This window comes from Malus sylvestris, chromosome 1 (assembly GCF_916048215.2).
Source record: "Malus sylvestris chromosome 1, drMalSylv7.2, whole genome shotgun sequence".
NCBI lineage: Eukaryota > Viridiplantae > Streptophyta > Magnoliopsida > Rosales > Rosaceae > Malus > Malus sylvestris.
Genome location: NC_062260.1, coordinates 22,562,627 through 22,633,148, shown reverse-complemented (window position 1 = coordinate 22,633,148; position 70,522 = coordinate 22,562,627). Strand labels below are relative to the sequence as shown.

The window sequence follows — 70,522 nt, the reverse complement described above, 5'->3', positions numbered from 1 at the left end:
AGCACTCTGTTGATTTCTTCTGCTTGGACTGTGCAATTGCTAAGAATCACAAGCTACCATTTCATCCATCTAGTTCTATTTCTACTACTAGTTTAAGTTTGTTACATTGTGATGTTTGGGGTCCCGCTCCCGTCATTTCTGCCTGTGGCTATCAGTACTATCTTTTAATAGTGGATGATTACAGCAAGTACTCTTGGTTCTTTCCTTTAAAGGCCAAATCTGATGTATATTCTACTTTTGTTGTATTCAAGACCTATGTTGAGAATTCTGTTGGTAATAAAATCAAATGTTTGAGGTCCGATTCAGGGGGTGAATTTACTAGTAACAAGTTTAAATCTTTTCTTCAATATCATGGTATATCTCATCAACTCAGCTATCCCCACACACCTGAACAGAATGGTTGTGTTGAAAGAAAACACCGACATTTGGTTGAGACAGCAAGGACTCTATTAGTTGCCTCTAAAGTTCCTCATTTGTATTGGGTTGAATCCTTCTCTACTGCAGTCTATCTGATAAATCGCCTGCCTATTTCCAGCTTGAATAAGTCTCAATGGGAAATTTTATTCAACTTTATCCTCGATTACTCCAAGTTGAAGGTTTTTGGTTGCTCATGTTATCCCTGGTTAAAGCCATATATTCAATCTAAGTTAGAAGGGAAGAGTACAAAATGTGTATTTTTGGGCTATAGTTTGCAGCACAAGGGCTATCGGTGTCTTAATCCTACTACTCAAAGAATATATATCTCCCGCCATGTCCAATTCAATGAAAACCAGTTCCCATTTCTTAATTTTTCATCTGTGGTAGTTTCTCAGGACTCTCAACCTCCACCTTCCCCTATTGATTTGCACTTCTCTATTCCACATAGACCTATTTCATCTTCTCAGGACTCCATTTCTTCTCTACATCCTCCGGTTCAATCCACTGCCCCTTCCACTGAGCATGTTTTTTCCCCACCATCATCCTCCAATTATGTATCAAATTCTACAGCTCATAATACCCATCCTATGCTTACTCGCTCAAAGGCTGGTATCTTTAAACTAAAAGCCTATTCTGCCACAAAACATCCTTTACCTGTTGATGTTGATTTTGTTCATTCCACATACTTACAAGCCTCAAAGTATGCACACTGGAGACAAGCTATGCAGGAAGAGTTTAATGCTCTTCAACTCACTGGTACTTGGCACTTGGTACCCCACTCTCCGTCTCAGAACATTGTTGGCTGTAAATGGGTGTTCAGAATTAAGAGAAAACCTGATGGTACAGTGGACAGGTATAAGGCTCGGTTAGTGGCCAAAGGATTTCATCAAAAAGAGGGTGTTGACTATCAAGATACTTTCAGTCCAGTAGCTAAGCTAGTCACAATTCATGTTTTATTAACCTTGGTTGTTCAATATGACTGGTTTCTCCATCAATTGGACATTAGCAATGCCTTTTTACATGGAGATCTCAAGGAAGATGTTTTTATGACTTAGCCCCCTGGTTTCATTGATTCCAATCTTCCTAGTCATGTCTGCCAAGTCAAGAAATCTCTATATGGTTTAAAACAAGCCCCCAGGGCTTGGTTTGATAAACTGTTCCAAGTCATGTGCACACTTGGGTTTAAGCAGTCCTCATCTGATGCTTCTCTCTTTGTTCTTCACGGTTCAGCTCCTGTTATTGTTTTGGTCTATGTCGATGACATTTTTGTCACCGGGCCAAATGCCATTTTCTGCCAACAATTCATTCACCAACTTAGCCAAGCATTTCCTGTTAAGGATCTGGGACCTCTTCATTATTTTTTGGGTTTGGAGGTGCAAAGAAATTCTGAAGGCCTCTTCATGCATCCAAGTAAATACTCTCTTGATCTTCTTAACAAGGCAAATATGGCAGGTGCCAAGCCTTGTGTCACTCCTCTTGGTACCACTAAACTTGATCACAGTGGTCCTTTACTCTCTAACCCCACTGAATATAGATCTATAGTAGGTGGTTTACAGTATCTTACTCGGACCAGACCTAATCTATCCTTTGCTGTAAACCAAGTTTGTCAGTTCATGCATTCACCACGGGCACAACACATGCAAGCTGTCAAACGAATTCTCTGGTTGCTCAAAGGCACACTTACATAAGGTCTTTGGTTTAAAAAAGGTTCTCTTGCCCTCACTGCTTATTCTGATGCTGACTGGGCTGGTTTTACTTTTGATAGAAGATCTACTACTGGCTTATGTGTTTTTCTGTGTCCCAATCTGATCAGTTGGAATGCTAAAAGGCAACCCACTGTTGCCAGGTCCTCCACAGAAGCTGAATATCGAGCTTTAGCACATACTGCAGCTGAAATCACCTGGATTTGCAAAGTGTTTTTTGATATCAACTTTCATTTGTCTACTGTTCCAACTCTTTGGTGTGATAACATTTCAACAATTTCTCTTGCCTCCAATCCTGTGTTTCATGCTCGGACAAAGCATGTAGAAGTGGATTAACATTACATTCGGGAGTTAGTATTGGCACATTTGATTAAAGTTTTTTATGTCTCCAGCCAAGATCAATTAGCTGATATTCACACCAAATCCCTTTCAAAACACAGATTCTATTTTCTGCAATCCAAGCTTCCTCTTGGCACTTTTCCTGTCCCAAGTCTCAGCTTGAGGGGGTGTAAAGAGTCTAGTAGTAATTGTATAGTTGGAGTCAGTTAGACAAGGGTAAATGTGTAATTAGTTGCTGTATGTTGAGGTCAATTATGTCAATAGAATTATATCTATATATACTGATGTAAATGTATTGTTTAGCAAGAAAGTGAAATGAGAAGAAGATAATTTTTACATCTCTGAGTTCTCTGAAAGTTAAGATTCAATAGAAGTAAGAGTGGAGAAATAGAGGGCAGATGAGAACGAAAAATGGGGAGAGAGAGAGAAGAGATGGGGTGTCGCCGGTAAAATAGTCGGCCAACGATGGGGTGGGTAATTGCCATTTGGTGGGTTTGTACACCCTGATGGCGGTAATTCAAAAGTTTTGTTGGATAAAAATTCTAATTTGGATTTTTAAATTGATTTTTATTTATATTCTGAAAAATAAAATTTAAGGATTGAGTCATTTAAAAGATAATATCTAAGGTGTCAAATGCTAATAGATGGGGAACAACAAGTGTCATGTGTACCCGGCTCTTGGAAAAATTTCTCATGGAGAAGGTGAATGTTGGTAGATAGATTTTTCAGTGTGACTGGTACACCAAGTGTCACTAAACAAATAGTGGGATATGTGTGCTAAAAAGTTAATAACTTAAAAAATAAAATTTCACATCATTCTTATTAAAACACATAGGGGGCGTTTGTTGCGCCGGACTATCTCGGACTGGACTAGCTTCAAGGACTAAGCTGGATTGGCTTAGACTAGACTAAGCTGGATTAACTTAGTGAAGCGTTTGGTGCAGTGTCGGACTAAATCACGGACTCAATTATTTTTGTAGATCAAATATTTTTCTATCATTTTTTAATTCATTTTTTTAATAATTTATTATTATTATACACACTTTTTTAATTTGACTCCCTCTCTCCCCTGTCTATCTACTTCTCTTCTTTCTTTCTTTCATACGTTTCCTGTTCTTGGCATGCCAGATTGCTCCCATTCCCATTAAAAATCAAACTCAGAAAAATCAAACCCATACTTTCTCTTCATTTCATTTTCTTTCTCTTCAATTCAAACCTTCTCTTCTTTTAATTTATTTCTCTTCAAATCAAACACAGAAAAATCCCAATTTTTTTTTTCAATTTACAGAGGCGTCGTCAATTTTTGCAAATCGACGTCAATCGCTCTTGCAGAAGAAAGCAACACACTTGCCGGCGCATCTTCCTAGCGGAGCACTTGAGGCCTCGAGGAGGACGCCATGGTAGGTGCTCAAAATTAAACCCACACCGCCAAATCAATTGAAGTTTTCCTGCAGCGGCAGTCGTCGTCCTCCCTAGGCTTACGGTGATAGCCTGGCTATGGTGACGGCGCCGGAGAAGAAGGTGGAGCGCAGAGGGACTGGGTGTCTGGGTTTAGCAAGCAAAAATTGGGAATTGGACGTAGGCCTCATTTCCTTTCTAGTCCCTGTTAATACCAAGCGAAAGCTTGGGATTAGATAAACGGCTTTAGTGAAGTGCGGCGGGACTCGTAGTCGAGGCGAGTCCCACTTATGTTAGTCCAACAACTTACCAAACATGGGATTATAGTCTTGCTTAAGACAGTCCAAGCCAGTCCCTCTTAAGGAGGTGCAACAAACGCCCCCATAATGTACTACTTGTATTCCCGTCATAACTAAAAATTTCTATGTTGGTTGTGTATATAATTAAGGGCACCTACCTCACAATTTGAGTAAATATCAAGCTTTCTTTAAAGTTTCAATTATGTAGCTCCCTTCTCATTCCCTCACCCACGTGTCCTCTCTTCCTCTTCGTTGTCAAATTTCATATCTATATCAATTTGGTGTGGGAAATCCGACATTAGAGGTCTAACGATTCAAATTACGATTTAACTTCTAATTACGTTGAGATTCTTTTGGATAAAATCGTACCTCTTGAGCCATATATAATTAAATTGAGGACAATATCGATGTTCGACAATTCGACTCTTTATTTTACAATTTAACATTCAGAATATCTCATATTCCAAAAACACCCTCATGGTCCGGAGTCCGAATGACTTAAAAAACATCTCCTCCTCCCAATTTTAGCTGTTCATATATGTTCATGTTGTACTGCATCATAGTGCTTGTGTGATGGTGACAAGTGACACTGTGACACCCAATTTTAGGTAGCCCATGCTGTCCTCCTTCATTATATTTTGTTACCTAATTTTTTAAAATTCGAACAATCGAACTTGCCTGCCTCCACTCTCTCACATGCATGATACTGCTATGATTTAGAGCATTTCTAATGAGAAAATGAATTTGGCAAATTATTATTTCATTGTTTATTTATTTTTTGAATTTTTTTTCAGTGTATTTGAAACATGATGCGGAAGATCATATGACATCGTATAATTGAAAGAACACTTGAAAAGAAAAAGTTTCCCCAATTGCATAATAATATATAACGTGTTGCCTCGCATTCCAAACACACTTAAATATTTTATTATAAAAAAATATAAGTAGGCCGATTTATCTGCTCATGATATTGTAGGTAGAGAGTAACAAAATTTACAAACTCAATTACTTATGCTATTGAAATTAGATTTTATTTACGTAACTCAGTCAAAATAAGTCTTTCCTCAATTGCCTCCAAAAGATGGTGCCTATTCAAATATTCAGAAATGGTCAGAAATTCGAAACTATGCCGTAGAAGTTGCTACCGTTTCACTCAATCAAGGCAGAGACATCACATGACCAAACAAACACGCAATAGCTTTGGTCGGTCAAAGTCTTGCGAAGGGTGATGGAAATGTTTACTATCGAAATCTCTTACAAAAATGTACGATATGACTCATTTCACTAATGATCGTAGTATGTACGTGTAAGAGTTGTCTTAATTAAATTAAGTGATAGAAATTAATGTTTGAATTACTCTTTTATGTAAATCATTTGGGCGACGAACATATAATTGCTAGTAAATTGTAAGATTTAATCTTATTTTTTATTTTTTTTAATATAGAAAATATTGTTTGTTAAAAAAAATATTACTCTCTTATATGACATTTTTTTCCTTCGAATTTGGGGTGGGTTTCAGCAAACCCCCACACCTTAATTATGTCTCTAATGACCATGTTAGCGTGATCAATATGATGACATCTGAGATTTTCTGGAACAACTCCAACTTCATACTTGATAGCATGATATGAATATTACTAAAAGTGGTGGTGGCACCTAATTTACAGGAGATTTTTCTCTTCTAAATAAGATTTACACTTATCGACATCACCCTTAAAGTACACTATTTATCCGATAATAAACTTTTCACATGATATCTTTGATTACAAGAAATTTCTCTCTTAATTTACCCTCCGAACAAAAAATACTTTGTCTATGCATATGTTATGCAGAAACCCAAAAAAAAGGTTCTAGTACATGTTCATAGAGCTACTGCTCACGACCCGACTAACGCTTAGCGCTTTTTAGAACTTTTATCTTACCAATCAAGCATTAAATCGTTTTCTAAACCTTTTCTCAGAATAAAATAGAAAGAAAACAAAAAACAAAAAACAATTCCAAGCATGTTGCTTGAGGGGGAAGGTCACATGCAAAAGTTGTTACATTTTCGTAGGACTCATCTGATCACATGTGCTCACGCCCTTTGTTTAAACAGATAAGCATTGCATTATTGTGCACGATCAAACCTTATAAACAAAGATTCTGACATCCCTTTGAGTCATACAAGAACTGCATTATTGTGTATGTGAGCCTAATCATGCACGCCTAATTAATACGACATGCATTCATAGTTGGAAGAAAGTTGCATTGGTTAAGCCACATATAGGTGAAATTTTATTTTTTAAGCTATTAATTTTTTAGCACACATATCCCATCATTTGTATAGTGACATGTGATGTACCGTCCTGTGTACCGGTCACACTGAAAAATCTCTCCACATATAGTTAAGTTTGATAGCAACTCTTGATTCAATGAATTTGGCTTTGTAATTCTGTACAAATATCATGTCACCGATGCCCCTACAGTCATCATTGATTTGTATATAACTATGTGCTTATTTATCTCATCACGTGATTTGCTACAACATGTTTGTCCTTTCATTGGTTGTATATAACTACTATGCCTCATTCATGCAATCAGAAGAATAGACTCATGAGTACACAGGGGTAGACAATGGTAGAGCTAGGATTTTAGGTTAGAAGGGGCCTCTCACAACTGTTAAAAAAAAAAACGCCGCAACACCAATGACAATGGCAGCTGAAACAATGCTGCAACATGCTCGAAAATCCCTCTATCACGCTTGCGAAGCCATTGTCTCATGCATCCATCATCTCGTCATCCTCTCAACCATTACTTTGATGCTCATTTTGATGTTTGTTTGCTCGGTGACAACGGTGTTGATTTTTCAATTCCACTCCATTTCATCAGTACATTTTGACCAATTGGGAGACATGTTAATTGGCGAAGAAAAACCTAATAGAAATAACTAACGAGAACACGAAAATTGCACATGGATGGAAGCAAAATTCAAATATGTCAACAACTACCAGAACCATGTGAAAAAGATTAAAAGAAACAGCTTTCTCGCCTACATCCTCTCTCTCCCTCTGGTTGAGGTCCCAATCCCCTGAAAAATCTTTGGAAATCAGAAGGATAATTATAATTTATTTCTCTATAAAAAAAATATCAAGGTAGGCCTGAGACCATTTTGGTCCCTTCATGGCTCCGCCCTTGGGTAGATCCAGCTTCAGACTCCCCCCCCCCAAAAAAAAAAACCCCAAAGCTCAGAAAAACTCCATGGAAGAGCTGAGTCCTGCCCTTTGAAAATCTGAGATGCCTTTGAAAGCTGTCCTCCAACTGTTTGACAAATAGCCTTTATGAGAATTGGCCAGGGTAGCTGCTAGCCGCATGCCTATGTATGCGTTGCTATGGGCATCTTTTGAACGACTCATTTGACATATGTTAGCATCTGTTAGCATGCTCGTTCAAAAGCTATCGACATGTTCATTCAGAAACTATTGGTACTTTCTACAGGTGTGCAGTATGACTTGAAAATGACTTTAGGCATACCAAAACTCGATGAAATGTCAATTTGCATGCTATATTTAGTCCAAAAAAAATTTACGCCCTGCTCACCCTCTTTTTTACTGACCTCCAAATCATATTTTCTGCACCCACCACTGCAACGGAAAACCCCAAGAATCTCTACCCTACAAATTTAATTTTGAATTTAGGGTTTAGGACAGAAATGCATATGCAACCGAATATTGCGCAGGATTGACAATGAATTTGGACCCTAAGTTATTGGATCGATCTAATACAGAAATGCATGCATGGAATAGTATCAGTAACAGAGGCTAGATATGTGTGTGTCTCACATTTTGATACAGGGCATATATACGTGCTTCCAACTAAGTACAATTTTCGCAAAGCCCGCATGGAGGGTGCTTAGGGTGCTTCCACGTTCCAACCAGGGCAAGAAGAGAATGCACATGCAGTTCCCTTTTTTGGTTTAAGCACATTCTTCCAAAGAGATTCTTGCATATCTTTGGAGTTACGCGATGAGTGATATACTCACTCGAAGATATACTCTAGTCCCAGACGAGCATTTTTCTCATTTCTTTGGCTACACATCTTTGAACCAACATGATTGGCGCTAGCCATGTCAAACCATGCCAAACTACATTGCTTGATGTTAAGTTTTTTATCCCTAAAAGAAAAATAGCATTGGCCCGAAATTTTGTTGATTCAATATTAAAGGGATTAGCTTCAAAGCAAGCAAGTATCCCATTTTAATGCAACCAGCATACATATGGGCCAATGTAGGAACACTGTCACCATATATGATCTCTTTTATATATCTCTCTTTTTCTCTATTCTTTTGCTCTAGAATACGAGAGTCTTATACGATAAATACATAGTTCGTACGGAAGCCCCGTCATTTTGTTTTTATACAGCGAATCGGGATTCCAGCTAAAAAGGGGCACACATTCTAGAGTTAGCGAAAGAAATTTTGTGACAATGATACGATATTCTACTTTCTAATTTTGAATCACATAGTCGCACAGATGTGAGTATGGCATACCATTCTTCTTCCAAAACCCTAAAAACAAAAAGGAAAAGAGCAGCATATAATAATAGAACAACAACATATAGTTGCCATACAAAATGACAGAGTGGAACAATACACCAAGTCATGGGGTGTGTGTATGGAGAGACATGTTTCATTGTTCTCCGGGAAGAGGCTTCAGCTGTCGGAATCTTTGTTTTCTGAGATTCTTGGAACTACATATTATATACTATGTAGATGTTGCCTGGTGTGCCAGTGCACTTTGCCCTAATATTCATCACCTTCTTTTGACCTAACTCGATCTTCCACGCATATTCCATTTCCACCAATTCCTCCACCATCATCTTAATAATGCCAAAATTTAATATAGTTAATAATCACACAGTTCTTAGTTAGTGTCTCAAATGCCGAGAAAAAAAAGAAGGAAAATACCCCAAATCGAGGGCTATATTAAACCCTCAGTCATGTTTTTGGTTTAAAGAAATTGTGATCACTCATAATTCAATCCTAATTCAATAGTAAGTAATTATTTAATTTTTTGTTGTTGTACTTTCTCCTCGATCATTAGATTAAAAGCACGATGGATGACCACAATATTTTTAGATTATAGTCTAAGAAAACGGAACTCATTAAACCATAGCTTGAATAATCTCTCTTTTTGCGTGCACCCGCGCATGCGTGTCTTCCAAGTTCCAAGGTCGGACACACATGCATTTTGATATAGGCCCACAAGCATGTATGTAGGTATGTTACAATACTTGGTCACACGAAGTCCGCTTATGGCTAAGTTTTGATATTTTGTAGGGCTAGCTCTCCATATTTACAGCTCCGAGGAGGAGCGCATGAACTCAGAACTATGATAAAGTCGACTCGAAAACGATGGCTTACATCACTACTTGCATGCTTGTATTGAAGAAATTAACAGTTGGATCACAAGTACACTCTGAAAATTTAAGTATCCCTGGTCCCCTACCGCGATGGGATATATTATATAGAATCTTGCAAGATAGTTGTAGAATGTGAGTACTCGATCGATCAACATAATGCAACTAATCAACTGGTGGTTCATATCTTGCCATCATCCAGCACGATTGATCGAGCGTTATAGAAAACCTCATGGTCTTTTTTTTTCTTCACTGTAGACTGTAATTTTGAGCCAGGAGATGGATAAATAAACACATCTCATCACATGGTGGGCGGAGAAAGGGTGAAAACTGCAATTACAATAACAATATGACAAATGGAAATTTAAATTACTGAAGAAGGAATACAGATGAACTCGATGAAGGGTCATGTGATTCTACTTTATTGAGACAGAAGAATCTATCAGGAAATGGGGAGAGTAATACAAAATACATGTTACATGATGTACAATTACTCGATGCGTGTTGGTGTTGGTTTGCACGTTCATCCAACCAGTTCAGGAGCTCAAACAAATCAATAGAGAAACAATTTTTCCCTATATGGTACATGCTAATGCTATACACGAAAACTTGTAAAATATAAGCTTCTTCGTTTTCATACGGACCGACAATTGAAGTCAGGAATCAATACTATCACTGTTGTATTGCCGGGCGATTTTGCTTCCCACTCTTCTTCAGAGATATCTGCATCGACATCCCACACGAAATGAGAAGTTACTACCGTTAGAGGTTTGTGACAGGTGAATTTACTTGGATTAGTGCCATGGAAAGAATTCAGGACTAGTTACTAACACCCTAGCAACTAAATAATACTTATATAGCAACCGAAGCGCACAACAAGGTGAACGCTCAGTTTGGATTACCAAGAGAAGATCCTCATCAGTACCAAAGGATTTGCGGGCTTCTTCTAAGCATGTTGATGAGATCCTCTCGTTTTTCCTGCACATTTTATCAGAGTGTACACTTCTATAAACTAAAAGAAATTGGAAACACAATCAAAAGTGTAGCGCAGATGCGTGTGTAAATTTCAAATCGAAGACTATTGACATAAAAAATCAAAATTCATTGAGGGGCATGCTTACTCACCAGGAATGGGTATGGATGGTATGGGTCTCATTCCCATTCCTGACATATCCTGCGTTTACTATCACACAAGGAATAAGAAATGAGTGGCCCCACATTAAAATCATTTTTCCCATGCCTAATCAACCAGGTATCATATCGTAAGGGGGGGTAGTTTATCCTTTACCTGAACAACCACGTCTTTCCCCACTCTATGTAAGGAAACATGTGATGGATGATAATGGATGATAATGACCATCTGGTTTGACTTCTTCAGCACTATCAGCTATATGCAAGCATAATGCAGCCTTTCCGAGTAACGTTTGCAGTCTTAATGTATATCGGATCTTCTTAACTATTCTTATGGTGGAGTACCACTCACTCAAGTTGCTAGACTTTAAACCCAATAGTAGGAAAGTGATATGATCATGAACTTGGTGTAAATAATAAAATTAATTAACATAGGTTTATGTGATGTTGGATTGGAAATCATGATGAACTTAAGACTTAAGAAATCACGAAAGCCAGATTATCATAGGATGCCTCTCTAAGAGTATTGACAAACTTAAACTTCTCATATGCTGGGTTTTCATAACTCATCACTCAAATCTTTCTAGTCAGTATAACTTATTAGTCAAGGCAGGAAGTGTCTACTTTTGACGTCTCTCTTATTTCATTGGAATTTGTTAGCATGTCATACTCATGAAACTCCACTAATTTCAAGAAATTGTTGGAGCCGGGTAATCTCCAAATTGATGTGTCTGTCATCATGCTTTATACTCAGCGAGAAAGTTAAACACGAATGTAGATGACCCAAAGGCATCAATAGAAGATAAGGTAACAGCTTTTCTTCTTCTTTCCCAAAAAAGAAGGGAAGGAAAAAAAAACCTGAAATGAAGATAATACCTTGAACAGGCCGGATCTCTAATTTCAAACTCATCCGTGGTAGTGTCATACCCACATATGACAACATAGTGACCTACAAAAAACCAAAAACAATAGCATTAATCAGTAATCCATTCAGGACGTGCATAAACAGGCAAACTTCTCAAGGATGTGACTGGGAGCAGAAGTGAATAATCCGGACGTGCATAAAGATACTTCATTCCAGCATAGAGCAAGCCTTTAAGTTTATTTAATATGATTCCATAAATTGTTAATTCAGAAGAACTGGGGAAATCATGTTAAAGAAATATCTTATGAGGAATTAACTCATAGCTAACCACCGTTCTCACTTTTTGGAAATGGAATGACATTAACATGAATTACAGGCCTATGTTATCATGGTTCTGAACAGAAGAGGTCAGCCAACCTGTCTTGCTAAGCAATAAATAAAATGTGCAGAAAGATGCTTACAATCTCCAGGATGACATTGGTGCAAAAGTAAATTTTGAAGTTAAGCTAAAACAAGCATAAGCTTGTCCTTTTACATGTATCTATGTCCTTTTTTATTTCTTTTGCTGAACTAATACATATACAGCATAGATATCTCCCCCTAGAAAGCACAATCTGTCGTACTCAGTACTGAGTGGCGGAAAACTTTTAGTTCAGAATAGAACAGCACCAGGGTAACTAAAAGTAACAGTCCTGCACAACCAAAGTAACAGTCCTACCTGTGTAACCAGAGTTGCTTCCACAAAAGTCTGAGACAAAAACATCGTCTAGATGAGACCTACTGTGACACAATTTTGACAGAAATATTTACCATTAGCCCAGTATTTACAATTGATCATGTATGTCATATATTATTGCAAGCAGTAAAGGAAAGTTCTCAATCAAGGGGGAAGAAAGAAAGAAGGGTAAGTGAGAAATTTGAACCTCAATTTATACTGATCAACCAAAACAATGGCAATGTATTTCCCGGACAAAATTGAGAAACAAATTTCTTGTCGACTGATTGATCTGCGCTGTAAACAAAAGAAGGAAGGTTTATTGCCTTGTCCTAAGAAAATTATAAGTAAAAAGGATGTCTGGCTCTTAATTTGGGAAGAGAGAACCAAGAACTGAAATTAGCAGATAGCAATTATACCTGTATATTCATTCCACCTTCCAGTGCTTTTTGAAATAGATTATTGACTCGCTCCAGATCATTAGGTAATTGCTCCTGCAGAATAAATATAATTAATTGAAATTTTTATGTGCATCCAGATGTGAAAAGACAAGCTCACAAGTACATGAACTAAGAATAGTGAAACTACAATCTTTATATCCAAAACTAGATTTCTTTTCAAAATAAAATAAAATAACCAACTTCTCATTTCTTTTACAGATACCAAACACATTAAGTAGCATTCATGATCATGCAGTTTAGGTGCCACTCATTGCTAAATAATCAAAGTTCGGCTAATGCCAGGAAATTGTGACAGACGATGTTCTTGTTTATATGCAGTTTGGGTCCTCGCTCTCATATGATATATGCATCTATAATTGATAGACAATTAGGCTAAGATGTGCATCTGGATCTAGCAAACAACCAATATGGTCTAGTTCATACTAACCAGCATGAAAATACTGTCAGTTAACACTTATCTATGTTAATAGTATGAAATCACCTTGTAAAATTTCTCCCCTGAATAACTTGGGTTTGCTCCAACTGTCACTGTGTAGTAGCAAAAACTAATGGAGAACGTCTGTAATAAAAATGCTAGATCAACAGTCCAAATGCTGCAAACAAGATGTCAGCACTCAGTTATATCAGAAACTTTTCACGGAAGCTCTTATTGAATATGTCACTGATGAATCAAGTATAAGTCTAACTTCAAACGCACGATACTCCATAACTATTCCAACTTCACACAAACAAACCCATAATGCTCCATAGGACCATAGCTATTCCAACTCCACAAAAATAATATTTGTTTGTATGAACAATACAAGAAGTAAATAAAGTCTTATGTTGGTGGAAAAATGAGTGAGAAAAAACGACTAGTGTTTCATGTTACTCACTTCTGTAAATAAGACGTTTAGTGAAAAAATAAACCAATAATACAAGTTAAACTCTAGTGGCTTCAACACTAGATCGAGGACGACGGGCTTTTATTCATCTGCGACTTTTCACCAATCGTCAAACTCAGAACCCTATACACATCAATCAATTTACAAAGAACAACACTCAAAGGAAAGTACATAACAGACCTTCTGTAATAAATATGCTAGATCAACGGTCCAAATGCTGCAAACAATAATATATCACAAATTTTCATATAAGTTTGTATTGCATATGTGACTGATGTATCAAGTATAACTCTAACTGAAACTTTTAGCAACAAGAAGGTATCAAGCATTCATATTACACCCCATACCTATAGTACTCATTTCTGTAACATACTGCATGTCCTTCTGTAAATAAGACCTTCTAGGAAAGAATACATTAATATAGCAACAAAAATTAAAAGCTTCAACACTGAGTCGAGGAAGGGATTTCATTCGTCTACACCTTCTATCCTCACCAATCTCAAAACCCATACTCCTATAAAAACGATAAAATTCTAAAGAACAATACTCAAAAGAAAGTACATAACGGACTAACAAAAGAGGAAATGAAGTTCTAACTCTGTAAAGAAGGGAACACCTAGTTGTGCCACATAGCTGTGCCAATGTCTGAATATCGCAGTTGTCTATGCCAACGGTCCGAAAGACCATCAGAACACAGGCAAGGCCGCAATCCCAAGAATCTTGCTGGTTTATGTGCGGGACCTATAAGCACCAAACACCTAAACAAATTAAAACTAACAAAACGATTTGACGTGTCCACTTGGAATCCATATATTGTTATCAGAGTACAGACTGAAAAATGTTGTAATTTCAATGTAGACAATCAATAAGAAAGGTAGTGACAGAATCTCAATGCACTCACTTCAACAAAGTGCGAGCAGGGCAACGGCTGTTCACATGGGTAGGGTTCTACCATGCCTGAAAGTTCTCCATCTGATACATCTTCATCTTCTGTCTTAAGAATCTTGTTGAATAAAAAATACGAAGGCCACATGTGTGACCCAATTCGATAAGGGTTTTCACTGCCACACTAAATCTCAGATATTTAGATAATCAAAGTGGTTATTTCACTTGGTTATCCCTGTAAAATCTTTAAAGGGTATATATCGGCAACCTGTTGCATTTTGAACATAGGAATATATCAGGTTTACAAACTAAACAACAAAGAGGAACGAGAGATTGATTTCTCCAACCACGAAAAAAATGACGTAATCAAACAATGTGCATTTGCCCCTTGCCAGGGCATGATGCACGAACGACTACTAGAGATTCAGTTAGGCTATTTAGGGCCCACTTAGGACTGCTTCTGTGGGAAGCACTTCTGCTCATAAGCACTTTTTCTATAAGTACTTTTATCAGAACACACATGGAAACTTTTATTAAAGTCCAAGTGCTTCTTAAGTTTTTCGGTAAAACGTATTCAGAAAGCGCCTTTTGCCCTTCCAGAAGCAGTCCCAAACAGTCCCTTAATTCTAAGGAAACTGAGACAGAATCAAGCCGAGTTTGGCCAGTCTCATCCATGAATCAAACCGAGCCGTCAGCATTACCGGAAATTTTAGCCGCGACGCCATTTGCATTCAATTATTCAATTCAAATGGAAAACCAGGGTTTCCGACTTGGAATGAAGCTAAGGGATGCCCACAAGAACGTAGCTTTAAACATTCTGACGAATCCGATGCCAAAACCATAAAATATAACCAATCAATTTCCATAAATTTGATAAAACTTCCAGTTTCCGCAATCAAATTGGCCCAATTACTCGACAAATAGCTCAACATTTACATCTAAATCAAACAAATGAACCATAAAATAAAATAAAATAAAAAGGACCACCAATAATTGAGCTGAATAATTCATCGAAAACAGGACAATAAAGCTCAATACTTTGCAATCCGAGCTATCAAAACCAACGCAACGGTCGGAGGCAAAGAAACCCAGCTACAATTTCAGATCAAAATCCAATTATTTCATAAAACAAATCGAAAAGCGAATGATGAACAAAAAAATAGACATAACCTTTGAGGGAAAAGACGACGGAAGAGGAAAGGATGGCAGAGTTCCAAGGAATCCTTGTCTGCTGGCTATGTCCTTGTTCGACTGGATCCTGCCTGGAAAAACATTCAGATTCTAAATTCCATGTCTTCTCTTTTTCAGCTCTTAAATATTTTTGTGCTTTGTTTTGTTTGCTCAAATTGACAGAAATTTACGGTTGTCGGACTCGCCGCACAAAATATTTCTTGTTTTGGGGATGAGAAATGTTGGGTTTAACAGCAAATTGGCACATGGGTAAGCTATTAAATATCGATGGTATCGGAAATATCGGTAGTTTAAAAATACAGAAATTTCGATGGAAATATCGGGATATTATCGATATCGATAAAAATTGAATAAAAATCACGGAAATTGTAAGAAAAAACTTGGAAATTTTTATTGAAACTTTGCAGGATGTTTATTTAGTCAATTATCTATTAGTTTATCACAAAAAATTGGAAGGAAATGCATTGCATGATAGATATAACTGATTTAAGTTGATTATATAGCGAGCTGGCAAACATTGTGATTGTAGAAAATATGTAGTAATTAATGAAAGAAGTTTAAAGACACCATAATCATTTATATATAATGAATTAGTACAATATTTTACACTTTATACATTGCATGGTAAGATACATGAGTGACCTAGCAAGGTCTAAAATATCGATGATATTGGAAATATCGATGATATTGGAAATATCGGTAGTCCAAAAACATGGAAATTTCGATGGAAATATCGGGATATTATGGATATTTTAGACCATTTGCAGGTGAGAGAGAGAGAGGGAGAGAGAGGGGGAGAGGAGGAAGGAAGAAGGCCCAGTGGGATTTTTGTACTGATGGGTTGGGCTATAATATGAAAGAAATATGGGCTCTGGGTCACTATATTACTTTAGTAAACAGTAATTTTCCGACCGTATCTCCACTCCTTACATGAATTGTCAGGCTATCTCCAATGGAGGGCTGGTCAGATGGCTTGTTTTAGCCCTCTAACCCTCCAAGATTCTCTAAAATATTAATATTTTAATAAACAGTATATGGCCATATTTGCTTCCGTCTCCAACCGAGGGCCAGAGGGCTCGTTATAGCCCTGTCACAAAAAACCGTCTCCAACCGAGGGCCAAAAGGTCATACGGCCAAACATAATTTATTATTTAAAAATTACAATTTAAATAATAAATTTTGTAAAATAGAAGTTATACGAAAAAAATATGAACCAAATTTTGTAAAATATAAGTTTGAAAATTATAGAAAAAATTGAAGGATAGATTTTTGAAAGAGGAAAGAAAATATGAGAATTGAAATGGTGTAGGAATGGTGAAAAATTTGTGAAGAATGGTTAATGAATGATTTAGGAATTTATAGGAAAATAAATAGATTTTTTTTAAAAAAAGGCCCAATAAACCTAAATAATATATATATATATATATATATATATTTGAATCCAACGGTAACTGCCGCCAACCGTTGGATTCAAATTTGTTCATACTATTTGTGTCGGTTATAACCGACACTATTTGCAATTCAAATTACTATTAGTGTCGGTTATAACTTACACAAATAGTAATTAATAATATTCTGCTAGTCGTTACACTTATTCCTGTTGGTTAGAACCGACAGGAATAACAAAACCTTAAAAAATAAATAGCCAGCCCCGGGCTGGCTGGCTGCATGCAGCCAGCCCTCCAGCCCTCTCCGATCCTGTGGGGCTCTCCTAGATTCCAGAGCTCTCTGGCCTAGCCCTCGGTTGGAGACGGTTTTCGAGCTATTTTCTGCCATCTGGCCCTTTGGCCCCTTCGGTTGGAGATGGCCTCAGGACAATTGGTATAAAAAAATAAGTTTTTTATTTATTTTTAAATTAACAAAAAGATAATATTATGTTTAATTCCATATAACATTTTAAACCAATTTCTTCATGTCACATGTCATTATCCAAAATAATAAAGTTGATGCAACTTTTGCTCATTACCTGTAATCGACTCATGGGAAAATCAAACCCAACATTCACACAACGTAACATCTTCAATAATTGACCAATTCCAGCCTATATCATTAGCCATTTTTTGCAGATAAAAGTATTTGGAAGATTTGAGAGAAATATTGGTTGAAAGTATTTAGAAATATTGAAATGTGGTGTTAGGCGGAAGAGGATGGTGGGGTATCTATATTTATAGAAAAAAAAATTTAATATTAATTTTTTGCATTTTTTGAATTTGTTTATGTTTTATGAATATTTTTTAACCTAATTAATATGGACAATTAGATTACATTCTTTTTTGGTAGTCCATCAGCCCATATTGTGACACGTGGGCCCAATAGTAATAAGGGATTTTTTTCTTCTTCAGATGTTTCCTTTTATTTTTATTTATTTAGGCATAAAAATCTGGACTGTATGATAGATAGCCGTTACAAATCTAATGAACCACGTTGTGCTATCTCTACTAACCATTGGGTTTGATTCAAAATTTTTAAACCATTAGAAATCCAACAGACGAGAAATGTCCATGTCACCCATGTTCATATGGGCTTAGTGTGCCAACAATGCAGGCCCCACCGACTGATTTTGATCGATTGACGTGCCTAACTCACTCGTGAAATGCACGTGCTTGACACAAGAAAAAAATTAATAACTCGATTGACGTTAGCCTTAGAGCAAGTCCACCGGAGTGGACTTTGCCCATCACCCTGTCCAAATAGCAGCCCAGCATCCTGTTTAAGTCCTCCAGCCCGCGCAACAAACTGGCACCCAGCCCATGCTGGTCTCTGGGCCAGCACAAAATAGGCTGACCAAGAAGCTGGGCCATTTGTTGGTGTTGGTCACGTGGCTGATCCTGGGCTCTTGGATTTGAATATTTTTCAAATCCAACGGTCCAGATTAATTAATTACATTAAAATTAATTAAAATATATAAAAAAATACAGAATTTTTTTTAAAAAAATACAGTAAAATTTTAAAAAAGTTTTTTTTCTTCTATAAATACCTAACTCTCATCTTCCACCTTACGCTACATTTCAATATTTTCTACACCTTCTACCAAAGCTTTCATGTACTTTTTGTGTGAAAAAAAATACCAAAAAGCTCATCCTTAATTTTTTTGTCCATATAAACCATACATCCCTACATTCATCTTCATCGTGTATTTGAAGAATAAAGTTTGTGGTTGAAGAATAAAGTGTATTTGATGAGTTTATGTAATTTCATTTTAGTGTGTTTTTTTTATAGTTTATTTGATGAGTTTATGTAATTTTATTTTAGTGTATTTTTTTTTTAAGTTTATTTGAAATTTTATCCGAAATTGGTTAAAAATCTTATCCGAAATAAACTTAAAAAAAAAAACACACCAAATAAATGCGCTGGGTGCCAGTGCATTTTTTTAGGGGTGGAGATGTCTTGGCCTATTACTGTTCACTCTAGTATATTACTGTTCACTTGAGTGGATAAATGCGCTGGGTGCTGGCGCAAAGTCCTTAGGGGTGGACTTGCTCTTATGGCACATGGACTTAAGCGCACACACAGGAAGGGATTACTTGCTTGGTTATGATTCCTTGGCCCCACAAGTTATCCGAATTTTTAGATGAGTGGAAAGGGTTTTTTGGGTTTTGGGATTGAATTCCTCAATTCACTTGGCAATTGGGTAGGGCTGAAGTTGCTCTTAAAAGGTTAAAAGTGTTCATACACTTGTATGATTGACATTTTCTATGTAGTTTAATTGTTAACTTGTAATATCACATGATAGTATTTCAATAATACTACACAACAGTTACTCGCCATGAATTCTTGTGAGAAATAATTGTGTTATTTAGAGCATGGTCAAACCATTTTGTTTTTTTAGTTTTTATTTATTTTATTTTTTGTGCTTTAGATATAGAGAAAGTGTACAGAGGAATGAATGGATGAAGAAAGCCGGTGGGAGAGAGATAATTCTTAGTTTTTAGATTTTTTTTTATTTTTTTATTTTTTTGTAGTAAACCTCAACGGTACGAGTGAAATTTATTGATGTTAAAAAAAGAAGTTACACCTAGTCAGGGGACATAAACATTACATCTCATAAAACAAACAAAACAAAATATAAGAAAATAGTGGGGGCCACACACCTTACTCCTCTTGAAAAAGAAAATACAAGAAAAAGAGGGACATAGACCTTACCTCTCTTAAAAAAGAAAATACATGAAAAAAAGATTGGGTGGACATATGACCAAACTCCCTACAAAACCTAAAAGGTAAGCATCTGCAAGACAAGCTACAAAGCGAAAAGGAAAATCCAAAAGAATTAGGTAAAAAAGAAAATCACACATCAAGAAGGGGTGACAAACCTATAAGCCGACATGCCTAAGAAATCTAAGTGTGGAAAAGGAAGAATGTCTATAGGAGGAGCAGCATGCCAAACAAGTGAAGACAAGATAAACCTTAAATTGGCTAATTTGTTAGCAATTGCATTCCCTTCTCGAAACGTATGAGAGCAACGAAATACCACGTTTTGCAAATGGAAGATACAATTCTTCCAATGTGTCTGGAGTGACCAAGGAGGAGAAAAAGAACTAGAAGCAAAACAAGATATCATGCTAGAGGAGTCACCTTCAAGCCATAAATTTTGCCAACCTCGCGGGTGAGCCAATTCCATAGCAAGAAAGACAGCATGAAGCTCCGCATAAAAAGAGATACGATGCCCCAAGCTCAGGGAAAAACCACCAAGAAAATAACTCGTAGAATCTCAGAAAACCTCCTCACATACCGCTCAACCCGAGTTACCTTTAGTTTTCATTTTTCATTTTTTTCCAAATAAAGTATTTACTTTTTAGTTTACATTTGGCGTACCTTTCTTTATACATTGTTTTCTACATCTCTCCAAACTATCTTTCTTCAATCCTAACTCTTTTATATCTCTCAGCTCTCTTATTTATTTTTCTATACCTCCAACACAAAATCAACTAAAATTAAAAACAAAATATTTATCAAACGGACTGGACTTATTGTTTCCTAATATAATACACATAGTTACATAGGATTTGTAGGTAAGTAGATACTATTTGCAACCAGAGAATTCAATTTGTTTGAATGGGATAGGCCAACCAACACTAACTTCCCCCGTCTACAAAGCCTGCCACAAGTTGTAGAGGCTGTAGCTGAACACCGTTGGTTTCAAATTTAGAGCCTTGAATTTTATGGCCTCAAAAAAGAAAGAGTCTTTTGGATTTAAAAATAAAAAATAAAAAAATGTTTTTTCCGGGCATTTTCAAACTACTGGGTTTCAGCTTTATAGTCATAGGTTTGTGTAATTATATTAGATTTGTTTATTAAATATTATTTTTTGTGACACTGAGGACAATAGGTTTAAAATCGATGCTCAACGTTGAATCGAAAAGGAGGGAAAATGAGATGAATGCCGAAAGAAAATGATGCTTTTGCGTTTGCAAAAAGCAGCTTGTACCGCCATCAGATGTTGAGAACCATACAGTGATATAAAGTGATAATACAAAAAAGTCCAAGATTTGAGCTTATTGCTTCTGCTTTCGCAGTCACTGTCCCTAACGGCTATTAACAATCCAAAAGACATGTTTTTATTTTATTTATTTAATGCTTTATTTTGCAGTTGAGACTTGGAGAGGGATATGCAGAAGTGTTCATAAACACTTGGTGGGGCTTTTGTCTTGAGGCCTTCTTCAACCTTTTATGTTGGAAGTTGGGAGTTGGAATTCAACAAATACTTGGGAAAATCAAGCACATCAAGCCCCTTTTAATCCTTCTTGTATAATGGTATCGATAAAGTGTTGATATCATTACTAGTAACTAACAATGGATTTGGCAAGGGTGGGCAATTACGCATCCATACTTTGGAAAATCTCTCTATTGTATCAAATTTTGCCCACCCAACAACTAGGCAAGACAACGAGGGGTGTGAGCTTACAAATTCCCTTTCCCGCCCAAAATCAGCAACCATTTTTATCTTTTCTCCTCCATTCAAACCAATTTCACCCAAATTTATTCCCCTCGCTCAACTTCTTTCCTTAATTTCTCCGCGGCTACCATTGCTAATGCCAATCCACCAATAAGAAACTTAGGGACTACACCAAGTTGTTATACCTCGTCCATCCATAGAAAACTTCATGTATTCACCACTATGGATAACATGCCAATAACAAAAATACACTAATACATTATTAGTAATATACTAATTATAAAATGCATCAACATGTACGAGAATATCATACACACTAAAAATGAAACATTAACATGGGCCGACTTTGTTCAAACACAAAGGTGAATTTGCGGGTAAAAGTAAAATAATATCTCATAAACCCGTGAGATTTTCACTTTTTACTAAAATTCAAGCAAAAAGTCCAAAAAGAAGATTGGAAGGTGAATACTATATATGGACTTTAGCCATTCTACGAGGTGCTTTTCTTGTAGCTCATGGACCATTTCCTTCTCCACGACCTACTGACCTACCACCTTAAACGGCTACTTATCCAATCTCAAACCCCATTCAAATTTCAATCATATCCAATTACCAAACTACCCTCACCTAATTACTCAATTTTAGTGGGCATATATGGCATTTAAATTTACATTTTGGGTAGTCCAATTGATAACATTTTTTTGTGGGAATCATTTCATGTGTGATTATTAGGCTAAATCAAGGTGCAACTTGTTGATTTGATGGGTGTGGAAGAAGGGTTGCAAATTCATGCCATTTAAGAGCATCAACATTTCAAGCTTGACCTAACTTGCCTCTTCCATTTAAGTTCATGTATTTATGCTCATGATTTTTCATTTTTCCATTTCTTTGATGAAGAGAAAAACAATGTAAAGTGTCAATGGATTTTAGCCCCAATAGGTTACTTAATGTGAGTAGCATGTAGATTGGTCAATTCGCTCTATCTCGGTAGATTTGTAATGTGTTGGATAATTGTAAGACCTTTCAATTAGAAAGTGAAGTGAATCTTCGGTAAGGGTCATGTGCCGAACTTGTAGGACTATTTGATTAGAAGAAGGGCGGGACCACAAGAGAACACTCCACCATAAAAAACAATGTACCTTCTCAATGGAATTTTCTGCAATGTGGGATGAGTTATGTGACATAGTTACAACAATACCTCAATGAATTTGTCTCACATTGAAAAATTTACATCCGACCTCAATAAATTTCTACAAATTAGGAGTTATCTAGGGTTAACCTAAAAGCAATGTATGTTGTCAATAAAAGTAATGAATTTCTACATATGGTCATAGTCGATACTTACAAATCGACTGTCTATTAATTATAGTTGATTGACTAAATGATTATTGTCTTAATTGAATTTTTATAGATATGATCTTTACAGACTAAACTTACATTATTAATGGATCCAATCACAAGCATAAAATTTGAATTTTTACAAAGATGATATTTACAGACTAAACTTACATTATTAATGGATCCAATCACAAGCATAAAATTTCATATATTAACCACAAAACATTTCGAAGAGGAATTGCGCTTCATTGAGTAGCCAAGCATTATTAGTCACTGACTAGCTAGATTTGCCCTCCATTCTCAATGATAGAAATGTGACCATATAGAAGTCTGAGTGTAAAATTGTAATTACAAGTTGAAAAGTCCGTACTCCACCATCCACATGGTCCTGTATTTTATTAATTTTTTGAACGTATTCTCTACACAGAGGGTGAGAGGGAGAGAGAGAGAGAGAGAGAAAGGGATAGGAAAAGAAAAGAAAAGAGACGTTGGCATGCCATGTGACAATTGGCAGTTACCCGCAAGAGTCATGACTCCACCGTCTCTCTTCAAACTCAAAAATCAAATTTTATGAAGAGAGAAGTTCAGAAGAATATAATCCTCTTCTACCTCGAGTGAGTGCTTCACTGTTTGCCTACCAAACATGCCCAACTTCACCATTTTCTGAATCAATCCTCCATAAATTTCAAAACCCACCTCCCATCCTCTGAAAACTTCAAATGCACCAAGCTTTGCAGTCCAAATCCATGGCAGAACAAAGCGCCTGAGTTAAATGCTGGCTGATTTACCTTGCTTTCCTTGTGCAGCAGCAGCTCAGGCGTTTTCAGAAGTTCAAAAGATGGAGTCTTTAACGAGAAAAAGGGAGAATTTGCAGAAGAAAAGAACTGGGTCCGTCAAGTCTTCAGCTGACAATGGCGGTGGAGGAAGCGAGTCGCTCACCGATTCGAGCGGCGGTGACTCGAGAGAGACTAGCAGTACGAGCCGATCGAGCTCCGAGACTTCCGGTGAGGAACTGAAGAGAAAAGAGCGGTCTTCGCCGCCGCTGCTGGGCTGGCCGATCAGGAAAGCTGAGCTGTGTAAAAACTCGGCTGCTGATTTGGAGGAAGCTGAACGAAAATCCCCAGTTGATGAATGTAAATACAAGGATTTGGCTTCCAAAGTTGCAGGTCAGATTTTGAATTACTCCCATCTTTTGCTTCATTTGGTTGCTGAAAAGTCGTAAAAGTTAAAAAAAAAAAAGATGCTCAGAATTCAAAATTTTGAAACTTAACCGTGTTTTCATCTCACTTTTAGCTGAGCACCTTCAGAAAACCAAAAGGGGGTTTTGCTAAATTTTTCAAGAAAACATTGCAAAAATTTTAAATTTATTTTAAAAAATAGGAATTCTGCTTATTTTCCCCGTTTTGTAATCCTTTTGGTACGTTGGAAATTCAAACAGAGATGGATATGATGAGAGAGAGATTTTCAAAGTTGTTGCTTGGAGAAGACATGTCAGGTTGTGGCAAAGGCGTTTGCACAGCGATGACAATTTCGAATGCCATTACCAATCTCTGTGGTATGTTCATCCTCCCAGCTTCTTTTAAATTTGTGATTAATCGAATCGATTTATAGTACCATATAGTTCAATCATTCCATATTGCATTTTTTGTTTTTAATTAATCAAATTTTATACAACGTGAAGCTACCATTTTTGGGCAACTATGGAGACTGGAACCCTTGCCTGCTGAAAAGAAATCAATGTGGAAAAGAGAGATGGAGTGGCTCATTTGCGTTAGCGATCACATTGTCGAATTGATACCCTCTTGGCAAACATTTCCTGATGGGAAAAAGCTTGAGGTAATCCTTGATGTAGTGTTAAGTCTGTTCAGTGATCGTATTTTGCTTTCTCTATCCTTCTTTTAGGAAGATGGAAAAATGAAAAATGATATTTTGAAGCTTAGATTTCACAACACTAGCTCACCTGACCTAAACGTAATTCTTCGCTTGTTTTTTCTTTCAAATGCCATAACCTTACTTTTTAGGGTCCCGTGCTATGATGGTTATGCAGATTATATGTTTATAACTCTGTATGACATGGTAAATAAATGTGCAAAATCTCGAATGGAGAACCGGTGGCAAGCATGAGCAATCCGTCTAATGTTTGTTGTTTCTTATTGCTGGTGCATTCTGTAGGTCATGACTTGCAGGCCCCGATCAGATCTATTTATGAATCTTCCAGGGCTGCGTAAGCTAGACAATATGCTTCTTGTGAGTCCAAACCTTGATTGTTTCGTAATGTACAGTTTTCATTTGCGCAAGTCATTATGAGTTTAGGAGTGTTCCTTGTTTCTCTATCCAGGAAATATTAGATAGTTTCACCAATACGGAGTTCTGGTATGTTGATCAAGGAGTTATAGCCCCGGAAGCAGATGGCTCAGCCTCTTTTCGCAAAACCGTCCAGCGGCAGGAGGAGAAGTGGTGGCTACCTGTACCTCGCGTGGCAGCTGATGGTCTAAGTGAAAATTCAAGAAAGCAGTTGCATCACACGCGGGAATGCACAAATCAAATACTAAAAGCTGCAATGGCTATCAACAGCATTACTCTTGCAGAGATGGAAGTTCCAGAGTCATACATGGAAACTCTTCCAAAGGTTTGCAAACCGAACATTGCATGATACTTTTGTGCGAAACTGAGTGACGCTGTTATATTAATTTCTTTCGTCAAATCTTTTAAAATTTATTTCTCAATCATGCTTTTTCTAAACATATATAGAAGGTTAATAAATCTAGATTGTAGTTTTGTAATCTGATGTTGAAATTTTTATGATGTGTAATCAACAGAATGGAAAGGCCTGTCTTGGGGACATAATTTACCGATATATTACATCAGACAAATTCTCCCCAGAGATTTTGCTTGACTGCCTTGACCTGTCCAGCGAACATATTGCTCTAGAGATTGCAAACCGTGTTGAAGCATCAATATTTGTCTGGCGTAGAAGAACTCACTCAAAGCCCCCACCTTATCCAAACCGCTCCTCCGCAAAGTCATCTTGGGAGATGGTCAAGGACCTAGTGATCGATGTGGATAAGCGAGAATTACTGGCAGAAAGAGCTGAAAGCCTCCTGCTTTCCTTGAAGCAGCGGTTTCCTTGTCTTACTCAAACTATCTTGGACACGAGCAAGATTCAGTGCAATAAGGTTAATCTTGCTTCCTTTGAAAAAATTTCCTCGGATTCTGTTTATTTCCTTGTATTTTTGTCATAACAATAACACTCCTTGTATTCAAATTTTCAGGATGTTGGAAAGTCCATTCTTGAAAGCTATTCAAGAGTTTTGGAGAGCCTGGCATTTAACATTGTGGCTCGTATTGATGATTTACTATATGTGGACGACTTGGCAAAACAGACAGATAAACTGTCATCAGTTACCGCGGTCAGTGTAATTTCTCGCAAGAAGGGCCCGGTTTCATATCCAGTGCCTCCCTCAAGCACTCCTCGCAAAAGAGCTTCTGCCATAGGCAACTTATCACCTGCACCTTTAATTAGCCCTGCAAGGGGAGAGAGGACTCCCTTTCTCCACACCAATACCAACAAGGACAAGCCTCCCCGCCGCGGCTTTGGAGTGAGGAGAGTCTTGACAAATTACCTTGGTGGTGAAACAAAAGCAAGAATCTGCAGCGACACAATGGAAGGGTCAGTTTCGATACCAAACTTACACAGCACAGAAACTTCGGATCATCTTATGGACTCCTCGTCCCACCAAAATGGGAGAAAATCAAACTAAGCAGATCGCTGAGGTTTGGCGTATTAAATTATGGTCTTCTCTTGAAGTGGTTGAGGCAAGAAGTGGAAATAGACAGAAAATCTCTTGCTGGAACCAAGTATTGATCATGCCTTATGAGAGTTGGGGGAGTTTAATGTATTTGTTAAAGTTCCTGGTTATTTAGATGTTGGTTTGGATTTGAAATGTAGCTAAAAGGATAAAAAATAGAGACACATTAGATTGGTTGTTTAAACTTCTGCAGATAGAATATAGACATGAGATTGCTTGTTCAAGTTTTCAATAATGACCTCTTTTTACTCTCTCTCTCTCTCTCTCTCTCTCACACACACACACAAACAAGAAAGGCAAAAAGACTTCAAGGTTAAGTTTTTTGAACTTAGGACCTCCAAATATGGTGACAGATAGAACTAGTTGATCGATGGGTGTCAACTTTCAAATCAACAACTAAATAACTAACGAGGATCCCACCTGTGGTATTCTATAAATTTTATTTAAACCCATCTAACCTATTTATACACCCTCTCTTTGCACCCATATGATTTTTAACTAAACTATTAATATCTCTCTAAACCCAAATTTAATACCTAATATACCCCCATAAACCCAATTCAATATGTGGATTTATTTTTACACCCATTGGATTTTTAACTCAGAAGCTGCTGCAGCAGGCTATGCCACTTGATTGCTGAATAGTTACCGCCAAATAAGCTCATTGATTCTTCAACGGATGTAAGATTGAAATCGAAGAAGAAGACTAAGAAGATGGAGAGAAAATGGGGTTTTGGGTGTGAGTTTTGGAGATTGATTTTGGGTTTAAGCTTGGTTTATGCGGCGATGTGCGGGTTTTATATGATGGTTTCGGGTGCATTGAAACCAATTCTGTCTTCGGAGATGGTGAGAAATGTTAGTGAAAAATCTTGGGTTGTGGATGATATGAATGGCAGGCTGAGGTTCTTGTAGAAAGAGATGCAGGGTCTTGTTCCTGAGAGGGTTTCAAATTGCAGGTATCCTAGTTCTATATAGGACATTAGTCAAGTACTTGGTAATCAATGTTACACCCATCCCCGTTTTATTTGAAAATAGTTTTTGGGTCTTAATTGGTGAGCCCAAAGGGCCCACCCCTTGATATTTGTCCTTAGTTTCCCATCCCCCTCTCATCTCTTTCTTTTTTCCTGATCTCCCCGTCTCCCTCACTCTCGCAGTCTCTATGTCACTCTCTATCTCACCCTCCCTTAACTCTCTCACTCGAACTCTCTTCTTCCCGTCGACACCACGCACACCTAAGCCATCCCGACTACGGCGCTGCACCACCCCGACCCACGAGGACCTCATTTCCTTCTTCCTTACCTCTGTGGAGCTCTGAGAAGCCCCAGAATCCCGGGAGATCTCTGGCGAGTTCCTTACCTTTTCGATGACTGGTAAGCCTCGGGGTTTCCATCTCCTTGTTTTATATTAATGTTGAGTTCAATTGTTGAGAGTTATAATTGTTGTTGACAAGGTTTAACACGGGATCGGCTCGGGGAAGCTAAACCCAGATTTCTGGCGTAATTACCGTGATTCCGTGCAATTTCCAATCACCTCTGGCCGTTCCACGGCGAATTGTAGGTATAAACCTCTTCCTTTCGTCTGGTACTTCATTTTCATACCTAGATCGCACCTCTAGGTTGTTAGTAATGGCATCGACTGGAGCTAGAAAGCTTCGGCTTTCTTCTCTGGCGAGACCAAGAAATCTAGGCATTCGGGCCGTTGCTGCCAAACCCAAAACCAATCAAACCAGGCCCTTTGGGTCGTGCCTAAACCTAACCCAACCCTTTTTTTTTATTTAATTATTTAATTGTTTTAAAACCCTAAGGCATTTGGGCCATCTTCTTTCAGGGCCCTAGGCCTGTGCAACTTTAATCCCAAGCCTTTAGGCTTAAGGCCCTCGAGCTGTTTCATCTTAGGCCATTGGCCTTGGGGCCGGGCCCTAAGCCAATTTCCCAAAACCCATTTCCCTAACCCAAAACCTTAAACCCTAGGCCTAACCCAGTTCTAAACCGAAGCCCAAAACCCTTGAACCGGTCCTACCCTAAACCGGTTTAACCCGTGACCCATTGACTTGACCTGGGCTGACAGTTGACCGTTAACTTTGACTTTCGGGTTGACTTTTCTGATTTCGTTCAGAATCTCTCCTAGGCTAATTTCGACATCTTAAACCCATTTCCGATGTTCGTTTTCCCAAATTAAGTCGTTTGAGTAGAGTTTGACTAAATGTACCCTTTATGTGCTTAGGGGCAATTTATTGTGGCGTTCTATCTCCGCTAGTTTGCGTGACTCTTTGGCGGCTAAGTATATGTGGGTGGACCCCTTCTAAAATGCATGTTTTAATAGTAGAAATGCATACATGAAAAGCATGATTTGATAATTACGATTTATGAAACGTTTTATGAGATAACATGCTTATTGAGGCTATTTTGAATTATTACTATTTTTCATATGACCCGTGTTCTTATAGAATATCTGATGGATGATGATATGATATTTAGAACATTGTTTAGAACACCTCTTTATAATATAGATGATGGATGACTTTATACTATAAAGTTGTTTTTCAATATATATGTGTTCAATGGTTTTGTACTTACCTAGTGGTCCTTATTCTGCTATGGGACGTAGGGATAGATTCCGGTCCGTCCCGGGCGACGGTTTGGTGTTGGCATAGGTCTGGAGTGTGTTTCCTCTAGCTATTTAGCACAAGGACGGGGAGCCGGCATAGGCCTGGGGATTATTTTCCTCTGATTGTCTGCTTAGAGACGGGGAGTCGGCATGGGGCCTGGGGGTTATCGGACATTCACTAGTGATTATTATATATACAAGTTATGATTTGAGACATTACACAACATGTTAGGTTTCGGAAAACCTATGTTTAGCATGATATATATATGTGTTTTCATAAAACCTGGGGGTTAGTACGTTGATAACTGTTTTATTATATATATATATATATATATATATATATATATATATATATATATATATATATATATATATCAACTTGGTCCACTCATGTTTGTTTTGCGCCCCCTTCAGGACTTAGAATCGAGGCATACAATCCCTGCGTCAAGGCACTTCCGCATCGGCATCTTCGAGTCCTTTCGGTGTATGACCCATTCTTTTATTCACTCCATTTTATATATATATTTTTTAGTATTCTAGTTAGTTGTGTACTCTGAACACGTTCCTTATATGCATATTCTTTATTCTTTTATATTTATAAGTCTTATCTATCCTTTGTTTTCATTATTTGCACTCAATAAATGGCTTTCGTCACCTTCAGGTGTCGGCCAACACGTGCCTATCCTGGTATTCAGGGATTGGGGCGTGTCATTCAAACTTTTGCTTTACAAGTTTAATAGCAATTCAACATTATTCAGTGATAAACTTGAAATGTCTGTTCCAAAGAATGAACGTAGGATAAACAAAGAATAATCGTAGGGTTTAATTATAATGTTTGGGTTTATTGATAAATATGAGTCTCATTATTAATTTCATTTTGAACTTAATAGTAATTATGCAATAGGGTAAAATAGACAATTAACATTCAAAATTTTAAGTTAGGTGTAAAAAAAGGTTGCATGAGTTTAAATAAAATTTCATTTCTTTAATTTAAAAACAATGAAAAAGGTAAAATTAAATTGAAAAGGTGAAGAGAACTTGAATTAAAAACAAATTTGGGTTCCCACTACCTAATAAATTTTGAATGCACAAGAAAAACAATTAAAGAGTAAAACACTGTTTTTTAAATATTTTAAAACAACTAACCTAGCAACAAGGTCGTTGTAGTATAGTGGTAAGTATTCCCGCCTGTCACGCGGGTGACCCGGGTTCGATCCCCGGCAACGGCGGTAATTTTTTTTTATTAAACTCATCACGATCGTGACACGTGTAGTTCCTCAACGGCCGTCTTTTTCTTTTCCTTTCCTTTTCCTCGTTTTTCCACGAAAGATAAAACGAAAGAACAAATCCATCAACCCAAGTCTGCAACTTTACCAGCTAGTCAGCTCAGCCACCACTGCTCCGATTCCTTACGAAATTACCAAAATGCCCGGCGGAACCACCATCCACCTGACAGCCCTCGACGGCATCGTCAACGTCAACTCCCTCTTCACCTTAGCCGTCTTCATCGGCCTCACCTGGAACCCTTCCGACCCGGAAAACACCCTCATCGAGGCCGACGACCCCATCGCCTGCCGCCCCGGTCCCTCCGTCGCCGAGGATCTCGTCTCCTTCCACGTCTACTCCTTCAGCTCCTTCCTCTTCTCCAGCCTCGTCGCCCTCGGCCTCAAGCAGGCCATCCGGATCACCCGCAGCCCGTCCTACCACCGGCCCGCCGAGATTCTCGTCCGGGTCAACAGCACCCTCCTCCGGATGGGGATGCTCGTCTCGGGTGTCGGTTCGGCGGCCGGTTGCGTGTTCCTGATGCTGGCTCTCATCAACGTGGTGCAGATCAAGCTCGGGACTTTGGCCTGCGGCAGCTTCAACACTCTCGCCGCCGTCGTCCCGCTGGTCATCTTTGTCTCCGTCGCGCTGCTCATCTATGTTTGCACCGTTTTGTACGCTTTTACGCGCTAAATTTCTGTATATTAGTTGTAATTTGATGAATTTTAATGCCTGATTTGGATTAATCCCGAGATTAAGTTCTTAAATTCGATTAAAACATATAAAGCATGGTGTTTTATAATATTTGTTTGATTTTGTTCACATTAGTGGTGGCACAAGTGGGCAATCAAATTGATTAGTGCTCCACAGTTAGGGTGTGATGGGAATTTGGGGATGAGTGGTAGTACAAGTGGGTGTAGGAAGTGCTAATATTCTAGTGAATCTGTTCATGTTAGCAATTATTCGTTTTGCCCTGTTTTGGATTACTGATGCTACTTCCATCATGATTCAATGAGTGTGGAATGGCCCACCAAGCACCTCCGCACGGGATGTCATTTTGGCGATATCTTGAGCTAATCACGTGTGTTTAACTGCGCAATTAGCTTGGAATACCGTCGCAGTAGGATCTCATGTGTAGGTATGGGTATGTCCGTTTTCGTTCTCAGCAGGTTGGGGAGGCTGTCATCATAGAGGAGTATTAATTGCTTGATGATCTCTGGTAAGTGCTAAGTTGGTGACTATGGTTGGGTAGTTCAATAGTTTAACCGTGCTTTAGCGGTTTTTCTTCAGTGCAGTGCTGCACTTGGTGCAAATGCGGTTTAGTTTTTCACATCGTTCCACTACTGCATTGCTTTGCTCTTTAAAAGTGGTAGCTTGGATCTCTGGACTGGTTTACCACTGACCGAACATAGCGTGCAATGAAGCACCAAAGGAAAACCGATGATTTACAGGGTATCGGTCTATTGATTATAGGTCTAAATGGTCTAGAGGAACAGATTGAGGTAGGAATAGGATGATGCCGTGGATGTCTGTGAGATTGGTCGATGCTGTGTTATCTGTTGCTCAAGAGATGCCCTTGTGTGCCTCTTTTCTGAAAGGACAAAAGTAGTGGAACGGTGGTAAGCACTTTAGTTAGAGGTGATGACTTTCAGTGGCCTAAAGTCGCCAGGTAATCGAAATCCAAGTGCTGCCTCCACCATACCTTGGGGGTTTCATCTTTCGGTAACTAATCAAGTATCCTTTGAGCTGCTTATTGCTGTATAAAAGCAGGAAGTCGAGAAGTGTTTTCTGCTCAGCATTGAAGAAATGGAAGCTCCAATGACTTGTAGCGTTTCTTGCAATTCTCGGCACAAGTCAGTTTAAAACTTTAAAGGGGCAAATGGGGCTGGCAAATGAAGCTGGTTACCTGTGCATCAGCAGCACAGGACCAAAATGCTGCAGTTTCCGCTAATTGCTGCAGCCAAGTAAAAAGGATAGGCCACAACCTGTTCATATTTTCATCTTATACATGCCCTGACGTTGAAGCCGCTGACGGTGCCTGGTACAAGGACTGTGAAGGAGTGCAGGGTTTAGGGTTTCAGGTTCAACTTCCATGAATATAGTTAGGTCAAAAACAACACTTTCTGTCGCGCAAGCCCTGAAGGTCGAGTTCCTAAGTACCGGCTGATTGAACCTTACAAATTCGTACTGATTAGTTAGTAAATTAACACTGCACAAACTAGTGTCTTGAATTTATTAAGGGAAAAGGATTCTCGCCGGATCCTTTTCTTGGGGATCCGGGAGATCTCGTGATCATGACCGTTCATCGTACATCCTGCGATCAGTTTTCGTTAGATATTATTTATATTTAATTTCAAATTTTAAATTTAAAACGATTTCTGATTGCACGATGTACGATGAATGGTCATGATCACCGGATTCCAGAAAAAGGATCCAGAGCATCCTTGAGAGATCCAAGCTAATATACTATTGCGAGTTATTTATGCACTTAATATCCTGTGTTCGATACGTCCGCTGACGTTTGTAAGATTAGAAAAAGTATAGAAACAATATCTAAACACTAGGTCCACTGAATTCTGTCGATTAATAAGAAGTCTAAGAAAGCGGCGGTACACCAACCATTTTCAATTCCACTCAATCAACTGAGTAGGACATTGCCTCGTATTTTCTCCATAAAATTCAAATAATATGATCAAAATTATAGCCAAGACTTCGAGTCTCTGTCCTAACCTATTGACTTCTTAGAACTAAACCTTTTGGAGGACTCGATCATTCTTTTAAAAAAAGGAAAACTAATGAAAAGGGCTTGAAAACTTTGAGTTTTAATGATAAGGACAAAATAAAGGGTAAAGTGAATAGTACCAGGATTGACTTTTTAGTGTAAAAATGTGGTTTTTCGTTAAAGTGAACAGTACCGGGTGCTTTTCGTTAAAGTTCCCTTTAAAAAACTCTTAAAACCAGGTAATCAAGTATTAATTAAACTAATTAATTGGTAATTAACTATTAATTATTCTTTTCGTGGTCTCCCGAGAACTTATCTGTATATGTGTGCAAATAATGCATTAACAGAATTGTAGAAAATAGACATGGAAGGAGGTGCGATATTGAGGAAGTTCTGGTGCTTGGTGGTGGCTTTGTTTGTAATTTCAGGCAAGAATTGGGGATTAATTGAAGGGGTTGATGGGGCTGCCGGCGGTGACTGTGGGGAGATGGACCCGGACGTTCTGGTGTACAAGCTAGCATCGTGTGCGGCGTCGTCACAGGACAAGAACGTGGCGGTTCCTAACAAGTGCTGTGCTGTGGTGAGCAAGGTACGCACAAACTGCCTTTGCTCCATCTTACTTTCTAAAGAAGCCAAGAGCCTTGGAATTAGGCCTGATGTTGCAGCCACTATTCCCAAACGTTGCAATGTTGCCAGACGTACTAGGGGCTACAAGTGCGGAGGTACATACGTCTCTATCTTTCTAGCGAAACGTTCTCTTATCAGAGTTATATTGCTGGATTATGTATTCATCAACATGATTATTAACAATTTAGATTCACAGTCTTGCAATAGAAGAGACGGATGTTAATTCAAATTGCCTAAATCTTGATTTGCTAGCTCGTAAGAGACTTTTCATTTTGGTGATTTGCAGCTTTTATAGTGCCAGCATGAAGGCATACAGAAGATCATTAGTGATGATGCCAGCCATGGTTCTCAAGTAAACTTGATAAGTAGAACTCTTAGTGATACTATAATTCAGCTTAATTACAAGTTTGCTGGCTATAAACTTGAAGAAACTTACTATTCACTAATAAAATTTTGTCGTCCTTGCTTTATATACTTGAAAATAAGAATTCTTACATTCCAGCCGATCGCAGTTTGATACATGTAAATTTCTTTTTGTGTTTTCGACAAGTTATTTTACTGCATGTCATATGTTTGGCAGAAATATTGTAGGAATATTCCTACTTTTAGAAATAATTGGGAAGGAGCCAAGCAAATTTGCATTTAGAATGTCACAGAAAAAGTTGCTATGTCTTCATCATATATGGATTTGATCACTAGAATGAATTAGATAAGGATTGAAATTCAAAAAAGCACAAGGGGCTAGTTAATTAGTACAGGGAAAGTTCTCACAAAACAAAGTACATCAAAGATGAGATTCATAAGCTCATATCCATATATAGTTAAACTTGGCCTACTTGACTAACTGGGATAAAAAGAACCCAACAAGCCAAGTTTCTGGATTAGTCCTGGCTGTTCTACTAGCTCTATCTGCCATGCTATATACGTACCATATATAACACCACCATCTTTATTTGTTTTATCTTAGAAGATATTAGTGTTTTACCTGCAACATAACAAGCATTTTTTCTGCGTCAGAAGAATATCTAAGAACAGTTCTTCAAATAGTTATATTGCTTTTATCACTTTGAATAGCATCATTCGTACTTATTAAAGGATGCGGATGCGATAAATGGTAAATTTTTGATGTGACGTGACACCATCTCATTGTTTTGATATTTGGTATTTTATGAACACCCAGCATAGAATAATTAATAAATAAATACATATGTTATAACATGAGCATACCAATAACACTATTTTATGATTATAATTAAGACATGTTAATGTGGCAAATAAGACAAAAGTTTCATTAACCATTTAGGGGTAGGAAAAGTAGTGTTACCTGCTAATAGGTGGCCGGAGCAAACAGTTAGTAATAAAGTGAACCTGCAGAAATAAGACATCACACGTACATATTAATTATGCAGAATCAACACTAATAATAATCTTCATTAAGTAATAAGCCCACAAATATATCATACCTTGCCACCAGTTTCCTCTCGAAGCACTGTTTGCATTATTCCCATTTGCATCGTCCTCACCGCCATCTTTCTTATACTAAAATTGGATTACAACAATATGATTAGTGTTTATTTCATAAAAATCGAATAAACAACCTAAACACAACCCCAATTTTTGTACTTACAGTATGCTGCTGATGGGATTCAGTGGTCCTAGTTCTTGGACTATAATTTTCTTGGCCGCCATAGTAGATTGATGAACTGAGGTTGCATGGATCCGCAGCTTCGTTTTGATACATATTGGAAGCTTTGCTGGTTTTGTTTTCACCCTTATTATCCAAAAAACTTGGACTCCCGTACTTACCAGCTTGATCTCCAAAGTCCTGCCTTCTCTCCTTCCCAACTCCCTGAATCAAAATTTAAACCCACCGGTTAACACACAAAAAAATGTAATTTGTTGACAGATGTATATGTCCCGCATCGAAAACCTGACCGAGAACTTGTTTGATAATCGTTTTGGTTCAAAAACTAAAATAAAATAAAGCAAAACTCTAAGTCAACTTTTGAAAACACAAGAAATAGTTTTCAGTTTTGAAAACAATCACTGAACAAGTTTTCCACTTTCAAGAAAAAATAGAAAATAGAAAATGAAATGATTATCAAATGATAACCCTAAATAAGTGATAAGCATTTATATACCGTTGAGGGGACGGGTGGGAAAATGGAGCCAAAGAATCCGGAAGGGGATGATGAAGAAGATGACGACGAGTCCTTGGGACCAAAGAGATGATCCAGACTCCTTGATGATGACGAAGAAGAAGAAGAGCCATGGCTTGCACCACTTCCCACTTTCTTCTTGTTCTCCATAGTAGTTAATTAGTGAACTGATGAAGCTAAAGCTGGTATGTTACAAAAGCTGCTTTCAGCTTTGTCAACCAACGAACGGATTATAACTACTGCTTTTTGATAGTTGTTGATAGTTATCTCTTAATGGTCAAAGACTCGGAAGCAGAAATTGGATAAGGTTTGCAGAATCAGAATTCAGAAACCAACAACTTAAAGAGATAAAATTGAGGGAGGGCAGATAGGAAGGAGGAAAGGGCACGTGAAGTTTTGCAGATGTGGAGAGTGTGAAGGTGTCACTGGCTATTTATAAACCCAAAAAGAGAGAGAAAAAATAAACTAGAGTTAGCTCTAAGGTTGGACTGGTTTGATTTATTTTTTTGTATCCATAATACTCTCTTACCGAGTTTTATTATTGTATTCTTAGTATAACATGTGTATACAATTATTTACTTTATATCATAGCTACATGAAACATTAATTAAGTGATTGAGTCTATTATAATGTGTAAATTAATTAATAACACCACATATTAGTGTAACGCGTACTAATGATTTGCATGCATAGATGTTAAACCCATCATTTTGTATCTGGTTCCCATGTGCCTTTTATTAAGTTCATTGTCTAGGTGACAGATGGGTGCATCAGTTCGGCCCCTAGCGGACATCCTGCCAACTCTAAGCCCGTACTGCCACGTGCCCCATCAGTCTTTGACCTGTATAAATTTTGTTCCATTAATGTGCTTTGCTTTGCTTTGCATGAGTGGTAGTCTCAGATATTGTTCTGAGAGAGAGGGAGAGTCTCATGGTTTCATAGGTGAGGAGAGGATAAACGGATAAGGTGTTTTCTTTTGGTTCAACTGGAGCTTTGATAGGAGGATATGCCCGTACATAAACAAGTTTGACTCCTTAGAAGTTTAGAACAAGGCCATATTGCATGTGTGCTTGTCTACCTTGAAATAAAGGAATCGGTATCGAATGCAATAAGATATATAGAACTTTTGAACCATTATTTTTCTTGATTAATATTAGATATAACTAAAATGTGTTAATAAAGAACACTAAACTTTGTATGTGTAAGAGAACAATGTGTTTTGCTAGCGAGTTAGGATTAACTGAAGTATTTTTTAGCGGGGTGTGCTATTCACACACCCTTTTTTACTTCTCCCACACTCTTGTTAATTTTTGTCCTTTGATCTTCTTCAATTCATCCGATCCGACGGCCGAAAATTAAAAGGGTGTGAGAGAAGTAAAAAGGGGTGTGTGTATATCACATCCCTTTTTTAGCCTAGTAGGATGATAAACACAGAGTAAGATTTATATCTTTTCTGATTAAGTGCAACTTTTTTATTATTATTTTTTTCAATTAAAAAAATGTCACAATCGTCGAAATTCCTTAAAAAACATGTACATAGAAATAACTTATACATTTAGGGTGCGTTTGTTTGTCCTCACTAACTTTCACTAGACCGGATTGGACTTGTGTTTGTTGCACGCAAGACTAAGTTTAATGAGATTAAAAAGGGCTTGCCTCGACTAAAACCTTGCTAAGACTCCCCCTGAAAAGCATGTGATTGGCTAAGACCGTGCTTCGCTTCGACCTCGACTTGTCTGCGATTGGCGACGGACCTGCATCACCGCCTATGGTCTCCGTCAAAACCCAAATCCCCAATAGACGGGATCTTTGTGACCCCATTGGTGGGTGAGGAAGGAAAGGGATCCTCACCAGATCCCTTCCACCAAATCCACTAAATCAATTAATCCGGGCCCTTGAAATTTGATCTAACGGCTACAAACAGGAGGTCTGTTTAAAAGTTATAATAACTTTAGCCGTTGGATCAAATTTCAAGGGCTCGGATTAGGTGATTGGGTGGATATGGTGGAAGGGTCCGAAGAGGATCCCTTTCTGGTGAGGAACACGACAAGGAGGAGTGTGAGGAGGCTTATGAGCCACCCAGTGGGCTTGAAGGAATATGGGAGGCCAAGAACGCCAACGCTTATGACGATGAAGACGTTGGTGAAGGTCTTGGATTGGTACGACAGCTTCTTGGGGCCTCGGATCAATGGCGTGTTCTCCGCCACAGTAGCCTGAGACGTTGGACGACGAGGTTGCCTCCTTGTTGCCACCTATGTTTTGATCTTTGTTTTGATTTGGTTTTGACTTTTAAATTGGGCTTTGATTTTGAATAGATTTTTGATTTGATATGGAATTAGCTTTTGATTTGATCTGCGATTGTGGAATTGGGAGTTGGCTTTTGATTTGGTATGCAATTGTGGAATTGGAGAAAATTTTTATTGTGATCGAAATACGAGTGGTACATTATACGTTTTTATTTAAGTGGTGGGAATTTTTTTTTTAAAGTTATTAACTTTTAAGAAACATATCCCACAATTTGTATAGTGACATATGATGCACAATTTCGTGTTCCAGTCACATTAAAAAATCTTTAGTGGAATTGGCTTTTGCGAGAGAGGAAGTTCTTAGAAAAAAGAAAAAGAAAAAGAGAGAATTAATAATAAAATATTAATAGATATGGATTAAATAGAATTAGCCTTTTTTTTATTAGTATCCCACATAATGTTGAATGCACCCCACATTAAAATTTAATATTAAACTGCTTATGTAACTTACTATACAATGACAATTTCGACGTTATGAGGTTTAAAGAAAATAAGAAATTTCTAAATACACCATATTATTTATCTTCTTCAACTATCAAAAGCCTTCTCACCCTCCACTCCATTGTTGAATAAAATTCTAACTATTGAAACTATAAACACGTTGATTGAGAAAAAAATTACAATATCAATATTTCGGAAGCTTCACATGAGGTAAAATTTCATATTTTTTATTGTTTTAATTATTCAACGACATCGGTAATTATTTAAGCCTGCTTTTGCTTTCCATACTACCAATTTCATAGGAGGCCAACCTAGCAACGTCTTTTCCGTTCTTATTCATCTTCTGGGGTTTACTTTTGCTCTGTTAGGTTCCTCCCAGTTGCCATTTTTTACCAGAAATCTATTTTTTAGCAAAAGGCTTAAGAGACAGAGAAAATGAGATTGGTTGTGATGACCCAATGAAATTCAAGCTTAATAGAACGGATTGTAGGCTTCTCTTTTAAGATAATGTTAGGCTTTTAATCCTAAGTCAATTTAATTTATTAAAATTGAAAATGGGTATTATAAGATTTGAAGAATGTGGGGTGTATAGAAAATGTGGGATGTATGTGAAAAATATTAGGTGTATGAGAATGTGGGGTGTAAGGGTATTATGAGAAAGTATGTGGGGTGTATTAAGATAATTTTTAATTGAAAAAGCAAATATGAAGTGTATTAAGTATGTGGGGTTTAATCAACAATATGTGGGGTGTTAATAGAATAAGCCATAATATTAATATTAGAATTTGTTAATGATGCTGCTTCTTAGTTCGACACTGCATTAAATACTTCTAGTTTAATATAATCTAATGCATTCCAGCTTTAGTCCCTTAAAAAAACTAGACCACTTTCTTCAAGACATATATATGTCATTATTTAAAGTTATTGATCGAAAGATAATGTTCTAATTAGGTGTGCTAAAGGTGACTAATTTGTCTTTTTAAAACATAATTCTAGGATATCGAAAGAATATAGGATCGAAAGAATATCTCATGATCAACATGGCTACTAACAAAAGATATTCCACGTGGTCAAATGGTGTGGCGTTGCTTAGAAAAATATCAAACCCATGGATTCCTCAGGCTTCTCATATGTGCTTACAACGTATGCTAATTCGTTTAGTTAATGATTTGGATAAAGGTGGCATCAAGTTATTATAGTACTGACTAATCCCTTCCTTTCTGTTCTACCAACCAGAAACTTTATTTGGATGATTGTAATCAACCAATGAAGGGATTACAAGTAATGATGTTTAGACGCGTAAGCAATGTTAGGATACTATATTTAAATCACATTATCTTGAAGATACGGTAGTTAAAGAATTTCAATCTTTGAAGTTTGAAATCATCATGCCTTTAGGTTCCCTTTGGATAGCTTAGGATAAGCACTGCATCTTCCATTACATGCATCGGTATATTTTCCCGGAAAAGTTGATCACATTTTTCTAAAATCCAGAGAAAAGTTTTTCCATTTGTGGATGTATATGATGTTGGATAACTCCATTTCCTGTCATATCTATGCACTGCATCCTTATCTGAAGAAGAAAATACAGATTTTCCCTCTCCTAACCGATCCTTTGCACATGGCATCTTGCTAATTTAAAACATGTCGGCAGTAGTGGCTTGTCCACCGGATGGATCCTAGTTTTGATCAAGATTCTAAAAATCACTAGGTGCTAGTTGGGCGGCGAGTTGGCGCCTAACGTCTAGACGGTTAGGCAGGGTCTAGGTGGGCGCTTAGGCTGCCTAGATGGATTTAGATAAATTTCTTGTATATCTTGTAATAAGTGCATATTGACACTTACAAAAAATTATACTTGTATGAAATCCATGGATAAGATTTAGTCTCTCTAACAAAACTAACATCACACATATACAACATATTTACTAGTGAAGAGGGTAACTATTTTTATTTTATTTTATTATAATTATAAGTTGGTAGTGGGTAATTAATTGGAGACTGAAAGTGGGTAATTAATAGTGGAAAGTAGTGGACACCGGTCAAAGAGAAGGGATGGGTTATTGATGCCTTGGAAATTGTGAAGGCCTTTATCTTTTCTGTTTCCTCTTCCTCGCCTTTGATTGCTCTGCCCATCTTCTTCTTCCTTTGTAAAATTTCCCTGCTCCCCCCATCTGTTTTTTCCTTTGTAAAATTTCCCAAAACCTCAAGCGCATCAAAGAAATCTTCTAAAACGTTGCATGCTTGGTCGAAGAAATCCCAACTGTCCAGGTCAAATTCTTGTTTATCCTTACAATTGCAGATTTGTTATTCAAATTCTACATTGCTCTCTCTCTCTTCAATATTATGTGAACGCCTCCTCTTTTAGGCGATGCTGTGAAACAACGATATGTATATATATTTTTAACATAACTGCCTAGTCCGCCGCCGAGGTCGCCTAGCCCGTTTAGTTGGCTGCCTAATACCGTTACCGATTTGTTGAATGCTTTTGGAATAATTGCGACAGCAGCCCAACACCTAGCGCCTAACCCGCTTTTTAGAACAGTGGTTTTGATATTAGTGGGTTTAGGTTGGACATTTGACAGTTCCAGTTCAACCCAATTCTTGTAGTAGAAAGGTTGGCTTGTGCTAGAGTTGATGTCCAACCAATATTTGAACGACAAAGAAAAATGAGTTATTCATTTGAGGTCAATGTTAAATGTTTAACATAGATTTCAATCAATTAGCATTTTGTCTAGTTGGCGCACCAAAATGATTAAATGTGACTCACTATTTTGTAGTAATCAACTAATTCTACTAAACTACGGAGGAGGGGTAATCGAACTTGGGTATATATTGGTGATCACATTATTCCCAACTCATGAGAATATTTAATTAGGATGGTACTTGCATCCACCTCATGAGTGAATTACCTTATTCATAGACATACAAGTAACCTGTGAGTGGAAAAAGTGGTGCGTCCATAAAAGTCAAAGTAAGTATTATCAAGATGGTTATCGTCCCGAATCAAATCTGCTAAAAGAAGAAAATTATCCAACGTACTTGACCATGGCTGTTGAAAAACTAGAAAGCCAGGAGCCAGTTTGAAGAAAAGTTTCGAAAGAATGTCATTTTTACTTCATTCAATATCTGTTTGTAGGGGAATATGGTACCAAAGCATATTAATTTGTGGTGTCATTTCCATGTCTAGATTTTCCTATAGATATTTGCTTTTGAAAAGAAAACAACTTGACCTACATCACATGCCATGCACGATATTGACCTTTAGATACATCCGAAAGCCAAGATACGTGCTTATTTGATCATGGTCGGTCGCACGCTATTATATGGATAATGTTAGGTACATAAAACAATTTTAATTAAATTTGTAAACTAAATAATGTATCCTAAGTAAGAAATAAACACGTTACAATAATGTATCACAAGTAAGAAATAAACATGTTAATTAACATTTAAGTAATAATCCAATCATCAACACCACATCATTTGATTTACAAAATTTAGTTTAAAAATTTATCCTAATGATATATGCTCAAACAAGTGACAGAGTGGGAAGTGAGAAAAGGCAGCTTGCGAATATTCCTAAACGACATCACTCGATCGACTATTGTACTTAGCATAACATGGTAGGGCACGCATTGTAAGTACGTATATTGATCGATGCATGATCCTGTATTACGAACCATGACCGATCGATATGATGCTACTCTAATATTTTTCATGCGAGTTATTTGCGAATGTTCCTCTGTAATATAGAACATGAATGGAAATTTCCTAGCTTCTTGTTGTTTAATCAAGAAAGTTTATACTGAAGTTTTTCTCGTTGCTGTAGTGCTAGCCAAACCTGTATAAATAGGCAACGAGGGATGGGGCTTTGTCTATCTATACCTATCAATCAACATATATGGGAGAAAATCGATCTTTCCCATGTAGACCAAAAATGAACAACCAAAGATACACTTAGATTGCACACAGATAACCATATATACGTCCTTAAATGGGTACGTTTCAAATTTCAATGTATTGCTTCCTATTAAAGGTTCATAAATATCATCATCTAGAATATATCATCATGATCAATATGTTACGTTTTTTTTTTTTTGTTAATTTTTTTATCACCATTCTCAAGTAATGGTCTCATCGCCCTACTTATTAGTTTTTACAGTTAAATGAATTTAAATTTTTAGATTTGTATTTATACACTACACATATTTTAAAATTTAAACTCATTCAACAGTAATAAATAGGGTGGTTAGCATCGCCATTATTTGAGAGTAATGAGCAAAATATTATCATTATTCTTAGAACATCCCCAATGAAAAACGCAAAATGTCTTGAAATTGACATTTTACAATTTTTTTCTTGAACTCTGATGATAGTGTGACAACCTGTCCCTAATTTTACAATTTTATAAATTTTAAAAGAGTGATTTGACGAAAATGCCCTAGAGGTGAGATTGTTGACTTTCGTTGACTGCCTTTCTGTGACGTGTACGAGCTACTATTTTATTGTATTCTAGAAATACTCGACGGTATGAATGCGTAGGCGCAAGTGAAATCGAATTTGGACCTACGATGAAGATTTTATGAAACTACGAAGTAGAAGGGCATTTTAGTAAATTCATTATTTCAAATATTCACCCTTACTATTTTATTATTTTTAGTGGGATATCTGTGTTCGTGGGACCCATCCACATGAGTCTCCTCTCCTCTTTGTCCCCGTATCCTCTCATTTCCACTTTTCCGAACCTCTTTTTCTTTCAACTCACATTTCTTCACTCTTTCTCACTCACCTAACTCTATTTTTTCACTTTTTTCTCACTCAAACTCTCTCTTTTCTCTACACACACCGAGAGACCATGCACCACATAACACACTCGCCACCTCTTCGGTGAACTCCACCTGAACCACCACCGCTATCTCACTGCCTGGACGAGTTCCACGAAACCCAGAAGTTGGGGAAAACCCCATAGGCTTTCTAGTCCCTCTCTTCTCTGCAAATCGTGACCAACATCTCCTTATTCCTTCCGTTTTACTGAGGACGTTGGCTCGATAGAGCCGCCGTTTCCCTGTCGATCTCATATCACCACCATGCCTCACGTGTTCTTCCTCGAGCTCTGGAACGAACATCGGTACCATGTTTTCCGGCAAACTCAAGAAGCTCAACCACGGTGAGTCTCGGGAGCCCCCAACCTCAAATCCTTTTTATTTCGAAGTTTTATATTGTTTTTCAACCTTAAAATGAGACTTGGGGGAAGGTTAATACAGATTGGACGAAGGGGAGGATTTTCCAGATTTTTGGAAAACTAAGAGCCGTGGCCATCCTACCACTTTCAGACCAAATTCTCGGTCAACCCCGATCACAATTGGGCTTCCAATGGGTATAGACCTATTCCTTACACTTCTAACTTCATTTAGGTTTTTGTACCATTGATTTTGATGGAGAATCGAGCTCAATAGGAGCTTTGGAAGTCGGAACAAAAACCTGCAAAACGTAGGCCTTCGCGAGGATGGTGAAACTGTCGTACTCGTAGGCACGTGAGGGAGGCACAACGTGGTGGCACTTGTGGCGCGTGGTTGCCAGTGTAGCCACCTGGTGGCGGCGCGTGCAGCAATGCGTGGAGGAACTCGAAGTCCATCCTTAGGTTTCTCGACATGACAAATCCGAATCCGCCGTCCGTTTTATGAAATTCTATAGTTTTAAAATAGTTCCTTTATTAGCCGTACTTTGTACGAAAATGCGTAATTACGTTAGTACATTATGTTTACATAAATGGTTTCGTTTTTAGGTGAAACGCATCGCAAGGATCTTCGACACTCATGAGGCGGGTTAGACTGGACAACATAATATGTGAGTGGGTCTTTTCTTTGATATATATACATATATTTGTTTAGTTTCCATATATGCATCTAATAATGAATTTCTATATGACTACTGTAATTAAATTAACATTTATAGGAAATGACGTAACGATGAGAATTAGGAAATCATTATAAATCTTACGGGGATGCCTTGATTAAATTTACGGCTATGAATAATATTATTGACTAGAATTATCAAATCACTGTGGCATGACTATATTTATGTTATCTGCTCATCGTTTGCTGCATTGGTGTTACTCGCCCTGGCCAGGGCCAATCTTTCATGTGTATGTGCACATCACATCGTACACTCACCTTGGATCCATTGCAGGTGGCAGTCCTATCCTAGATTGCTATAGGTAATTAGGACTCGTATGTGCTGCGCATAATGCCAGTCTTCACGTGATTGTAGTACTAGAGCGTATAACATTGTTACACCCAGTCATGTTCATGTCAGAATATCTCTGCATGAACTCATGTGTCGATGAGCACTCGTTATGATATGTTTGCTTATGCAAGATTATGTGATTATGGATATCATGTGTCCATTTAAGAAATATTGTGCCGTATTGAATTCTTGAGATTTTGCAGGCTATGGTCAGTATTTTCTTACTATACGTAGTATGTATATTTTGAAAACTATACTTGTTTTATGACAATGGGTTATTATGTTTTCGAAAAGGTTTTTAAAAAGCTTTATTTTTAGGCCCACTCACCCTTATTTTTCACCCTTCCAGGTTTTAGTGCTAAGCTTTCGTGTCGACGAGGATTCTTGGAAAATCTTGATATAGGTGGTTACTTTGGATGGTATAATTCTCATCCTACTTTACTGTACTTTACTTATGCTCTGACATCACGTTTGAATGAGTTCATTCCCGCTTACAAGCACACTTTTGTATTTAGGCACTTTAGGTTTAAATTTATTAACATTTCCACATCACTACACTTTATGGTTTCGTCACCCTCTTGGTGTCGGCCAGCACAGCTCGATTTGGAGTTCAGATGGACATTTCGGGTCGGGGTGTGTCAACAGTATGTAAAATATTCATCTTGGCCGGAAGATGTAAATCAAAATGTAAATTTGCATCTTTTTTACATCTTTTGTTGATGGGCTCTGCCAATTAAAAAGAGAACTGATGGGTGCATATTTTCATATATTATTATCATATATTTCCTTTGGATTTTGTCTATATGAATGGGTTAAATGCACTAATTATATTATTTTAATTTATAGGCATTCAATACGGAGTTATGATGCAAAATATATAAGCACACAAATTAAACCCTCTTTTTATCAATTGTAGCAAAGTATGTAAGTAGGGACCGTTCTAGGCCGGGGATTATGAGGGATTGCTAAATCACTTGAAAACTGACTCAAAAACGTAAAAACAAAGTTAAAACACTAAACTAGACTCAAAGAATGCAAAACTAAACTCTAAAACACTAAAACAAACCAAAAGACTCAAAACAGCACAAAAACACTCAAAACTGCCTTAAAAACACAATCTGGGCAGTTTTGAACACAAAACATAATTTGGACGAAAATAGGTTATAACTTGACTCAAGACACTTAAAAACACAAGTTAAATTGATTTCTAACTAATCTAACACTTTAAAATAAATGGGGATTTGGTTTTGACGAAAATTGAAAACAAACAGAAACTTTGTAAACTAAACAGATTGTAAAACGAATTTGGTTAAAGTGAATGGATGGAAAGCTAGCTAAGGGGTTCTTCTCCACACATGTCACACTTGCATACAAAACGATTTCCAATTGCTTATCAATAAACCATGAATTCCCAACGCCCCAGATTAACCGTGAATTGCACTAATTAACCCTCAGATTTTATCGAATTGGATGAATTGCATACGACAACCCAAAACATTCCTCACAAGTTCCCTGCATGAATTGCATAACAAAGATACAAGCAAAGATCATTAAGTTCTATGAAAATCATAAGCATTGGCGAGACACTTGTTACTATGAATTGCATGAAACTTATGCCAAGAATTTACTTAACATGATTGTGATCAACAACCTTTACTACTTTTGAATATAAGTTCGTAACGATTAGGTGAAATTCCATCCTAGCATCAAACTTATGCATGAAAATTAAGCGTGCACTCTCAACCAACACACACAAATCAGTTTTAATTCATATAGATAAGTAAATTGAATTCACAACTTATGAAATGCAATTAGAAGTAATCAAATCATATAGCAAGCATAAACATGGTTTCGAATCCCCCCTAGCCAATGGGGGGTTTAGTTCCTCATACACACAAAGCAAATACAAATAAATTTAAACATTGAAATCAAAGGAAAGACAACACCTAAAACGTCCAGCAATCCTCAATTGAATGGCATGCAAGTCCAAGCTTTTCCTCCTCCCTTTTGCTGCGGCACAAGGTCTAGGGACAGGTTTGGATGGTGGTTGTATGGAAGAATGGATATGGAATGGGGTAGTAGTGTTTAGGATGGGTGAGGGGTGTGGCAAAGGTGTTTAGGTCAGGAATTATGGAGTATGGTGAGTGATGGCTGCGGCAGAGAGCAATGGCTGATTTCTGGCGTGAATTGATGTGTATGAGAGGTGGTAATTCGGCCAAGGGGTTAACATGAGTATATATAGGCACTTAAAACCCTAGGGTGATCAAATATGGACTTGGATAACCCAAATCCACAAGGAAAAAGGCTTAGAAATCAGAATCCACAAGGGAAAAGGCCTAGGGGGTGCGGCAGATAAGGATAGGAAAGATAAGGCTTCTAGAAAGCCTTGCAAGGTAAGGAAATAGGTTTCTAGAAAGGGATAGGTGCGGTATAGATAGGTGTGAAGGGATAAGGCATCTAGAAGGTCTTGTTATGCAAGGAAAAGGGTTCCCTTGCTGAAATAGGTGCGGCATCCCTCTAGAATAAGGTTAATGTGTCCTCAAGTGTTTAGGACTCATCTTCCTTCTTTGACTTGGAAAACTTCTTTGTTGCTGAAACTCAAGGCCAATTAGGTTTAACTTTTCCTACTTCAAGTAGGAAACCTTGTTTGAGTAGGAATCTTCAATCTTCTAGGAATCCCACTTCAACTAGGAAACCTTTGTCAACTAGGAATCCTTTGTCAACTAGGATTCCATCTTTAATTAGGCACTTTCCTACTTCAACTAGGAAACCTTGTTCAAGTAGGAATCATCATCTTCAAATCTTCAATTTCGTCCATTCTTTTGGCTCCAAGTATGTGATGTCCGATCCAAGCTCAATTGTGCTCCAAAAGGCTCCAAAATGCATCTTTTTGTATATTTTGCCCTTAAAACCTAAAAACACATAAAACTAGCTTAAAAGACTACTTTAACTAAGAAAACACCATGGAAATGCATAAGAACTCGCTAACTAAGGTGCATAAATATGCTCCTATCAAGTTATCCAAAAAAAAGAGTGAAAAACAAGCTTTGCGGGTGTCTAGAGTAATTCCAGTGGAGTAAGAGACTAATTAACTGCACCAAGACAAATGCATGAAACTGCAACGGTTTTGGAGATCAAATGGACATGGAAATGCTATTCATTGGAGTATAAGAGAGAACTTAATTATTAGTTTTTATTATTTCCGTCATATTTCATTTTCTTTAATAAGGACTTAAAGGCCCATTAGAGTTAAGATTAGTGGTCATTTATTTGACCATTTCTACTTGGTCATTTCAATGCTTGCCGTGGGTTTTATATATGGAGATTGGTTCTCCATTGTAAAGGATAAAGCCACCAGAATATATCACACTTCAGGGTGCTGTGGCAAAGAAGGGAAGAGGAAGAGAAGTTTATAGTTTTTTTTTTCTTTACTAGGGCTACGATGTAGCCTAATCATGAATACTTAATTGCCTTGTGGCATTGTTATTATCAAGTTTTTCATCTTTATTGAGTATCTTTTAGTATTCGTAATGTGCTTGATTTTTATTTAGATGCTTGATCACCATCTAGGTTTAAATTAGGTTGATTTGATGCAAGTTAGAGTAGATGCCATACTTAACTTGGGTTTAGCTTCTTGCAATTGATACCATAACCACCTATTTGTAGATGCCATACAATTAGGGTTTGTGTGATTTTCCAACAATTTCCATAGAGCTTAATGGGTTCTTACTTGTTTAAATTCATCTAGATACCATAGAGGGTTAAGATGTAAGGATACTTTTGATGTAACCAGATGCCATGGCCGTCGAATAATTTAGGGAAAATCGATCATCAATATTGGGGAACTACTTGAGCATAACATATTAAGGGAATTAACTAGAATTGGTTACGGTGAATTCAGATGCCCTAGGTTTTACATGTATCTCTAAAACTTGCTTTGAAATGACCCGTCCCTAAAAATTATGATTTTTATAATTTTAATATGTGGGATTACGAAAATGCCCTTCGAGGCAAATACGTTGACTTATGTTGACTGCCTTGTCGTGTCATGTAAGGTTCATTTTCTTGGTGTATTCGGGTAGTATCATCGACACAAGCGCGTGGGCGCAAACGAAACGTGATTTGGAGTTATAACGAAGATTCTACGAACCTTTAAACGTCGAAGGCATTTTGGTAATTTTTCATTTGAAACACATGTTGTTTATGGAGTAGTGTGCCATGTGGGACCCACATATTGGTCCCTAATCTTCTGGAACTCTCCTTCTCTTCTTTTTCTCCCGTTACTCTCTTCTCTCTCCCATAGCTCTCATTCTCTCACTCTCACTTGGCTCCCTTTCTTCCTGTGGAAACCAAACTAGCACCAATCATTTTTCCAGTGAATTAGACCTTGAAAACATCATAATCATGTCCTTAGCATTCCTGGAATTGTGAATCTGTAGTTGGTTTCGAGAATTTGTGTGGCCAAAGGCAAGTTAGAACTCACTTTTTGGAGCTATTGGTTTCCCTTCAGTTTCAGATAATTTCTAGCCATATCTTGAACTCTAAACAGGTATAGATTGATTCTTCTCGTCGATTAGATAAATTTTCATGTTTGGATCGTGTGATTTGGTTAAAAAATGAGAAAGTTATAACGATTTAAGGTTTGCCCAGTTTTTGACGAACCCGTGACATTCCAGACCATTTTTCGACCAAACCACGGTGAGTTAGCCATTGTGAAAGGTACTAATCTCTTCCTCTCTTCGAAAAATATGATTTCCATTTTTGAATCACTTGATTTCGTTGAGTATAGACAAAGTTATGGACGTTGAAAGGTTGCCCATAAATTCCGGCGAGTTACCAGTTTTCCCACGAACAGCCGTCTTTCAGGCCATTTTCTGGCCACCTCCGGCCACCATTTGGACTCAAAGCTAGATAATTTTGTTCTAAACTTCTCTAGCTTCAATTTGGTATATTATGAGTCGAACTAGGTTGAGAAACAAGTGAGATATGGAGCTCTAAAGATTGCCCATGAAATCTGCAAAATCTGCAGAATCCGGCGAAGTTCCATTAAGGTCCACCACTTGATTAGAATAGTAATCGACGATCCGACCATTGGATCATCACCAAACTTTATTACGTTATAATATGTAATATTTGAAAACCATAGGAACTTACAGATCGAGGATCCTACGTACGGATATGCCTGAATTAGATTTGTAAGTTCATAAAATAAAATGTTAACTGCCACTTGAAATTGTAATTGGCGGAGATCCAACCATGGGATCCTAATGAAACTTTAGTATGTTGTTCTAAAAGCTTAATGTGGATCGTGGGAAGTTACGGATTGGAAATCCAAGGTGCAGATGTTTCATATCGAGTTACGTAGGGTTGTGGACCTTACCATCGATCTTTGACCGACGGTTGACTTTTGGTCAATGGGTCTTAAATCATTCTAAAGCGTCCTTGGGGGATGTGTTTTATGTAAGTTACGTGTTCTATTGATAAGGATTATGAGATGTGGCTTGCTAATTGTTCTAGGTGCCGATCGTTCGTGACGCCTCGATATTCGTGCTAGGGAGTTGTAGCGCAGACTCCAGGTGAGTGGGTCTTCTTCCTTTTTATAGTGTGTGTGTGTGTGTGTATGCTTTACGGTTTCTAGAAACGTTTTTATATGAACTATGCTTTGAATGCTATGTCGTGACTGAATTATATTTTTAGTATTTCATTACTATTGTTATGCATTATATGGAATGATGTTGCGGAGACTCAGGTAAGCTTCATGTGAGTATTATATGATTGAATGGGTTGAGTTGCATTGGTATGCATAGATGCATTTAGAGCTCATCATTGCTGCCCCCGGTGTTAGTGCTTCCGCCCGTGGCCAGGGCACAGTCCTTCACGTGATGTTCACCTCCCACACCGCACGCTCACCTTGGATCCAAGTTTGGTGCACAGCCCTGTCATATAGACCGCAATAGGTGGTTCCGACTCGTAGGTGACCCGGGATTATTCGCACAACCTTCACGTGATCGTAGTACTTGAGCGTACATCATTACACCCAGCCCTGTCGTACATACCATAATAGGTGGTCTCAAATCGTGTGCTAGCATATACTAATGAGCTATGAGTTCAGTCGTACAAGTCACAATAGGTGACTCTGACTGACATATTATTTTATATTGATTTCACCTGACTGATGAGTTATGGGTTCATTCGTACAGGTCACAATAGGTGACTTCGACTGACATATTATTTTATGACTGATGAGCTATGGGTTCAGTTGTACAAGTCATATTAGGTGACTCCGACTGACATATTATTTTATATTGATTTCACCTGGCTTACATCTTTTAGTGCGGAAACGTTATGACATGGCATACTTTAGTTTTTACTGGCCTTGTGCATTGGTTTTCGTATGTATATACGTAGTATTATTTTCTGGAAACTATACAAGTTTTACGGCTAGGGGTTATGATGTTTTCAAAAGGTTTTTATTAAAACTTTATTTTTAAGCTCACCCTTGTTTTTCACCCCTCCAGGTTTTAGTTGCTGAAAGTTCGTATCGACGAGGATTCTTGGCGAATCACAGTATATGTGGCTACCTCTGAGGGTAAGATCCTTACTCATACTACTGTACTTTACTTATGCACTGACGTCGCATGTGAAATGGGTTCATTCCCGCTCACAGCGCACTCTTGTCTTTAGGCACTTTTAGGTTTAAATTTAATCACATTTCCACATCACCATACTTTATGGCTTCATCACTTTCCAGGTGTTGACCAACACAGCTCGATTTAGAGTCCTAGTGGACATTCCGAGTCAGGGTGTGTCATGCTTTATACCTCTCGTTACATTCATCAATTCATGTAAAATATTGGAAATGACATAGGCATTTTATTTTTCTTTCGTTTGAACATTTTTTAGCCAACCCTTGTCATTATTTTCCCTAGTTAGCCCCGTTGAGCCTTTATATAAGCCTTTTTGTTCTTAAACCTAAATATTCCTTACCTAGCCTCATGTAAAATTTTTGTACCCTTTTCTAAGGATTTTGTAGAGCAATTTTATAAAGAAAGAGAGTTCAACATTGTTCATGGTTATTGGTTAATGAAGCAAAAATAGTGAAGTGAAAAGTTTAAAAAAAAAAAAGTTGAAAAAGAAATAGTGCAGTAAAAATAAAAATAAAATGTTTGAGAAAAAAAAAGAAGCTATATGCGTCAAGAAGAAAAGAAGAAAAAAAAAATTGTAAAGTTTTTCTTAAGTTCTAATTGCTTTCAAGTTATATGAATTTCTCTCTAAAAGGAAAATTTGGAGTGCACTACAAGTTTCTTAGATCTTTGTTTTTCCATAACCATTCTTTCATTAGCCTATCATCCTTAACCCCATTAATACAACCATAATAAAGTTCTTTTGATCCAAGAAATTACTTGATATTGATAGCGAGCTAGGTGGACGTGCAAGCATATGGCGGCATGTTTTGTGAGATCATTAGAGTGAAACACATTAACCTACAAATATGAGTGAATGAGTGTATGCCTTGTGAGAAGTTCACTTGTTTGCATATGATGATCTTTAAAAGCTTGGAACGGCATTGACATGGCTATTACACACACTACATTCCAAGTTGGTTCGATTCAAATTTGTTTAACTCTTGGATAATGTCTTGAACTATTGTTGCTTATTTCTTGAAAATTATCTCACGGTTGGTGTTATCTTAAAGATTACAATTTGGGAAGTTAGCTATTAATTTATTTTTGTTGAGTCTTTGTGTTTTCTTTTGTTTTGCTTGAGGACAAGCAAAACCTAAGTTTGGGGGTATTTGATGGGTGCATATTTTCATATATTATTATCATATATTTCCTTTGGATTTTGTCTATATGAATGGGTTAAATGCACTAATTATATTGTTTTAATTTATAGGCATTCAATACTAGAGTTATGCAAAAAAAAAAAGAGTGAAAAACAAGCTTTTCGGGTGTCTAGAGTAATTCCAGTGGAACAAGAGGCTAATTAACTGCACCAAGACAAATGCGTCAAACTGCAACGGTTTTGGAGATCAAATGGACATGGAAATACTATTCCATTGGAGTATAAGAGAGAACTTAATTCTTAGTTTTTATTATTTCTGTTATTTTTCATTTTCTTTAATAAGGACTTAAAGATCCATTAGAGCTAAGATTAGTGGTCATTTATTTGACCATTTCTACTTGGTCTTTTCAATGCTTGCCGTGGGGTTTATATATGGAGATTGGTTCTCCATTGTAAAGGATAAAGCCACCAGAATATATCACACTTTAGGGTGTTGCGACAAAGAAGGGAAGAGGAAGAGAAGTTTATAGTTTTTTTTTTCTTTACTAGGGCCACGATGTAGCCTAATCATGAATACTTAATTGCCTTGTGGCATTGTTATTATCAAGTTTTTCATCTTTATTGAGTATCTTTTGCTATTCGTAATGAACTTGATTTTTATTTAGATGCTTGATCACCATCTAGGTTTAAATTAGGTTGATTTGATGCAAGTTAGAGTAGATGCCATACTTAACTTGGGTTTAGCTTCTTGCAATTGATACCATAACCACCTATTTGTAGATGCCATACAATTAGGGTTTGTGTGATTTTCCAACAATTTCCATAGAGCTTAATGGGTTCTTACTTGTTTAAATTCATCTAGATGCCATAGAGGGTTACATGTAAGGATACTTTTGATGTAACCAGATGCCATGGCCATCGAATAATGTAGGGAAAATCGATCATCAATATTGTGGAGCCAAAAATAATCACAAGGCGACACGTAAATTTCTAGACAAAAGAGGACAAAAATACCCTTGAGGTACAACGGGATTCCTACGCGCGAGCAGCGGACAGTCATCCCTCAACCAAGTCAAAAGTGCCCAAAAAAGGTAACAATTCAAAACCATCTCATCAAATCCCTCTTACAAGGTAACTTCCAAAACCTATTTCATTCCATATATTTTTTACCTCTTTTTCCCTCTTTTAGCTAATCAATTAGCTATCATTCCATAACTTACAAAATATTCCACATAAATTACATAACCTCCAAAATATTCCTTCCAAAAATGTGTTAATTGGCTAATTAATGGATTAATTACCTAATTAATCCATTAATTGCCAAATAACTCACACATTAAACCACAAAATGCACACAAAAAACATCCCAAAGGCCGGCCACATTTTCTCCAAATGGGACCGGCCATGCCCTATAAATACTACCCATTTTTCTCTAAAAACCTAAGTCCACACTCTTGCAAAACTCCAAAAACTCTCTAAACACTTTTCTCTCTAAATTTTAACTTTGGCATTGGAGGTTCTTCGGCCAAAGCCCCCCCCCCCCCAATTCATCGTGTGCGCGTGAGACTTTTGGCCTTAACCAAATGTGTTAATTGTTTTGTAGGTGCAATCTTGTCCAAGATCAAGGAGGAAGAAATTTGCATATTCAAATATTGGGGAACTACTTGAGCATAACACATTAAGGGAATTAAGTAGAATTGGTTACGGTGAATTCGGATGCCCTAGGTTTTATTTTCTCATGTTTTAAATTTTATTATTTCATGCATTTTATTTAAAAGTCATATTTCATTTTTAGCTTAATTCAAATCTTCTATCTTTTCTAGTTAAAGCTTCTCTACTATAATTTGTCTCAATTTAGTTATTAAGATTTTTGAATCAATTCGATCTCTGTGGGACGATATCCGCGCTTATATGCTATACAATCATCCAATTCATATACTTGCGAGCACTAAAATTCAAGACTTAATGAGTTTAATTTTTGTTATCTAATTTTCGCAACAAGAACAATAAAGGGAATCTCAAATTTATATTTCTTCCATTAGAGTAAAACTAACATTTACACCTTTCGGACATATATAAAATGAGATATAAATGTGGCTTTTACACCTTAAATTTGTAAATTTTCTTTGGAAATGCCATTATTGTGCCTATAGTAGGAGAAACTTTTCATTATGCTCGGAACACGGGTGGGGTAGAAGAAATTATTCATTGTGCTTGGAACACAGATGGTAACCGTGTGTCATTGTATAAGTGGTGGAAAGTTTTGCTTTTTAAGTTATTAATTTTTTAACACAATATCTCACCACTTGTATAGTAACACGTGGCGTGCTACCCAGTAGTAGGTCACTTTAGTTCTTACCCTAGCTAGCTTCATGCAATTTCTTATTCATACATTATACCTTATTACACCTTTTTATCAAAACACAACATGCACAACAATGGGGCTCCTGACTTGGAAATTACCATCATCCCACACAAGAGAACCACAGAGTATGAATTTATCTATTGATCCTTTTTCGCTTTGACGTGAAACAATAGCTGCTGCCCAAGAGACGTGAATAATAAAACCCTAGGTTTGACTTTGATTATAATTTCTCTAAGTTCTCGTGGGGCCCTATTTTAGCTTAGTATGTGGATATCGGTGACCCAACATTTGTGACAGTCCTATTGAAAACGGGGCTAATGGATTCTGGATTCAGCTTGGAATCACAAAAGAAGGATAGTTTAGGTGATCACTGAGTCCTCTTCCTTCATTGGACTGTGACGAGCAACTACTATTCCACCCGGTTATAATTTGCAACAGTTCGGTGGTGTTGCCTTGTGAACACAAAAATTTTATGCAGTCGAGTTCAGTAGGATCATATACCAAACCAGGATGCTGAGCCCTTTTAAGGTTTATCTGTCCAGCTCCACATGCAAATTCGACTTCTGGTTCAGATTGGCACTCATGGATTTAGCTGCAAAGTTTGGCAGAAATCATATGGGCACTGAGTTTGTAAACCAGTATTTTTCACACGTTGTATTTTATCCGTCTTTGATTTTGTGAATCCATATTTGCATTTTTGCCATATTTCGGATTAAAGTCAACACCCTAATCCTGAATTTTGCCATGTCTTTCTGTTGTGATATTGTTGTCGGATTACACACTTACTTTTGGGTAAAGCTAATGTTAGTGTTATGATGCTGCATCTACTGATGCTGCATATAGAGTCTACTACCAAGGTGACCCCTAGGGTAAATCTCTAGGGTAAGGCTCATTGTAATCTTTAGGGTAAGGATATGTAAATCACCTTTCCCTTGAGTTAAAGGAGGAGACTGATTGGGGTAATGTTTTTGTGTAAGGTTTAGATTAGGTAGGCAACACGCATTCTTCTTTCTTGTCGGCTGCTTGCTACAGCCATCATTCCTATCTCTTTTCCCCCTCTATTCTCATATATACCTGGTCTCACTCTTGTACAAATATACATGAATATACATTGAAACTTTAAACCAGAAAATCTACATGGTATCAGAGCAGGTTTTGTAACCTGCCTTTGGCCATTTTTTCCGCTGCATCTTTCCTTCAATCTTAAGCCCTGGCTGAAGAAAATTTAGTAAACGTAGAGGGTGACATCTCACATACCTCTCCTTTAAATTTCTCAGACGTCGAGGTTAACACTAATCAACGTTTGTGTTCAGTTCTCTTGAACGAGTTTAATTATCTCCCTTGGTCTTGAGCTGTGTCTCTTGCTCTCGGAGGCAAAGGGAAATTAGGGTTTGTAAATGGAAGTGTGGAAGCTCCAGACATGTCTTCCTCTACATATGGTGCATGGCTTTGCAAGGATCAACTTGTCATGTCCTTGCTGCTTAACACCATGGAGAAACATATTGCTGAGATTTTTAGCTACTACAATTCTCTATGTGAGCTTTGGAAAGCCTTGTAGGATATGTATGAAAATCAAAACAACTATGCACTTGTCTTTCAACTTGGAAAGGTGATTTACATACCTTACCCTAAAGATTACAATGAGCCATACCCTAGAGATTTACCCTAGGGGTCACCTTGGTAGTAGACTCCATATGCAGCATCAGTAGATGCATCATCATTGATTAGATGCCAGGGCAACCAAGTGTGTGTTGGTGGGGTATTCTTCCACCTAAAAGGGATACAAGTGCTACAATCCAGCCACTAAGCGTGTTGTGTCAAAGGATGTGAAATTTGAAGAAGATTGCCTTTATTTTACTCACAAAAGGAATACTACAGGTTAAGGGGAGAAACTGTTTGAAATGTTTCCATTTCCTCCGGTCATTAATAATCCAGTGTTGGAAGAAAGCTCAGTTGCTGTGACACCAGATATTGAAGAAATACAACCCCACTCAATCTCTGATCATCGTATCCCTTCCAATGAAGGAGACGAAGAGTCTCATTCTGATCATTCACAATCTCCTACAGAGTCTCAAGGGCTTAGAAGAAATCCTCCTCAAACCAGAAAACCTATAACTAGGCTGTAAGACTATGTTACTTATGCCTCACGGTATCATATCAGTGAAAGTATCAGCCTTGGTGAGTTCTCAACATCTCATGCTGTATTTCTCTGTGAAATTGTTAAACACAGTGAACCTAGAAACTTTCAAGAGGCATATCTCATTGCACAATGGAATCAAGCCATGGCAGATGAGCTTTATGCTCTAAAAGAAAATAAAACTTGGAGCTTGGTTCAATACCACCAGGAAAAAATGTTGTTGGAAGTTGTTGGATTTACAAGATTAAATTCAAGGTTGATGGTTCTATCGAGAGACACAAGGCCAGGCTTGTTGCTCGAGAGTTCACACAAACCTTTGGGGTAGATTACAAGGAAACATTTGCACCTGTGGCCAAGATGAATTCAGTGAGGGTTTTACTATCAGTTGCAATCAATTGTGGGTGGACTCTTTATCAAATGGATGTGAAGAATGTTTTCCTTCACGGAGAGTTACAAGAAGAAGTGTACATGCAGCCTCCTCCAGGTTATGATGGTATTAAAGGAAACATGGTTTGTAAACTACACAAGGCAATCTATAGATTGAAACAATCCCCAAGAGCTTGGTATGCTAAGCTCAGCTCAGTTCGAAAGAAGGCTGGATTCCTACAAAGTAATGCTGACTCCTCATTGTTTATAAGATCTGGCACTAGTGGGAAATTGTTGGTGCTTATCTATGTGGATGATATCATCATCACAGGAGATAGTGCCACTGAAATTGAGGCACTAAAACTCTCACTACGCCAAACTTTTGCTATCAAAGACCTGGAAAAGCTGAAGTATTTTTTTGGGCATCGAAATGGAAAACCTCTTCAAAGGGATTGTTTCTACATCAACAAAAAAATGCTTAATTGCAAACCTGTCATCACTTCCGTGGACTCTAAACTAAAGCTTAACACAGATGGATAAGCCATGCATGATATGAGCTACTATCAACAATTGGTGGGCAAACTTATATATCTCACAATCACACGTCCTGATATCACATATGCAGTGAGCTTGGCAAGCCAATTTATGCATTCTCCTATGGTTGATCATCTTAACATGATTAAAAGAGCCCTGTGTTATCTCAAGGGTTCGATAGGACAAGGAATCATCATGTGTAACAACAATTTCACTGCCATCAGTGGCTACATTGATGCAGATTGGGCAAGGAATGCACTTGATAGGAAATCTACCACGGGCTATTGCATGTTTGTTGGTGGAAATCTTATCACTTGGAAGAGCAAGAAGCAACATGTCATTGCTCGCTCCAGCGCAGAGGCTGAATATCGAGCCATGGTAGCCACTGCATGTGAACTTATATGGCTTAAAGGGCTTTTTTTTTCTTCAGACTTAGGGTTTACTAGTACTACTCCAATGCCTCTTATGTGTGATAATTAAGCAGCCATGCACATTGCTGTTAACCATATGTTCCATGAAAGAACAAAACACATTGAAGTGGACTGTCATTTTGTTAGAGCACAAGTGCAAACTCAAGTCATCCGGACCAAGGCAAAGCCATGATCAACTAGCAGATCTATTTACCAAGGCTCTGGCTTCTGCTTCATTCCATCGTTTTCTAGGCAAGCTTGGCTCGATTAACCTCCTCGATCTAGCTTGAGGGGGAGTGTTGTGATGTTGCATATGGAGTCTACTACCAAGGTGACCTATAGGGTAAATCTCTAGGGTAAGGCTCATTGTAATCTTTAGAGTAAGGGTATGTAAATCACCTTTCCCTTGATTTAAGGTAAGGGACTGATTGGGGTAATATATTTGTGTAAGGTTTAGATTAGGTAGACAACACACCTTCTTCTTTCTTGTCGACTGCTTGTTGTAGCCATCCTTCCAATCTTTTTTCCCTCTCTTTTCTCATATATACCTGGTCTCACTCTTGTACAAACATACATGAAATATACATTGAAACTTTAAACTAGAAAATCTACAGTTAGGGGGACCAATGTTTTAAATCAAATTTTATAAATCATATAATGTGGTTGTTGATGATTGAATTATTACTTAAATACTTATTAACATACTTATTTTTTATTCATGGTGTCAATGCGAATTTCCGCCGTCTTCAGTCTTGACGAAAATGCACCTGTCAAACAATCAACACCTTTGATCAAAGACTTAAGCCTCATGCGCCTACGAGGTAGGGGATGGTTAGGCGAATGGATCTCCGATGCCTAAGTCAATTTCTCTGAGAGAGTAAAGTGTTTAGGGCTTTTTTAGGGTAGCAAAAGCTTCTGAAATTTGGTAGAATATGGGGTATATATAGGGGGAGGGTCGACCATAGTGTTAGGGTTTTACTCTTCACATGGCGGCATCCTATTGGCCAAGATTTATGGAGAAATATTCTCAACATATTAAATAGGAAATAATATCTTGAGATAATTGAGTAATTATCCCTAATTGATTTAAATTGGGATTACTTATTTGATTGGAGTCAGTCTTCAATTGAGAATGTATTAAAGATAGGATTTAAGTAATTAATCCTTATTTTTAATGCTTTAACTTTTCCTTGCCAAGGGCAGATGAGCTGTGGGCAGTCATATTTAGTTGCTGAGATCTTCAAAGGTGTGAACTGTGATTGGGAGTATCTGAGGAGCATGCCCATTTATTGAGGGAAATCTTGTCTTTCTTGAGCAAAATTCTATGTGTCGCCTCTAGAATTTTTGGGATTATTTTAGGCTCCACAAATGTCCCCACACATGCTGGGTTGCACATAGGAAAATGGTAGTAGGTGTAGAAATCCCAAGTTGCATGGGTTTATAGAATTGTTTCCCAATTTGAACTTGATCTCCTTTCTTGATTTGGAGATAGACTTCTTCTAGGAAAATGAAACAAATTGCCCCCAATACCTATTTAATTATGCCTTAAGCAGGGGATTAAATAAATTTGGAGAACAATCATCATTCTAACAAGGAAGAGAGAAGCCAGAGTAATTTTTTCCCCTTCCCCTAGCTTTCTTCTTCTCTTGCCTTTGCAAAAAGTCATCTCTCATTGTTGTTCTTCTTCTCCGTGCCATACCAAGATAAGAAAATTTTGAATTTTCTTCTTCTTGATTTTTTGGAAGTCTTGGGACTTGCAAAATTGGGTCGGCAAAGGGCCGAGGAAGAGTGAATGACGTGGTAGGGGTGCCACGAGGCTATTGTGCTGCAGTGGGCAGCATGGGCTGCTAGTGGTGCGGTGCAGAGACAGGTTAACATAGGCCAAGTGCTCGGCTCAACTCGGGCTGAGGTGACGGGCGCGCTAGGCGCGGGGAGGCCAGCTCGGGATGGGCCTCCATAGCTGCTATTCAAGAGGAGAAAAAATGGGAGAGACCATAGTGGGCTAGATCTCTAGTCCTTGCGATGTGGGCCGAGAGGCCTGGGCTTTACTAGGATTGCGCGCAAGAGTGAAAGGGAGGAATGAGGTGCAGGTCTCCTTCCGCGTTGGGCTGAAGAAGCTTGGGCCGTATGTAGAAAAGAGAGAATAAGGGTTAGGCCCTTTTGTGGCCTGGCCGTGTGGGTGACCTGGGCCGTGGAGCCTGTCCTTAAAGAGTTGAGCTATACAATCTTCTCCTTTTCAATTTTTTTTATTTTGTCTTCTTTCAAGCTGCCTTTTAAATATTTTTTTCTTCGCACTTTTTGTAGGGACTTTGAGATGTCTTTTTTCGATCGCAAAATTGATGAGTATCCTCCACCTTTGTACCGTCAAGGTGGTTTTCCCAGCAAAATGGGCTACTTCAACGTTGCACACGTCAAGATTAATTTCGACGAGTTTTTTTGGGATTTCCTTGAGACGTACAAGCATGTGATTCCATCAGGGGTTCACGTTAAACGGGTGAAGGATGATAGCGGCCATGAACTGTGTGGTGAGAGTGCCACTGCTAGGAAAAAGGCCATCAAATTCCATCTGTATTACTTCGTGTTGGGATTTACTTTTCTTATGCCATGTCTTTTCCAAGAGGTGATCTGCTCCATGAAATGCGCACACGTTCAGTGCGATGGTGGGGTTCTCAAACTTAAGTAGGTTATTTAATCTTGGCTTAACCATAAATGAGTTTTGGTATTTCTTTGAAACGGCCACAAGGAAAGTGTAGGGCAGCTGAGGTCTCATCATAGACTGCTTGATGCTTCCTATAAAGGTGATCATGAATAGGCGAAAGACACCTTGGAGGTTAATGGAGAGTGAGAGTCTGACTCATCTCCTAAGCTGCGTGTCCTGGCTGTCTTTATCAGTGGTAAGTGAACTGCTTTATTCCTGGCCTACTTGAATTTTTGTTGAGCTGTTCCATGACTTCAGTTTACTGATCGTCCTTCTTACTTTGTGTAGATTCAGAATTTCGCTCAACTCTAAGAACTTCGGTAGATATGAAGAAAGTGCACATCTCTTTAGGCAATTCCTGCTGAGTACCATTGATCACTCATATATTTCATGCATTTATATCATCCATTTCTAAAGTCTTTGTGATGTTTTTGTGTTAAAATTGTGGCATTTTACCTTACATTGTGTTAAGGGTCTTGTATTTCATTAATTTCTTTGAGTTTGTTAAGGGTCTTGTATTTCATTAATTTCTAACCTTCAGTATTAATGTGTAACATTTTTTTTATAAGTTGGCCATGATTTCTTATTCCTTCTGCCAGTTTATTTTATGAGGTTGCATTTGCAGGTTTTCGATGAAAGCAAAAGGCAGAAAACGTGCATGTGAAAGCAAAAGAGCAGTGCAGCTGCCCTTGGGCAGCAGAAAAAGAACTTTTGTTATTCTCTTGCAGTGTGAGGCTCAGCAAAAAGAAAAGAAGGAATACAAAAACAAAACAAAAGAAAGAATAAAAGGAAGAGTGGAAGGAATAAGAAAAGGAAAAGAAGAATAATGGGATGGAAGAAGAAGCATAAAAGCAAAAGAAATAGGGGAGCACTCGGACTGCAGGAGAACAGAAACGAAAGAAAAAAAAAACTGTTAGAGATAAAAAAAAAAATAAAAGAAGCAAAGGGAGAGACTGACGGGCAGAAGAGGAAGTGATAGAGCACAGAGAGCAGAGGTGCGAGGCAGGGCGCAGAGAGAAAGAAGCACGGCAGAGAGCAAAACTCCACTCTATTTTTCTTGGTTTTGTCTTCTCAAACTCATGCTTTACTTTTGGTTTAATTTGATAATTATGTGTAACTAATTTTTAGTAGATAGGGGCTGTTTTGAAGCCCCGAATATGATTGTAAGTATGTTGTGATATTTTGTTTGAATGACTTTTATGAAAGGATGAAAATTGTTTCACTACTTATGTCATTGATAAATTCTTTATGTGTTTCTATGGATGCATACATAGTGAGCATATTTAGGATTTTAATGCTATGAATATATGTCTGCCTGCCCTTGTTGAATGAGGACCTACATATGTTCTAGAGTAGCACTTGTTAATTGTGGTTAACATGTGAACCGATTTCTAGGATAAGTAAGACAACGCCAGTACTTACGATGCCTTGTGATGACTCAAACTCTTTTTATTCTTAATGATTTCTACTTGTTAAATCTATGAACACACCATTCTAGATTGCATGCTAGGGACTAAGTTAAGTTGAAAACGCCATTCTCTTAACATACTACGTAAGAAAGAGTAATAGGTTGAGTTCTAACAGTGAGCCAACTTGAGCATCTTCATCCGGAAATAAAAGGGATTTGAATGAAACATAACATACTTACATGATTATTTGGTGGTGGATAGCATGTCCCCTAACTCGTTTTCTTAACTTGTGAATTAAAATCTATTGGTATTATTTAAAATCTGTTTCTGTACTGTTTTTGTACGATTTAATTTAAATAGCAAATCAACTCCAAAAATCCCAAAATTTTGTGAGACTGTCGTACTGTGTGTCTAGTTTATGAGTATAAAATTTCGTTGCATTTGGATAAGTGTAAGTTAGTTTAATAATTATTGTTCGGTGGCTGGTCAGTGGAGACAGCCACCCTGTTTTTGTGACATTTTTAAGTATTTGGATAAAACAATCTTCTGCGGGAAAGACCCTTATTTTCATATGCTACAATTGACAAATCTTAGTGTTAATAAGGAAAATTAATAGGATTATTGTGTGCTACTTTGTGGTGCGTTATAAATTACTATCAAATTTTTGGCGCCGTGTCGCCGGGGATTGTTATTTCTGATTGCTTATATTTTATTTTTATTTTTATTTTTATTTATTTGTATTATTTTCTATTTCTTGTCTATTTAGTGTTTTTGGTTTTGGGTTTATTTCAGGTACTTTTTGTAGTATATGCAAACTCGAAGGTCCGAAAGCATTGATATAGCTCCCTACAATCCTGAGCCTGAACAAATACTTCGAAAGGCTCGAGGAGAAATCAAACAGAATCAAGCATTGGTGTCCGTACCATCATCATCGTCTCCACCACATTTTAGTTCAATAAAGGAGGAAAAACCACAAGGAGACATGGCTGACAACCGTACTCTGAGGGAGTTGGCAACGCCAAACACGGATCAACAACCATTGTGCATCACATATCCAAATGACGAAGGAGGATGTGAGCTCAAGTCCGGCATGATTCACTATTTGCCTAAGTTCCATGGGTTCTCAACAGAGGATGCCAACAAGCATCTTATGGAGTTTCATGTAGTATGCTCAGGAATGAGACCAGCAAATGTGAATGAGGAGCAAGTCAAGTTGAGAGCATTCCCATTTACATTAGAAGCTAAGGCAAAGGAGTGGCTTTACAATTTACCTCCGGGATCAATGAACACCTGGAACCAGGTGAAGCAAGCATTCTTGGAGCAATATTTTCCAGCCACCAAAGCTGCAAGCATAAGGAAAGACATATGTGCAATCCGACAACAACATGGAGAGCCCTTTGGAGATTACTATGAGCGATTCACACATTTGGTTGCATCTTGTCCTAATCATCAAATTTCAGAGCATCTTTTAATACAGTATTTTTATGAAGGATTATGTGGTACTGATCGTATAATGCTTGATGCAGCCAGTGGAGGAGCATTCATGGACAAGACACCAATAAATGCTAAGGCATTATTAAAGAACATTGCTGGCAACACACGACAATTTGGAGGGAGAGATGAGCTACCTTTTAAGAAAGTTAACGAGGTAAGTGCTAATTCTAGTATTGAATTACAATTAGCTAACTTGACTAATCTTGTGCAACAGGTTATTGTGGCTCCAAAACAAGTGTGTGGTGTATGTTCAATGATGGGACATGTCACGGACATGTGCCCTTCGTTGATGGATCAAGGTGGTCTTGAGCAAGCTAATGCATTAGGAGGATTTCAAGGGCAACAAAGGCAAAAGTATGATCCATATTCCAACAACTATAATGCAGGATGGCGCGATCATCCACACTTAAAATGGAACAATCAAGACAATGGACAATCTGTTCCTAACAATTATAACCGTCCACCTGGCTTCTTTCAAGCAAGACCACAGGCACCATTTCAGCCTCAACAACAACAAGCTCCAAGTAAGTCTCTTGAGGATTTAATTGCTTCTTTAGCTAACTCTACTCAATCTCATCAACAGAAAACAGACAAAGCAATTGAAAACCTTGAGCGCCAAATGAGTCAGTTAGCAAGTTTGATGGGGCAACAACACCAACCAGGAAGGTTACCAAGCCAAACTGTGACCAATCCAAATGCGGAGCAGTTAAATGCTATGACTTTAAGGAGTGGAAAAGAAGTTTTTGAGCATCCAAGGATGCAACAAGGGGAGTTACAAACCAAAAATCTTGAGCAAGATGAAGCTTCAACAGAAATTGAAAAGTCTTCTAAAGCAGTTGAATTAAATAAAAAAAATTCTAATACTGTAAGAAAAGAAATTCAAAATTCATTTAACTCATGTGTCCCTATTCCTTTCCCTCGCAGGTTTATGAAGTCAAAGAAAGAGCAAACTGATAAGGAAATCTTGGATACTTTCCGAAAAGTCCAAGTGAACTTACCTCTTTTAGATGCCATAAAACAAGTGCCCAAGTATGCAAAGTTCCTTAAAGAGCTTTGTACAAACAAGAGGAGATTCAATGATCAAGAAACTGTGGCATTAAGTGAGGAAGCATCAGCTGTTTTGCAAAGGAAGCTACCACCAAAGTTGAAGGATGCCGGTAGCTTTACCATTCCATGTGTAATTGGAGGGACAGAGTTTGGGAGAGCATTGTGTGATTTGGGGGCATCCATCAATCTGATGCCATATTCAGTGTATGAATCATTGAACCTTGGAGAGTTGAAGGAAACAAAGGTAATAATCCAGTTGGCAGACCGTTCAAATAGATATCCGAAAGGCTTATTGGAGGATGTACTTGTGCAAGTGAATGAGCTTATTTTTCCTGCTGATTTTTTTGTTCTTGAGATGGAACATGACCCTATGCCTACTGCACTTCCTCTTATATTGGGAAGACCATTCCTTAGAACGGCACGTACAAAGATTGACGTCTATGATGGTACCTTGACCATGGAAATTGATGGAGAAATTGTCAAATTCAGAATCTTCGATGCTATGAGGTACCCTAATGATTTTGAATCTTGTTTCTCTATTGATGCGTTTGACTATTTTGTGCAGGATTGTTTTAATGAAAGTGTGGGACAAGGTAATTTAGAAAAGGTGTTAGTGCATAGCATTACACATGAAAAGCTTAATACTTTCGAGCACATTGATGAAGAATTAATTCAGACTATGGCAGATCTTGAGTCTCTTTCACCAATTCACGGTAAATCTTCTGCCTATTTTATTTCTCTTCCTATTTCTAACAAAAAAAATCTTCCTTCTGTGATTCAGGCACCAAAATTAGAGCTTAAATCGATTCCTGAATATTTGAAGTATGCATTTTTGGGAGAGGAAGAAACATTACCAGTCATCATATCATCACAACTCACAGCAGAGGAGATGGAGAAACTGATCCGGGTACTGAAGGATCATAAAACTGCGATAGCTTGGAGCATTACAGATATCAAAGGTATAAATCCAGCTACATGTATGCATAAGATTCTGTTTGAGGAAGGTGCAAAACCAACAAGGGAAGCTCAACGGCGTTTAAACCCTCTCATGATGGAGGTCGTCAAGAAAGAGGTTATCAAACTTCTTGATGTTGGCATCATATATCCTATTTCAGACAGCAAGTGGGTGAGCCCTGTTCACGTAGTTCCAAAGCGATCAGGAGTCACAGTTGTTAAGAATGAAGCTAATGAGCTAGTGCCTACACGTGTGCAAAATAGTTGGAGAGTTTGTACAGACTATCGGAAGATAAACAACACCACACGCAAGGATCATTTTCCAGTCCCATTCATTGATCAAATGTTAGAAAGGTTAGCTGGTCATTCTCATTATTGTTTTCTTGATGGCTATTCTGGATATAATCAAATTGCAGTTGCTCCAGAGGATCAAGAAAAGACGACTTTCACATGTCCATTTGGTACATTTGCATATCGAAGGATGTCGTTTGGACTTTGCAACGCACCTGCCACATTTCAAAGGTGTATGGTGAGTATCTTTTCTGATATGATTGAGAAAATAATTGAAGTGTTCATGGATGATTTTTCTGTTTATGGTGATTCTTTTGATACATGTCTACATAATCTGTCCCTAGTTTTAAAACGTTGCCAAGAAACTAATCTGGTCTTAAATTGGGAAAAATGTCATTTCATGGTTTCTCATGGATTAGTTCTAGGGCATATCATATCTGAAAAGGGAATTGAAGTGGATAAGTCTAAAGCAGAACTTGTTAGTTCTTTACCTCTCCCTACTACTGTCAGGGAGGTTCGTTCTTTTCTGGGACATGCAGGTTTTTACCGCAGGTTTATGAAGGACTTCTCAAAGATTTCTAGACCGTTGTGTCGTTTGCTTCAAAAGGATGTATCATTTGATATGAATAAAGAGTGTGTGGTAGCATTCAACAAGCTTAAGGAGTTGTTATCCACAGCTCCTGTGATCATGCCACCAGATTGGAGTTTACCTTTTGAGTTGATGTGCGATGCTTCAGACTATGCAGTCGGAGCAGTTCTAGGGCAACGTGTCAACAAAGTGCCTCATGTCATTTATTATGCATCCCGGACACTTAATGATGCCCAGTTGAATTATTCAACAACAGAGAAGGAGTTTTTAGCTGTTGTATTCGCTTTAGAAAAATTTCGATCTTATCTGATTGGGACTAAAATTATTGTGTTTTCTAACCATGCAGCATTAAAGTATCTACTCACAAAAAAGGATGCAAAACCTCGACTCATTCGATGGATACTTCTACTTCAAGAGTTTGACTTAGAGATCAAGGATAAAAAAGGGAGTGAGAATGTTGTAGCAGATCATCTTAGCCGACTTGTGCATTCAAACACAGAGGAAGATCTCATCCCTTTAAGTGAGAGTTTTCCGGATGAGCAATTGTTTTCATTAAAGATTACTGACCCTTGGTATGCAGATATTATCAATTACAAGGTCATCAAAAAGATTCCGGATGATTTTACACGTGCTCAGAAAGATAAGCTTGTCAAAACCGCCAAATACTACGAGTGGGATGATCCTTATTTGTGGAAATATTGCACTGATCAATTAATTAGAAGGTGTGTCCCCGAATCTGAGTTTAAATCTATTCTAACTTTTTGTCATTCTTATGCATGTGGTGGCCATTTTGGAGCAAAGAGGACAGCACTTAAGGTGTTAGAGAGTGGATTTTATTGGCCGAGTCTGTTTAAGGATGCGTATGAGTTTTGTGCAACATGTGATCGTTGTCAACAAACAGGTAACTTGGGCCCAAGAAATCAAATGCCACAAACCCCTATTTTGGTTGTTGAGATCTTTGATGTGTGGGGCATTGATTTCATGGGACCTTTTCCATCTTCAAATGGTTTTCTGTACATTTTATTGGCTGTGGATTATGTTTCTAAATGGGTGGAAGCAAAAGCCACCAAAACTAATGATTCAAAAGTTGTTTCAGATTTTATTAAGAGTAACATCTTTGCAAGATTTGGAATACCTAGAGCAATCATTAGCGATGGAGGGAGTCATTTTTGCAATCGAACATTTGAAGCGTTGCTTAGGAAGTACAATGTCACACATAAGGTGTCTACACCTTATCATCCGCAAACTAGCGGTCAAGCAGAAGTATCAAATCGTGAGGTGAAGCAAATTTTGGAGAAAACTGTGAGTCCTAGTAGGAAGGATTGGAGCATGCGCTTGAACGATGCATTGTGGGCTTATAGGACTGCCTATAAGACTCCTATTGGAATGTCCCCATTTCGGTTAATTTATGGGAAACCATGCCGTCTTCCAGTAGAGTTAGAGCACAAAGCTTATTGGGCGATCAAAGCCTACAACATGGACATGAGTGTTGCCGGGAAGCAAAGGAAGCTTCAATTAAATGAGTTAGACGAAATCCGGAATGATGCGTACGAGTCAAGTCGAATATACAAGGAGAAATCAAAGGCATTTCATGATAAGATGATCTTAAGGAAGAACTTTGTCATTGGACAGAAAGTTCTTCTATTTAATTCTCGCCTTCGATTATTTCCAGGTAAGCTTCGTTCTCGATGGGTTGGTCCATTTGTTGTAACTAATATTTTTCCTCATGGTGCAGTGGAAATCCGAAGTACGAAGACCGTAAACGTGTTCAAAGTGAATGGGCATAGACTCAAGCCATATTACGAGCCTTTTGCCGAGCATGATATGGAGGTTGTACCTCTCCAAGAACCAGTTCCCTTTGGATGATTACTGGAGGCATCGTCCGGCTGCAAGACGTTAAAGAAAGCGCTTATTGGGAGGCAACCCAAGCTTTTTATCTTTCATCTTTATTTTGAATAATTTTAAATGTTCTTGTTCTGTTTTTCTCTTGTTTTCTGGTTTGTGTGTTTAAGTCCTACTTTTGTTCCGTTATGCAGGTAATGATGTTGCAATCTCTACCACAACTTCTTGCAAAGTACTTGTACATTCATAAAAAAAAAAAAGGAACATTAAGCAGATAAATACAAGAGGGAGTCTTCACATAGGCTGCTTAGGAGGAACTTCAGTAGTCGGCGGAGCTTCAGCAGTCGGCGGGGCCACAGAAGGAGGAGGCATCAGAGGTTGATCATTTGGAGCTTCACTACGAGGTATAGCCCCAGAAGACGAAGGCAGATGCGGTTGGAACAAGCCCACAAACCTCCGGTGATCAAGTAAAATCTGACCATCATTTTCCTGCAGCTGGTCAATTTTCCTCTTCATGTTTGTGGCATAATTGTGTGCAAGCTTGTGCAATTGTTTATTTTCATGCTTGAGTCCTCTAACCTCATCTTTGAGACTCTGTATTTCAGCCACCAACGATTCAACGTGACGGGTTCGAGCAAATAGGCGTTGGGCCATGTTGGACACAGAACCCGCACACTGCACGCTAAGAGCCAGAGACTCCTTAACCGCCAATTCATCAGACCGTCTAGCGAGCAGTCTGTTATCTCTGGGGGTGACAAGGTTCCGGGCCACCACCGCGGCGGTCATGTCATTTTTCATCACCGAATCCCCCACGGTAAGGGGACCGGTAGGGGATATGAAAGATGGACGCCATATGTTGTCTGGTGAAGGCGGAGCTGCCTCTTCACCAATGTTCAAGTCAAAACGACGATCGGAAGGGCCAGAAATTTTTCAGAGGTGGTGAAGAAAGAAGAGAGTCGGGCTGATTAAGATTTTGGAAGTGCAAGGAGGGAGTGTTTACAGGAGGGAGCTCAAGTGTGTTGTGGAACAAAATTAACGCCTCTATAAAAAGAAGAAATCAAAGAGGCGCTCCTCAGAGAGGCGTCCTCTCGCAAATCGAAGAGTCGGGGCTCATTTCTCAAAAGCCGGATTCTTTTCTCAAAAGAGGCGTTTCATTTCTCAAAAAATGGGCTTGCTCAGAAACCACGAGCCGAACCCCGGATTTCAAAAGATCAAATTGTCCAGACGTGTTGTCACTCGTCACATGCAACTGGCAGCTTTGCGGAAATTACGGGCTGCTTTGTCAGAAAGCGCGTAATTTGTACTATTCATCCATCCACCGGCTGCCGACAATGAGTGAGGGAATAGTTCCGGTTGTGAAGAAAAGTCCTATAAGTATCTACCTTCGCCTTCCACAGCAAAGGCACACCCTCTCAGCACTTCTTCATCTCCGAGAATGCATTCCCAAAGAACCCTCTCGAGTCACTCTGTATTCCTCATTCCCTGGGATACCCCTGCAAACAACCCAT

At 37.9% G+C, this 70,522-nt stretch overlaps 7 protein-coding genes and 1 non-coding gene across 13 annotated transcripts; 6 read left to right on the top strand and 2 right to left on the bottom strand.

Moving 5' to 3' along the window:
- Window positions 1–1,583: 1,583 nt before the first annotated feature.
- Window positions 1,584–2,456, top strand: LOC126614639 (uncharacterized mitochondrial protein AtMg00810-like). Its single transcript, XM_050282289.1, has 2 exons — window positions 1,584–2,022; window positions 2,125–2,456. The coding sequence occupies exons 1-2, from the start codon at window positions 1,584–1,586 to the stop codon at window positions 2,454–2,456; spliced, it is 771 nt and encodes a 256-aa protein (XP_050138246.1).
- A 7,489-nt stretch (window positions 2,457–9,945) lies between these two features.
- LOC126595388 (guanylyl cyclase 1-like) lies at window positions 9,946–15,927 on the bottom strand. 6 transcript variants are annotated; one of them, XR_007614324.1, is made up of 11 exons: window positions 15,662–15,927; window positions 14,508–14,759; window positions 14,223–14,347; window positions 13,204–13,315; window positions 12,681–12,755; window positions 12,470–12,558; window positions 12,265–12,326; window positions 11,558–11,630; window positions 10,676–10,733; window positions 10,453–10,528; window positions 10,201–10,273 (listed from the first exon to the last, which is right to left on the bottom strand). XR_007614324.1 is itself a non-coding variant. In XM_050261928.1 (10 exons), the coding sequence occupies exons 2-10, from the start codon at window positions 14,637–14,639 to the stop codon at window positions 10,185–10,187; spliced, it is 810 nt and encodes a 269-aa protein (XP_050117885.1). In that variant the 5' UTR covers window positions 14,640–14,759; window positions 15,662–15,927; the 3' UTR covers window positions 9,946–10,184. The 6 variants fall into 6 exon arrangements, 5 of the variants coding, with proteins under 5 accessions (XP_050117885.1, XP_050118576.1, XP_050119283.1 ...); XM_050261928.1 differs by lacking the exon at window positions 10,676–10,733 and having other exon boundaries at window positions 9,946–10,273; window positions 10,476–10,528; XM_050262619.1 differs by lacking the exon at window positions 10,676–10,733 and having other exon boundaries at window positions 9,946–10,273; window positions 10,476–10,528; window positions 12,265–12,323.
- Window positions 15,928–23,342: 7,415 nt separating this feature from the next.
- Window positions 23,343–26,957, top strand: LOC126593730 (rop guanine nucleotide exchange factor 7-like). The gene is made up of 7 exons (XM_050260196.1): window positions 23,343–24,079; window positions 24,352–24,468; window positions 24,595–24,749; window positions 25,086–25,160; window positions 25,252–25,542; window positions 25,733–26,089; window positions 26,186–26,957. Exons 1-7 carry the CDS (start codon window positions 23,686–23,688, stop codon window positions 26,672–26,674), a joined length of 1,878 nt encoding a protein of 625 aa, XP_050116153.1. The 5' UTR covers window positions 23,343–23,685; the 3' UTR covers window positions 26,675–26,957.
- Window positions 26,958–30,486: 3,529 nt separating this feature from the next.
- Window positions 30,487–30,558, top strand: TRNAD-GUC (transfer RNA aspartic acid (anticodon GUC)). Its single transcript has one exon. It is a non-coding gene; the product is annotated as a tRNA-Asp (tRNA).
- A 91-nt stretch (window positions 30,559–30,649) lies between these two features.
- LOC126599677 (uncharacterized) lies at window positions 30,650–31,378 on the top strand. The gene has a single exon (XM_050266426.1). The coding sequence runs from the start codon at window positions 30,755–30,757 to the stop codon at window positions 31,283–31,285; it is 531 nt and encodes a 176-aa protein (XP_050122383.1). The 5' UTR covers window positions 30,650–30,754; the 3' UTR covers window positions 31,286–31,378.
- Window positions 31,379–33,310: 1,932 nt separating this feature from the next.
- On the top strand, window positions 33,311–34,445 carry LOC126601327 (uncharacterized). The gene is made up of 4 exons (XM_050268324.1): window positions 33,311–33,377; window positions 33,541–33,553; window positions 33,662–34,036; window positions 34,228–34,445. The coding sequence occupies exons 3-4, from the start codon at window positions 33,679–33,681 to the stop codon at window positions 34,245–34,247; spliced, it is 378 nt and encodes a 125-aa protein (XP_050124281.1). The 5' UTR covers window positions 33,311–33,377; window positions 33,541–33,553; window positions 33,662–33,678; the 3' UTR covers window positions 34,248–34,445.
- A 146-nt stretch (window positions 34,446–34,591) lies between these two features.
- LOC126600492 (nuclear localization sequence-binding protein-like) lies at window positions 34,592–36,494 on the bottom strand. The gene is made up of 5 exons (XM_050267393.1): window positions 36,083–36,494; window positions 35,569–35,790; window positions 35,405–35,480; window positions 35,266–35,309; window positions 34,592–34,926 (listed from the first exon to the last, which is right to left on the bottom strand). Exons 1-4 carry the CDS (start codon window positions 36,248–36,250, stop codon window positions 35,293–35,295), a joined length of 483 nt encoding a protein of 160 aa, XP_050123350.1. The 5' UTR covers window positions 36,251–36,494; the 3' UTR covers window positions 34,592–34,926; window positions 35,266–35,292.
- A 25,272-nt stretch (window positions 36,495–61,766) lies between these two features.
- LOC126614630 (uncharacterized) lies at window positions 61,767–69,038 on the top strand. Its single transcript, XM_050282285.1, has one exon. The coding sequence runs from the start codon at window positions 63,606–63,608 to the stop codon at window positions 69,036–69,038; it is 5,433 nt and encodes a 1,810-aa protein (XP_050138242.1). The 5' UTR covers window positions 61,767–63,605.
- The last annotated feature ends 1,484 nt before the right edge of the window (window positions 69,039–70,522 follow it).

Excerpts from the sequence above, each read along its gene's own strand:
- LOC126614630 (XM_050282285.1), top strand. The coding sequence starts at position 63,606 with ATGCAAACTCGAAGGTCCGAAAGCATTGATATAGCTCCCTACAATCCT.
- LOC126593730 (XM_050260196.1), top strand. The coding sequence starts at position 23,686 with ATGCTGGCTGATTTACCTTGCTTTCCTTGTGCAGCAGCAGCTCAGGCG. Across the intron at positions 24,750-25,085 it reads CTGATGGGAAAAAGCTTGAG|GTCATGACTTGCAGGCCCCG; the intron begins GTAATCCTTGAT and ends TGCATTCTGTAG. Across the intron at positions 26,090-26,185 it reads GCAAGATTCAGTGCAATAAG|GATGTTGGAAAGTCCATTCT; the intron begins GTTAATCTTGCT and ends TCAAATTTTCAG.
- LOC126601327 (XM_050268324.1), top strand. The coding sequence starts at position 33,679 with ATGGAAGGAGGTGCGATATTGAGGAAGTTCTGGTGCTTGGTGGTGGCT. Across the intron at positions 34,037-34,227 it reads TAGGGGCTACAAGTGCGGAG|CTTTTATAGTGCCAGCATGA; the intron begins GTACATACGTCT and ends GGTGATTTGCAG.
- LOC126614639 (XM_050282289.1), top strand. The coding sequence starts at position 1,584 with ATGTGCACACTTGGGTTTAAGCAGTCCTCATCTGATGCTTCTCTCTTT. Across the intron at positions 2,023-2,124 it reads CTTTGCTGTAAACCAAGTTT|GTTCTCTTGCCCTCACTGCT; the intron begins GTCAGTTCATGC and ends GGTTTAAAAAAG.
- LOC126595388 (XM_050261928.1), bottom strand. The coding sequence starts at position 14,639 with ATGTGGCCTTCGTATTTTTTATTCAACAAGATTCTTAAGACAGAAGAT. Across the intron at positions 13,316-14,222 it reads CAGCTATGTGGCACAACTAG|CATTTGGACTGTTGATCTAG; the intron begins GTGTTCCCTTCT and ends TCTTGTTTGCAG. Across the intron at positions 11,631-12,264 it reads AAGCAACTCTGGTTACACAG|GTCACTATGTTGTCATATGT; the intron begins GTAGGACTGTTA and ends GGTTTTTTGTAG.
- LOC126599677 (XM_050266426.1), top strand. The coding sequence starts at position 30,755 with ATGCCCGGCGGAACCACCATCCACCTGACAGCCCTCGACGGCATCGTC.
- LOC126600492 (XM_050267393.1), bottom strand. The coding sequence starts at position 36,250 with ATGGAGAACAAGAAGAAAGTGGGAAGTGGTGCAAGCCATGGCTCTTCT. Across the intron at positions 35,791-36,082 it reads TCCCACCCGTCCCCTCAACG|GGAGTTGGGAAGGAGAGAAG; the intron begins GTATATAAATGC and ends ATTTTGATTCAG. Across the intron at positions 35,481-35,568 it reads AATCCCATCAGCAGCATACT|TATAAGAAAGATGGCGGTGA; the intron begins GTAAGTACAAAA and ends ATCCAATTTTAG.